The 72089-nt window shown below is 42.2% G+C and overlaps 1 long non-coding RNA gene across 1 annotated transcript; it reads right to left on the reverse strand.

Moving 5' to 3' along the window:
- Positions 1–26280: 26280 nt before the first annotated feature.
- Positions 26281–29952, reverse strand: LOC138239192 (uncharacterized). The gene is made up of 4 exons (XR_011189644.1): positions 29916–29952; positions 29562–29623; positions 26786–26847; positions 26281–26366 (listed from the first exon to the last, which is right to left on the reverse strand). It is a non-coding gene; the product is annotated as an uncharacterized lncRNA (long non-coding RNA).
- Between the last annotated feature and the right edge of the window lie 42137 nt (positions 29953–72089).

Genomic DNA, 72089 nt, shown 5'->3' on the forward strand with positions numbered 1-72089 from the left:
ATCGTTAATTTTTCGATTGAGTTCCAATACACCCAATAACTATAAATAACAGTTTTTTCTCATGAAACACTGATTCTTAACAATGGCAGCGTGCCAGAAAATATTGCTTTAAATCAAAGACATCTTGTGGGACACATACACTGTCCACGCAGTGGACGCAGTAAGGGTCCCATTTTGTGCCAATCTATACACTTTCGCTTAAATGGTTGTTAAATTATGATGTCAAGTTTAGTTCATATTCCTTTTCACAACTTTATTTCATCCCACTGAAGGACCAAAACCGACACCATATAATGAAAGAATTGTCAATCGATTTGTTTTTCAATCAACTTGTGATGCTTTTTGCTAAGCGACTTAAGGGGCGTGGTTAGCAAAGAAGTACTTTATACTGGCTCGTGAAATGACCGATTAAGAGGGGTTTGGGGAAACGCAAGAAAAAGTAGCTCGTACATTACATACATACATCGTAAAGTTGCTCGTTAGTCTCTAAGAATAATCGTTTTTGGGAAACTCACCCCTGTTCTTTATCCTTCTGCTCTCACTGTGTTTAGTACCACCATCTACTGTCTCCTCTAACTGTGTATCGTCTTCATGCATGTCTTGTGTATTATTTATTGTTGTTGGTTTTGTCATTCTGTAAAGAAGCCACCTTTTAAGGCGCTATATAAATTAATGTTTATTTATATTATTATTTATTTTTTTTAAAGTTGTACATTCTGACGCCATGAGATTTTGAGATTCTCATATTTTTGGCTTCTACAACAAACAGTAACAATGTCCTTGAATGGTTCTGCAGAAGTTTAGCTGTATCTTTAAAGCCATCCTCATCTTTATCAGGTACAAAGAAAAGAAGGTTGGCCGGCTTCTGTTTGGAATGTTCTCTACTACATAGCTGAAATTGAAGCAGTCAGGCTGCAATAATATTTTAACACCTATGGCTGCTTAGCCTGCACCAAAGGCTAAATCACCAGTCAACATTTGCCACTTGACATCAATAGAAACCATAGAGTACATGACATTTCCAATCAGTTTTCTTTCAATGTACAATACCAATCACCTTGCCAGAAAAGTTATACTGCGGTAGATAAATATTACAAATGTCAGATACACGCAGAGTTGTTTGGATTACTATGAAAAGATTGGCAGAATATATTTATGTTCATTATATTTCTGGGAATGACAGAGCTAAAGTGAAAAAAATGCTAACCTTTATCTCTGCAGACAGGATCGCAAGGGATTCCAGTATACTGGGTTCCTATATTACAAATAATACATTATTCAAAAAACATGATATTTCTCTGTAAATTAGCAACATGATTGTTTATCATTACAGTTTTAGTAAGCTTTAATTTTTTAAACCCCAAGTAAACATAGTTTGTGCCTTTCTCTGAACTTTTTGGCATTTCAATTCAGTTGTTTGTAAGCTTATTTTACAGTTGCTAGGTTCCTGAAGTTCCTGAACTGTGCAGTATTTCTTTTGGGTTTGGTGCAAATCATATTCTAACGGTTGGGGGGAAAAAGCACAGGTGCCATCCCACCATTAAACCCTGAAACTCACCGTAGCCAATTCTTCAACTAAGCCAGAGATGTTAACTAAACGTTACAGTATGTTTCAAAGTGTATACAGATGCAGCCATTCAAAACAAGCGGGCGATACCGCATTATTTTCCGGTGCACTTGACGCAGTATATCGCAAGTTACGGTATTAATACTGTATATTTTCGCATAGCGCCGCATGATACCGCAAATAAAATAATAGTATCCTGAATTTCCGCAAGGTGGAGCTAATAAAGCTCAACCTCTCATGTTTGAGCTGTCGCCATCAAAGTCTTTACCGAAGATATTACTAATAGTAATTACAGTATAATGAATGACCTTGGACAAGCTGTAAACTCAAAGTATTGCCCTGGTCCACATTCACCATGCCTTTCACATGCTCATAGAAGATATTGATTTAGGAATATGTATACTGTACCGTATACAGTATGTATATGTATATGTAATGTCTTTACAAAGCTCGTTTAAGTATTGGATATTTATATGGATTTTTACCATAACGTGTGTGAAATCAATAAATGATATTAGTCTTGGAACATAAACATACAGTATGTAAACTGTATATGGCTGGTCTCGGTACTGTAGCGGCGAGGCTTATTAATAAGGCAGAATTAAGTGTTTCTGAGCTTCCCAAATGAGGCCCCATTTCTCTGTTCATCTCTGTGGTGCAGCCACAGAGAAACCATTCATGCAAGATGTTTTTTTTTTATAAGGACAGCTCCCAAAGGGGGATGCACTTAGCTAAGCCTGGCTATCATGATCAATGGTCATCCATTGGCGCCTATCTGTCTAGGGAGTGCCAGTTGGACATCTGGACTGCATTACTAAGTGTCAGGACTAAGTGACTCATATCTCACCTTGATCAACCATTCAGGGACCGGTAGGGCCGAGTAACCCACGTGGGACTCTGATGCCCATGGAACTTTCAGCCAATCAATGAGCTGAAGTTCCTCCAGGTAAAAACAGGCAGCACAGAGAGCCTGAGAGATTCAGATTGAGATTCAGAACAAGATTCAACAATTCTAAAGGGAATTCAAAGGAGAATCCCAAGGGCAGGACATTCTCGCAGTGCGCCTCCTGACCATCCTGAGACTCAGCCTGGACAACCACGGAACGGCCAGTGTGTCCGAGTGCCAGAACTTTCCTTTGTTCAAAGAGTCTAGAGTGGAGGTTGCCAGAGAGTAACCAGCAGCAGGCCTCGTGAACAGGTCGGAACTGTGGACAGCTGAATCCCTATTCAGAACTAGCTCTTCATCAGGAACGAACCGGTCCTCTTCCTGACTTGCTGGGACCCACAGTCATCTTTTCTCCTGTGCACAAACTTTGCTAGTTAAAGCCAACACTAACTAGCCGGTCAGTGAGCATCAGTAGCGCACCGTCGCAAGCCGCACAGCACAGCCTGGCACGGAGCCAGAGACTGCGGATTGGACAGCAACAAGCCTGCAACTGTTTCTTTGTGCCCGCAGGAGATCTGAATCCCCAAAGATTGGATGAGTATTCAACTTCAATGCATTACAGCTCGAGAATTCAATTGTTATCCCAACCAGTTGATATCAAATTTAATTCCTAAGAGTTATGTACTTGTTTGAGTATCTAATGTAGAAGTTGTAACCAAGTTCACTTTACGAAACGGTCTTAATGAATGATATACTGAACGTATGTCCTCTTGATATGTGTAACTCTTTGTAACTGATTGAATATATATCTTTTGTATTCTGATAACCCTCTCGATAAGATCTGTTAGTTTTATATGCATATTCTATGTATTAATAAATGTATCCTCGTGTATTAGTACCTGTGTGTGCGCGTTGTTTGAGTTATGTCGCATGGTTGGATTCTAAAGCCATCAAAAGAATCAACTTTGTGATTTACTGCTACAATTAATAATTGTCTCAGTAAATGCCCAAACCCTACAAAACTGGTGCCTTCAGAGAGCCACTATGATTACATATTTGGCGTCCCTGAACCGGTTTTCCCTACAGTACTTTAAAGAAAAAATATACACCAGTATTCAATTTCTCCCTAAACATTTTAAGCATCACAGTCTTTAACTAACATGAAATAACGTGTATTAAATGTGGTAGTTTTAAGCTTTTCTGCGAATACGCTCGATACCGGAATCAACAAACATACTTTTAGAATTTGATTAATGGGGAATATAATGTGGAATCGCGTATCTAATGAAATTAATAAGGATATAATTTGGTTTCTGGCAAAGCGCAATGAAACCTATAACTTGATTCTTATGCACGCCCAGTCCCGCCAGGGATTAAAGAAAAACATGGAATCGCGTATCTAAAGAAATAACAGTATACAGTAACTATGTTCATGCACAAACAGTAGCATGTTAAATTATTTATTTGGGGGTCTCCTCTTGCCAGATAGCGCTAAATTGCATTTTGAGTGCGGTTTTGGACTTTTTTTAAACCCATACATAAGCTGATACTGTTTAGACTTTTAATTATTTTAAACTGTATTACAGCAGCACAATACACAATGTAACGTTAATTGCTACCTTTGTCTTCTGCATATTAATGTTCAGAAATAAGATTGCTCATAAATGCGCTCATAAATGCACCTTATGATAAGGTTGTTAAATAACAAAGTATTGTTTATCTCATGGCTAAATAGTCAAGTCTAGCCAAAAAGAGAAAACATCGACTTTATTTAAACTCCAGCGAAAGTATTAATGGTTTTTAATTACAATACTTTTATGGTACATGACTTTGCTAAAATGTATTTAAAAATAAAAACAATTACAAACGCCAGCGGAGAGAGAGAGAGAGACACACAGTTTTTCATTGTCAAAAAGTAATTGTTTTTTACTTTATCAGCACCCAGACAAACCCAAACGCATTTTTAATAAAATGCTTTTATTCATTCTTAATCAAACTCACATTCCCGAATGTCCCACGCCCCGGTCAAAAAAGGGAAATTTTAGTAGCTAAGCATAAAACGCAGAGGAGCATAACGAAGGTCATACAGCTCATAATGATATTAATTTAGGAACTTAAACATATTATGTAAACTGTATGTTGCTGTTATTGGTATTTTAAAGAAAAAATACACACCAATATTCAATTTCTCCCTAAACAGCAGGAGGGGGGGAACAAGCTGCCCAGCCGTGCTACAGAACCCCAAACAGACAATACACACTAGCTGAATATTTGACCAAGATATCCAGACGCAGCTGTATGAGCTCCACCAGTAAAACTCAAAAGTATTACGCTGGTCCACACTATTTGTAATGACTTTATTTTTTAATCGACAAAAAGTAACACCCACCACAGCATTCCGTTGATCTAACTAGGATGGGACATTAGCTAGCCAATATGATAAAGGAATAGCTTTTTGTTGATTTCTTTAGCACATTTATTTGAACATTTCCATCGATTGTACAAGCACTGAAAAACTGTTCAATCCCTAGTTCGTCAGGCATTTTCTTTTACTATAACAGATATAAAAACTCCCTTGCTTTTAACAGAGCGTTTCATAATTTCTAACAACGAAAATTATTTAAACTGTGACACTTTTATCATTCAACGAGAGCTCACAGTATCACAAGGATCCTCAAGAGATCAACAAAGACAATAGAAAAAGATATGTGTACTGTATAAGATACTGTCCATGGGAATCCAAGCTTTTTTATCCACGCTAAGTAGTCTTTAAAATTTCTCCATTACACAGTGAAGTTGAAATTCCGGGATGTGCCTATATGTACACTGGGCAAACGTTCCGAGGTGAAATTCTTCCAGCATGGGGGTACCTTTAAAGTGCAGACGACGGCACCGAATATTTTTGGTGCGCCCTCTCTTTAAAGCCCTGGCCAAATATGAAGACAGTACGTACAGTTATAATTCAAACTGAATTACAAACGACACATCCCAGTTACCATGGTGGTGCTTGTGATCATTGCGTTTAACCAATGAAACAGGGCGAAAAATCAGTCACATGACTTTGGGGCTGAGTTTCGAAAGCTTAACCTACAGATGCAGCCATTCAAAATGGGTGAGGTATTTCACGGCATACCCTGGTGGGCGTGTCGCGGTATCACGCGGTATCACGCAGTTCACGTGTGTCACGTGACTAACTATCCGGCGTCGCCTTGTAAAACCGCCAGGGGGAGCTTAACCTCTCATGTACAGCATTTGAGCCTTTAATTTTGAACTGTGTATTACAGCATGTTAATCATCAGTCATTAAAATGTTGGTATATTTTATGAAAGCAAGATTGCTCAGTTGGACAAAAGTACACAACCTACCTTTATCAGAAATATTTATGCATCAAAGCCTTTACTGAAGATATTACTAATAGTATTAATAATGGATGACTTTGGACAAGCTGTATATTCAAAGTATAATTTCTTTAGCACATTTGTACAAGCACTTGGTATCTGTCCAAGCCATACATTGTCAGGCATTTTGTTTTACTTCAACGGGCATAAAAACTTCCTTGCTTTTAACAGGGGGTTTCATAATTTCTAGCTACTAAAATGATTTAAAATGCGACACCTATCATTCAACTAGAGCTTAAAATATCACAAGGAAAAATACACACCAGTATTCCATTTCTCCCTAAACATTGTAAGCTGCGAAGTCTTTAACGTGATACCGGAGTCAACAAGCAGACTTTTAGAATTTGATTATGGAATATAATATGGAATTGCGTATCTCAAGAATTTAGTAACGGAAGATTATATCCGTGTACTGTAGCAGGGCTGTGTAGGGCTGTTTCGCCTGCTTGTTCATGCGAGCTGTCTTGTAGCCTACTGGTCTAGGTGCGTGACTACCAACTGGCAGGTTGTGTGTTCAAATCCAGCTGGTGTTGGACTTTTCATTTTTATTTATTTATTTTTTAATCGCGTAACATAAACATATTACCGTATGCAAACTGTACTGTATACAGTATGTATATGTATATTTAATGTCTTAACTGTGCCCGTTTAATTTAATTTAAAAAAAATATTTAAAACACGAACATTAAGCTGTTTACATCTTCCGCCTGAGAACAGTCACCCGTTGCTACCCAACGCAGAATGGTGATTGGCTGACACCATCTGACACCCCTCTGATTGGAGAAAAAAGATGTGCTGGTTTGCTATACATACTGTACCAGGATTTCTTTCTATTCAAAACATGTATTTTAAAAGTTTAAGAAGTAAAAACCTTACAGCGTACACAGATTTCTAAACTGATCAGGATCGTTATCTTTGTCTTATGCATAATAATGTTCACCGCTCTGTCCAGAAAATTAATAATAAACTTTATTTTATATAGCGTTTTAAACGAATGAGTAATTAGATTGCTCATAAACCTAATCACTTGCTTTTTCTTTTTATTTAGGCTCAGATTTCAACTATAGATCGTATTATTAATAACCATAATAACAACCAACCAACAAAAACAACCATATAAACATAATACCAACCAAAAACATAGATAACAACCACAATACAAAATCAAATAATCAAACCATTTTACTCTCGCAAAGTCCTCCAATTATCATAATCCCGCCCATAATCCCGCCCCCTGGCGGAAACTGGCTTCCAGAAGAATCAGTATGGCTCAGAGATTAAATAAAACTTCACTCGCACCAAACAAATGTATATTTCTAAATATCACAACATGATCGAATTTAAGTCATTTTAATAACAATGAATAGTCACCTATGCGTTACGATATAAACATTTAAATTGATTTAAATCGCGTTTAAATCACCTTTATTTAAAACCCAGAAATAAAGCTGATACTGTTTAGACTTTTAATTATTTAAGCAGCACGATACACAATCCAACGTAAATCGCGATCTTTGTCTTCTGTGTAATAATGTTCACCTCTCTGTCCAGCAAATTTACAATAGTAATAATAATGAACTTTATTGTATATGGCGCCTTTAAAGGTGGCTCCTCAAAGCGCTTTACAGGTTAAAAACAATACTGTTAGGCTGGGAAAAAACGATTTTTTTTAAGAAATACAAAATGAGATATAATGATATGTTCCGGCTTAGACATTAACGAAGAGCATAACACGTGTACTGTATACACTGCAAATACAACCCCCCTCTCTGCAGGAGTGCTGGCTGTGACGAATAGGAACCGGTTTCACGGGTATTTTCAAAGTAGGAGGCAAGATTTCCAGCGAAAGACACCTCCCCCCCTCAAAAACCCAGTAAGTACAGTACTTACTAGTTAAAGGCTAGGCTCCCGACTAAGGCGAAAGGAACCCTTCTTTCATTAGAAGACAATGAACATATTTTAGCCCTGAATGAATTAATAGCAAACATGGTTTACATAAAAGACATTTTTCCGAGAAAGTTTAGCCTTTGTCACTAATGAAACCACTAAATAAAGACATAAATATAAAAATCTTAAGATTTTTAAAAGACATGACTTTGCTAAAATTTATTTGAAAATAAAAACAATTACAACCGCCAGGGGAGAGTGAGAACAGGGGAGGGATGTTTGTTTTGCATAAGGCATGTTCTGGCTGTTTGTGAATTATCGTTGTTGAGTATGGAGTGTTGAGGTATTGATTTTGTGTAATGCTTTATGTTGAAAATTGAGGTGGATTTTGTTTATGATAAACAGGATAAACTGGGATAGGAGGAAGGTTTGGTTTTGCATAAGGGGCGGGATTATGATAATTGGAGGACTTTGCGAGAGTAAAATGGTTTGATTATTTGATTTTTTATTGTGGTTGTTATCTATGTTTTTGGTTGGTATTATGTTTATATGGTTGTTTTTGTTGGTTGGTTGTTATTATGGTTATTAATAATACGATCTATAGTTGAAATCTGAGCCTAAATAAAAAGAAAAAGCAAGTGATTAGGTTTATGAGCAATCTAATTACTCATTCGTTTAAAACGCTATATAAAATAAAGTTTATTATTAATTTGCTGGACAGAGCGGTGAACATTATTATGCATAAGACAAAGATAACGATCCAGATCAGTTTAGAAATCTGTGTACGCTATAAGGTTTTTACTTCTTAAACTTTTAAAATACACGTTTTGAATTGAAAGAAATCCTCTTTCTGGTAGTGTGTATAGCACACCAGCACGTCTTTTTTCTCCAATCAGAGGGGTGTCAGATAGTGTCAGCCAATCACCATTCTGCGTTGGGTAGCAACGGGTGACTGTTCTCAGGTGGAAGATGTAAACAGCTTAATGTTCGTGTTAAATATTTTTTTTTTAATTTAATTAAACGGGCACAGTTAAGACATTAAATATACATATACATACTGTATACAGTACAGTTTGCATACAGTAATATGTTTATGTTACGCGATTAAAAAATAAATAAATAAAAATGAAAAGTCCAGCACCAGCTGGATTTGAGCACACAACCTGCTAGTTGGTAGTCACACACCTAGACCAGTAGGCTACAAGACAGCTCACATGAACAGGCAGGCGAAACAGCCCTACACAGCCCTGCCACAGTACACGGATATAATCATACCGTTATTAAATTCTTGAGATACGCGATTCCATATTATATTCCATAATCAAATTCTAAATGTATGCTTGTTGACTCCGGTATCACGTTAAAGACTTCGAAGCTTACAATGTTTAGGGAGAAATGGAATACTGGTGTGTATTTTTTTCTTTAAAGTACCAAGACCAGCTATATACTGTATGTTTACGTTCCAAAATTAATGTCGTTTATGGCCTTCACACGCGTTACAGTATGCTCCTATTCTTTTTATGCTCAGCTACTAAGATTTCCCTTCAGTGTTAAAATTCAATATCTACAACGGGCACAGTAAAGACGTTTACAGTAAGTCTTTCTACGACAGACCAACGGATCACGAGTGCCCCTGTCGGTCAACCAATCACGCATCGCGGTACCCCGTGTCATCTTACCTGCGGTACGTGTCTGTACCGCACACTTTGAATGGCTGCATCTGTATCAGCAAGACAGCAAAGACATTTTTCCAAGAAAGTTTATCCTTTGTCACTAATGAAACCACTAAAGACATAAATATAGAAATAGACAATTAATTGACTTTTATATTTCTAAATACCACAACATGTTCGAATCCACGTCATTTTTAAGAACAGTGGGTAAACTGGGTAAACTATCACAAAGCTTTAGAGAACGTAACATTTTTATTATCAACAAATTGTAAATACGACGTTTACATTGGCGTTATTAATTTTTCACTTGAGTATATGGATGATTGTGAGAGCAGACCCCCCCCCCTAGACTACATTTTTATTAAGAAATGGAGGCTGTATGCATTACAATATAAACATTTACTATCAAACTTTAAATCAACAGTTGATTTAAAGACAATCTGTCAAAGTGCAATGAAACACAATATTGTTGTTGTTGTTATTGTTGTTTTTATCCTGTAATGCGTTTTGAGAAGCCACCTTTAAAGGCGCTAAATAAAGGTGCTGATTCTTATGGAATGTGTTTACTTTCTTCTTTTTTTTGGAATAAACCTACTGTATTACAGTACTTGATTCTTATGGATGCCCGGTTCCGCCGGGGATTCAAAATAAATCATGGAATCACGTGTCTAAGGAAATAGCAGTATAACTATATCCATGCACAAACAGTAGCATGTTACATTATTAATTTGGGGGTTTTTGACTTCTTTTTAAAATTACAACTCATAAATAAGCTGAGACTGTTTAGACTTTTTTTAAGACTATTACAGCAGCACAATGTGCTTTTTCATGAAACCTCCTAGATTAATAAAATGTCTTGCGTTGTACAGCTTATCAGCTAAATACTGTATATTTATCGCTTACGCCTGACATAAGAGGTGCCCGATAAAAAACGGTTGAACTGCTCTGTTGGAAGTTTCGTGAAAAATCTACAGGAGTGCAAATCGTAATTGTTTTTATTTTTTATCGTTCAATGCAGATGGCTGGTGGCATGTTCCATAAGAGTACGGTAATTAAAAACCATTAATACTTTCGTTGGAGTTGAAATAAAGTTGATGTTTTATCTAGGGGCTGCTCGCCTGCGTCTGAAGAGCGGCTTCTAAACTGTGAAAACATGTGTCTGTCTTTCCGTAGGGGGAAGGGAATCTGATCTGCAAGGCCCTTTGGCTACAAAAGTAAAAAAAAAGGCACTCTCTCTCTCTCCCTTTTGATTATTGCATCCAATAATCAAAAATGACACAATAAACATAATAACCATAATAACGACCAACCAACAAAAACAACCATATAAACATAATACCAGCCAAAAACATAGATAACAACCACAATACAAAAACATATATCAAACCATTAAAGCAAAACTGTCCTGCAATTATCAACAAATCTCAATATCTTGTACGAATTATTTGTAATACAAAACAAAAATAGCCCGCAAACTCTCTCAAATTGCTCCAATTATCATAATCCCGCCCCTTATGCAAAACCAAACCCTCCTCCCATCCCAGTTTATCTTCTGTATCATAAACAAAATCCACCTCAATTTTCAACATAAAGCATTACACAAAATCAATACCTCAACACTCCAAACTCAACAACGATAATTCTCAAACAGCCAGAACATGTAACTCCATATTCCCAAACCTCATTTCCATAGCCCCTTATGCAAAACCAACACCCCTCCCCTGTTCTCTCTCTCCGCTGGCGTTTGTAATCGTTTTTATTTTTAAATAAATTTTAGCAAAGTCATGTATTTTAAAAATCTCAAGATTTCTATATTTATGTCTTTATTTAGTGGTTTCATTAGTGACAAAGGCTAAACTTTCTTGGAAAAATGTCTTTTATGTAAACCATGTTTGCTATTAATTCATTTAGGGCTAGAATATGTTCATTGTCTTCCAATGAAAGACGGGTTCATTTCGCCATAGTCGGGAGACATTAGAAGCTTGCCACGCCCGGACTGTTACACCAACACATTAGCATGTTAAAGCGATTTCATTGAGGAGCCTAGCTTTCATAACTAGTAAGTACTGTACTTACCGGGTTTTGGAGTGGGGGAGGTGTCTTTCACTGGAAAACTTGCCCCCTTCTACTTTGAAAATACCTGTGAAACCGGATTAATTCGTCACAGCCAGCACTCCCGCAGAGAGGGGGGTTGTACTTGCAGTGCATCGGTATAGATGGGAAAGCCAGAGCTGACCGCTACGCTGCCCCCGTGTTATGCTCTTCGTTAATGTCTAAGCTGGAACACATCATTATATCTCATTTTATATTTCTTAAAAAAAAATCGTTTGCCCAGCCTAACACTATTGTTGTTATTGTTTTTATCCTGTAAAGCGCTTTGAGGAGCCACCTTTAAAGGTGCCATATACAATAAAGTTCATTATTATTACTATATTTTAATTTGCTGGACAGAGAGGTGAACATTATTACGCAGAAGACAGATAGCGATTTTCATTGCATTGTGTATTGTGCTGCTGTAATACAGTTTTAAATAATTAAAAGTCTAAACAGTATCAGCTTTATTTATGGGTTTTAAATAAAGGCGATTTAAATGTGATTTAAATCAATATAAATGTTTATATTTTAACACATAGGTGACTATTCATTGTTATTAAAATGACTTAAATTCAATCATGTTGTGATATTTAGAAATATAAATTTGTTTGGTGCGAGTGAAGATTTATTTAATCTCTGACCCAGGGAGAGAGTCAGGAACCTAACCCACAGCGCCACCGGCAAGGTCACACGAGAAGTGTTGAAAAAGCCCTACAAACATTATCAACAGACATCGTACAGCGTGTACTATTCTTGTGTTGCAGTACATGACTATAATTATATCGTTATTAATTTCTTTAGATACACGATTCCATATTAAATTCCCTTTTAATCAAATTCTAAAAGTATGCTTGTTGACACTGGTATCACATTAGTTAAAGATTACCAATACCAGTGGTGGTCTGGCACGGTGAGGTGCGCTGGCAGCTGGGTGACGCAGTGGTGGCCTGGCACGGTGAGGTGAGCTGGCAGCTGTGTGGTGTGATGCAGTGGTTGCCTGGTACGGTGAGGTGCTCTGGCAGCTGTGTGGTGTGATGTAGTGGTGGCTTGGCACGGTAAGGTGCGCTGACAGGTGTGTGGTATGACGCAGTGGTGGCCTGGCACGGTGAGGTACACTGGCAGCTGTGTGGTGTGACGAAGTGGTGGCCTGGCACGGTGAGGTGCACTGGCAGCTGTGTGGTGTGACGCAGTGGTAGCCTTGCACAGTGAGGTGCGCTGGCAGGTGTGTGAAGCAGTGGTGGCCTGGCACGGTGAGGTGCACTGGCAGCTGTGTGGTGTGATGCAGTGGTGGCCTGGCACGGTGAGGTGTGCTGGCAGCTGTGTGACCCAGTGGTGGCCTGGTACGGTGAGGTGGTTTGGCAGCTGTGTGACGCAGCGGTGGCCTTGCATGGTCAGGTGTACTGGCAGGTGTATGATGAAGTAGTGGCCGGGCACGGTGAGGTGCGCTGGCAGTTGTGTGGTGTGACGCATTGGTGGCCTGGTACGGTGAGGTGCGCTGGCAGCTGTGTTAAGCAGGTTGAGGAGCGCTGGTAGCTGGGTGACGTAGTGGTGGCCGGGCACAGTGAGGTGCGCTGGCAGCTGTGTGAGACAGTGGTGGCCGGGCACAGTGAGGTGCGCTGACAGGTGTGTGGTATGACGCAGTGGTGGACTGGCACGGTGAGGTGCACTAGCAGCTGTGTAGTGTGACAAAGTGGTGGCCTGGCATGGTGAGGTGCGTTGGCAGTTGTGTGGTGTGACGCAGTGGTGGCCTTGCACGGTCAGGTGTACTGGCAGGTATATGATGAAGTAGTGACCTGGCACGGTAAGTTGCGCTGGCAGCTGTGTGGTGTGACGCAAGAGGTGGCCTGGCATGGTGAGGTGCGCTGGCAGCTGTGTGATGCAGTGGTGGCCGGGCACGGTGAGTTGCGCTGGCAGCTGTGTGGTGTGACGCAGTGGTGGCCTGGCACAGTTTTGTGCGCTGGCAGGTGTGTGAAGCAGTGGTGGCCTGGCACGGTGAGGTGCACTGGCAGCTGTGTGGTGTGATGCAGTGGTGGCCTGGCACGGTGAGGTGTGCTGGCAGCTGTGTGATGCAGTGGTGGCCTGGCACGGTGAGGTGCACTGGCAGCTGTTTGGTGTGATGCAGTGGTGGTCTGCATGGTGAGGTGCGCTGCCAGATGTGTGACGCAGTGGTGGCCTGGCACAGTGAGGTGCACTGGCAGCTGTGTGCAGTGACACAGTGATGGCCTGGCAGAGTGAGGTGCGCTGGTAGCTGTGTGATGCAGCTGTGGCCGGGCACGGTGAGGTGCGCTGGCAGCTGTGTGACGCAGTGGTGGCCGGGCAAGGTGAGGTGCACTGGCAGCTGTGTGGTATGAAAAAGTGGTGGCCTGGCATGGTGAGGAGCACTGGCAGCTGTGTGGTGTGACGCAGTGGTGGCCTGGCACAGTGAGGTGCACTGGCAGCTCTGTGATGCAGAGGTGGCCTGGCACAGTGAGGTGCGCTGGCAGCTGTGTGGTGTGAGGCAGTGGTGGGCTGGGACAGTGAGGTGCACTGGCAGCTGTGTGGTGTGATGCAGTGATGACCTGGCACGGTGAGGTGTGCTGGCAGCTGTGTGACGCAGTGGTGGCCTGGCACAGTGAGGTGCACTGGCAGCTGTTTGGTGTGATGCAGTTGTGGTCTGGCACGGTGAGGTACACTGGCAGCTGTTTGGTGTGATGCAGTGGTGGTCTGGCACGGTGAGGTGCGCTGGCAGCTGTGTGATGCAGTGGTGGCCTGGCACAGTGCGGTGCACTGGCAGCTGTTTGGTGTGAGGCAGTGATGGGCTGGGACAGTGAGGTGCACTGGCAGCTGTGTGGTGTGACACAGTGGTGTTCTGGCACGGTGAGTTGCGTTGTCAGCTGTGTGATGCAGTGGTGGCCTGGGTCGGTGAGGTGCGCTGGCAGCTGTGTGATGCTGTGGTGGCCGGGCACGGTGAGGTGCACTGGCAGCTGTGTGGTATGACAAAGTGGTGGCCGGGCACGGTGAGGTGCGCTGGCAGCTGTGTGACGCAGTGGTGGCCGGGCACTGTGAGGTGCACTGGCAGCTGTGTGGTATGTCAAAGTGGTGGCCTGGCATGGTGAGGTGCACTGGCAGCTGTGTGGTGTGACGCAGTGGTGGCCTGGCACGGTGAGGAGCGCTGGCAGCTGTGTGATGCAGTTGTGGCCGGGCATGATGAGGTGCACTGGCAGCTGAGTGACGCAGTGGTGGACTGGCACGGTGAGATGCGTTGGCAGCTGAGTGACGCAGAGGTGGACTGGCACGGTGAGGTGCGTTGGCAGTTGTGTGGTGTGACGCAGTGGTGGCCTTGCACGGTCAGGTGTACTGGCAGGTGTATGATGAAGTAGTGGCCTGGCACGGTAAGTTGCGCTGGCAGCTGTGTGATGCAGTGGTGGCCTGGCACAGTGAGGTGCGCTGGCAGCTGTGTGGTGTGAGGCAGTGGTGGGCTGGGACAGTGAGGTGCACTGGCAGCTGTGTGGTGTGACACAGTGGTGGTCTGTCATGGTGAGTTGCGTTGTCAGCTGTGTGATGCAGTGGTGGCCTGGGTCGGTGAGGTGCGCTGGCAGCTGTGTGATGCTGTGGTGGCCGGGAACGGTGAGGTGCACTGGCAGCTGTGTGGTATGACAAAGTGGTGGCCGGGCACGGTGAGGTGCGCTGGCAGCTGTGTGACGCAGTGGTGGCCGGGCACTGTGAGGTGCACTGGCAGCTGTGTGGTATGTCAAAGTGGTGGCCTGGCATGGTGAGGTGCACTGGCAGCTGTGTGGTGTGATGCAGTGGTGGCCTGGCACGGTGAGGTGCGCTGGCAGCTGTGTGGTGTGATGCAGTGGTGGCCTGGTTCGGTGAGGTGCGCTGGCAGCTGTGTGATGCAGTGGTGGCCGGGCATGATGAGGTACACTGGCAGCTGAGTGACGCAGTGGTGGACTGGCATGGTGAGATGCGTTGGCAGCTGAGTGACGCAGTGGTAGACTGGCACGGTGAGGTGCGTTGGCAGTTGTGTGGTGTGACGCAATGGTGGCCGGGCACGGTGAGTTGCGCTGGCAGCTGTGTGGTGTGACGCAGTGGTGGCCTGGCACAGTGAGGTGCGCTGGCAGCTGTGTGATGCAGTGGTGGCCGGGCACGGTGAGTTGCGCTGGCAGCTGTGTGGTGTGACGCAGTGGTGGCCTGGCACAGTGAGGTGCGCTGGCAGGTGTGTGAAGCAGTGGTGGCCGGGCACGGTGAGTTGCGCTGGCAGCTGTGTGGTGTGACGCAGTGGTGGCCTGGCACGGTGAGGTGCACTGGCAGCTGTTTGGTGTGATGCAGTGGTGGTCTGGCATGGTGAGGTGCGCTTCCAGCTGTGTGATGCAGTGGTGGCCGGGCACAGTGAGGTGCACTGGCAGCTGTGTACTGTGACACAGTGATGGCCTGGCAGAGTGAGGTGCTCTGGTAGCTGTGTGATGCAGCTGTGGCCGGGCACGGTGAGGTGCGTTGGCAGCTGTGTGACGCAGTGGTTGCCGGGCACGGTGAGGTGCACTGGAAGCTGTGTGACGCAGCTGTTGCCGGGCACGGTGACGTGCGCTGGTAGCTGTGTGACCCAGTGGTGGCCTGGCTTAATGAGATGCGCTGGCAGCTATGTGGTGTGACGAAGTGGTGGCCTGGCACGGTGAGATGCATTGGCAGCTGAGTGACGCAGTGGTGGACTGGCACGGTGAGGTGCGTTGGCAGCTGTGTGGTGTGACGCTGTTGGTGGCATGGCACGGTGGGGTGCGTTGGCAGCTGTGTGGTGTGACGCAAGAGGTGGCCTGGCATGGTGAGGTGCGCTGGCAGCTGTGTGATGCAGTGGTGGCCGGGCACGGTGAGTTGCGCTGGCAGCTGTGTGGTGTGACGCAGTGGTGGTCTGGCACAGTGAGGTGCGCTGGCAGGTGTTTGAGGCAGTGGTGGCCTGGCACGGTGAGGTGCACTGGCAGCTGTTTGGTGTGATGCAGTGGTGGCCTGGCACAGTGAGGTGTGCTGGCAGCTGTGTGACGCAGTGGTGGCCTGGCACGGTGAGGTGCATTGGCAGCTGTTTGGTGTGATGCAGTGGTGGTCTGGCATGGTGAGGTGCGCTGCCAGCTGTGTGGTGTGATGCAGAGGTGGCCTGGCACAGTGAGGTGCGCTGGCAGGTGTGTGAAGCAGTGGTGGCCTGGCACGGTGAGGTGCACTGGCAGCTGTGTGGTGTGATGCAGTGGTGGCCTGGCACGGTGAGGTGTGCTGGCAGCTGTGTGACGCAGTGGTGGCCTGGCATGGTGAGGTGCACTGGCAGCTGTTTGGTGTGATGCAGTGGTGGTCTGGCACGGTGAGGTGCACTGGCAGCTGTGTGCTGTGACACAGTGATGGCCTGGCAAAGTGGGGTGCGCTGGTAGCTGTGTGATGCAGCTGTGGCCGGGCACGGTGAGGTGCGCTGGTAGCTGTGTGACGCAGTGGTGGCCGGGCACGGTGAGGTGCACTGGCAGCTGTGTGGTATGAAAAAGTGGTGGCCTGGCATGGTGAGGAGCACTGGCAGCTGTGTGGTGTGACGCAGTGGTGGCCTGGCACAGTGAGGTGCGTAGGCAGCTATGTGATGCAGAGGTGGCCTGGCACAGTGAGGTGCGCTGGCAGCTGTGTGGTGTGAGGCAGTGGTGGGCTGGGACAGTGAGGTGCACTGGCAGCTGTGTGGTGTGACACAGTGGTGGTCTGGCACGGTGAGTTGCGTTGTCAGCTGTGTGATGCAGTGGTGGCCTGGTTCGGTGAGGTGCGCTGGCAGCTGTGTGACGCAGTGGTGGCCGGGCACTGTGAGGTGCACTGGCAGCTGTGTGGTATGTCAAAGTTGTGGCCTGGCATGGTGAGGTGCACTGGCAGCTGTGTGGTGTGACGCAGTGGTGGCCTGGCACAGTGAGGTGCACTGGCAGCTGTGTGGTGTGACACAGTGGTGGTCTGGCACGGTGAGTTGCGTTGTCAGCTGTGTGATGCAGTGGTGGCCTGGTTCGGTGAGGTGCGCTGGCAGCTGTGTGACGCAGTGGTGGCCGGGCACTGTGAGGTGCACTGGCAGCTGTGTGGTATGTCAAAGTTGTGGCCTGGCATGGTGAGGTGCACTGGCAGCTGTGTGGTGTGACGCAGTGGTGGCCTGGCAAAGTGAGGTGCGCTGGCAGTTGTGTGATGCAGTTGTGGCCTGGCACATTGACGTGCGCTGGCAGCTGTGTGGTGTGATGCAGTGGTGGCCTGGCACGGTGAGGTGTGCTGGCAGCTGTGTGATGCTGTGGTGGCCGGGCACGGTGAGGTGCACTGGCAGCTGTGTGGTATGACAAAGTGGTGGCCGGGCACGGTGAGGTGCGCTGGCAGCTGTGTGACGCAGTGGTGGCCGGGCACTGTGAGGTGCACTGGCAGCTGTGTGGATATGTCAAAGTGGTGGCCTGGCATGGTGAGGTGCACTGGCAGCTGTGTGGTGTGACGCAGTGGTGGCCTGGCACGGTGAGGTGCGCTGGCAGCTGTGTGATGCAGTGGTGGCCTGGCACATTGAGGTGCGCTGGCAGCTGTGTGGTGTGATGCAGTGGTGGCCTGGTTCGGTGAGGTGCGCTGGCAGCTGTGTGATGCAGTGGTGGCCGGGCATGATGAGGTGCACTGGCAGCTGAGTGACGCAGTGGTGGACTGGCACGGTGAGGTGCGTTGGCAGTTGTGTGGTGTGACGCAGTGGTGGCCTTGCACGGTCAGCTGTACTGGCAGGTGTATGATGAAGTGGTGGCATGGCACGGTGAGGTGCGCTGGCAGCTGTGTGATGCAGTGGTGGCCTGGCACAGTGAGGTGCGCTGGTAGCTGTGTGATGCAGCTGTGGCCGGGCACGGTGAGGTGCGCTGGCAGCTGTGTGACGCAGTGGTGGCCTGGTACGGTGAGGTGGGCTGGCAGCTGTGTGGTGTGACGCATTGGTGGCATGATACGGTGAGGTGCGCTGGTAGCTGTGTGACGCAGATTGAGGTGCGCTGGTAGCTGGGTGATGCAGTGGTGGCCTGGCACAGTGAGGTGCACTGGCAGCTGTGTGGTGTGAAACAGTGGTGGCCTAGCACAGTGAGGTGCGCTGGTAGCTGTGTGATGCAGCTGTGGCCGGGCACGGTGAGGTGCGCTGGCAGCTGTGTGACGCAGATTGAGGTGCGCTAGCAGCTGTGTGACGCAGATTGAGGTGCGCTGGTAGCTGTGTGAGGCAGTGGTTGCCGGGCACAGTGAAGTGCGCTGACAGGTGTGTGGTGTGACAAAGTGGTGGCCTGTTCATGTTGAGGTGCACTGGCAGCTGTGTGATGCAGTGGTGGCCTGGCACGGTGAGGTGCGCTGGTAGCTGTGTGGTGTGAGGCAGTGGTGGGCTGGGACAGTGAGGTGCATTGGCAGCTGTGTGGTATGACACAGTGGTGGTCTGGCATGGTGAGTTGCGCTGTCAGCTGTGTGATGCAGTGGTGGCCTGGTTCGGTGAGGTGCCCTGGCAGCTGTGTGATGCAGTGGTGGCCGGGCACGATGAGGTGAACTGGCAGCTGTGTGGTGTGACGCAGTGGTGGCCTGGCACGGTGAGATGCGCTGGAAGCTGTGTGACACAGTGGTGGCCTGGCACAGTGAGGAGCGCTGACAGGTGTGTGGTATGACGCAGTGGTGGCTTGGCACGGTGAGGTGCACTGGCAGCTGTGTGGTGTGACGCAGTGGTGGCCTGGCACGGTGAGAAGCACTGGCAGCTGTTTGGTGTGACGCAGTGGTGGTCTGGCACGGTGAGGTGCGCTGGCAGCTGTGTGACGCAGTGGTGGCCTGGTACGGTGAGGTGCGCTGGCAGCTGTGTGGTGTGACGCATTGGTGGCGTGATACGGTGAGGTGCGCTGGCAGCTGTGTGACGCAGATTGAGGTGCGCTGGCAGCTGTGTGACGCAGTGGTGGCCGGGCACAGTGAAGTGCGCTGACAGGTGTGTGGTGTGACAAAGTGGTGGTCTGGCATGGTGAGGTGCACTGGCAGCTGTGTGATGCAGTGGTGGCCTGGCACGGTGAGGTGCGCTGGCAGCTCTGTGGTGTGAGGCAGTGGTGGGCTGGGACAGTGAGGTGCACTGGTAGCTGTGTGGTATGACACAGTGGTGGTCTGGCACGGTGAGTTGTGCTGTCAGCTGTGTGATGCAGTGGTGGCCTGGTTTGGTGAGGTGCGCTGGCAGCTGTGTGATGCAGTGGTGGCCGGGCACCATGATGTGCACTGGCAGCTGTGTGGTGTGACGCAGTGGTGGCCTGGCACGGTGAGATGCGCTGGAAGCTGTGTGACGCAGTGGTGGCCTGGCACAGTGCGGTGCGCTGACAGGTGTGTGGTATGACGCAGTGGTGGCTTGGCACAGTGAGGTGCACAGGCAGCTGTGTGGTGTGACGCAGTGGTGGCCTGGCACGGTGAAGTGCAATGGCAGCTGTTTGGTGTGACGCAGTTGTGGTCTGGAAAGATAAGGTGCGCTGACAGCTGTGTTGTATGACGTAGTGGTGGCCTGGCACTGTGAGGTGCGCTGGCAGCTGTGTAGTGTGACACAGTGGTGGCTCGGCTACAGTGATGTGTAATGGCAGTTGTGTGATGCAGTGGTGGCCGGATACAGTGAGGTGAACTTGCAGCTGAGTGGTGTGACGCAGTGGTTGCCAGGCACTGTGAGGTGCGCTGGCAGCTGTGTGATGGAGTGGTGGCCGGGCAAAGTGAGGTGCACTGGCAACTGTGTGCTGTGACGCTTTGATGGCCTGGCATGGTGAGGTGCGCTGGCAGCTGTGTGGTGTGATGCAGTGGTGGCCTGCCACGGTGAGGTCCACTGGCAGCAGTGTTGTGTGACTCAGTGGTGGTCTGGCATGGTGAGGCGTACTAGCAGCTGTGTGATGCAGTGGTGGCCTGGTTCTGTGTGATGTGTTGGCAGATGTGTGACGCAGTGGTGGCTGGGTACAGTGAGTTGCACTGGCAGCTGTGTGGTGTGACGCAGTGGTGGCCTGACACGGTGAGGTGCGCTGGAAGCTGTGTGATGCAGTGGTGGCTGGGCACGGTGAGGTGTGTTGGGAGCTCTGTGACGCAGTTGTGGCCAAGCACAGTGAGGTGTGCTGGCAGCTGTGTGGTGTGACGTAGTGGTGGCCTGGCATGGTGAGGTGCACTGGCAGCAGTGTGGTGTGACGTAGTGGAGGCCTGGCATGGTGAGGTGCACTGGCAGCTGTGTGGTGTGACGCAGTGGTGGCCTGGTACGGTGAGGTGTGCTGGCAGCTGTGTGACGCAGTGTTGGCCTGGCATGGTGAGGCGCGCTGGCAGCTGTGTGATGCAGTGGTGGCTGGGATCAGTGAACTGCACTGGCAGCTGTGTGGTGTGACGCAGTGGTGGCCTGGCACGGTGAGGTGCACTGGCAGCTGTGTGGTGTGATGCAGTGGTGGCTTTGCACATTGAAATTCGCTGGTAGCTGTGTGACATAGTGGTTGCCTGTTACGGTGAGGTGCACTGACAGCTGTTTGGTGTGATGCAGTGGTGGTCTTGCACGATGAGGTGCGCTGGCAGCTGTGTGGTGTGACGCAGTGGTGGCCTGGCACGGTGAGGTGCGCTGGTAGCTGTGTGACGCAGTGGTGGCCTGGCACAGTCAGGTGGGCTAGCAGCTGTTTTATGCAGTTGTGGCTGGTCACAGTGAGGTTCACTGGCAGATGTGTGGTGCGACGCAGTGGTGGCCTGGCATGGTGAGGTGCGCTGGTAGCTGTGTGATGCGGTGGTGGCCTGACACGGTGAGATTCGCTGGCAGCTGTGTGATGAATGGGGGGATATTCTTTAAAGGTGGCTTTTCAAACCGCTTTACAGGATAACAACTGATGAAACAACAGTGGCTGGGGGTTGAAAATAACTGTGAAACTGTTTTTTGCAAACAATGTAGACACAGAGACTCAGATAGTAGCAGTAGTAAAATTCGGTGTGATGTGTTGGCAGCTGTGTGACGCAGTGGTGGCTGGGTACAGTGAGGTGCACTGGCAGCTGTGTGGTGTGACGCAGTGGTGGCCTGGCGTGACGCAGTGGTGGTCTGGCATGGTGAGTTGCGCTGGAAGCTGTGTGACGCAGTGGTTGCCGGGCACGGTGAGGTGTGTTGGGAGCTGTGTGACGCAGTGGTGGCCAAGCACAGTGAGGTGTGCTGGCAGCTGTGTGGTGTGACGTAGTAGTGGCCTGGCATGGTGAGGTGCACTGGCAGCTGTGTGGTGTGACGCAGTGGTGGCCTGGTACGGTGAGGTGTGCTGGCAGCTGTGTGGTGTGATGCAGTGGTGGCTTTGCACGATGAAATTCGCTGGTAGCTGTGTGACGCAGTGGTTGCCTGTTACGGTGAGGTGCACCGACAGCTGTTTGGTGTGATGCTGTGGTGGTCTTGCACGATGAGGTGCGCTGGCAGCTGTGTGGTGTGACGCAGTGGTGGCCTGGCACGGTGAGGTGCGCTGGTAGCTTTGTGACGCAGTGGTGGCCTGGCACGGTCAGGTGGGCTAGCAGCTGTTTTATGCAGTTGTGGCTGGGCACAGTGAGGTTCACTGGCAGATGTGTGGTGCGACGCAGTGGTGGCCTGGCATGGTGAGGTGCGCTGGTAGCTGTGTGATGCGGTGGTGGCCTGACACGGTGAGATTCGCTGGCAGCTGTGTGATGAATGGGGGGATATTCTTTAAAGGTGGCTTTTCAAAGCGCTTTACAGGATAACAACTGATGAAACAACAGTGGCTGGGGGTTGAAAATAACTGTGAAACTGGTTTTTGGAAACAATGTAGACGCAGAGACTCAGATATTAGCAGTAGTAAAATAGCAATAATATGGACACTCAGTTGACTTTTAAAAAAAAAATTGTTGATAGCTTGACAAGTTCATCAGTGAAAAGGTCACTGGCATTTTTCCTTCACCCTACATTCTTAGAGTAGAATAGATTTTAATATTAGCATAATTTATTACAGTGCTAAGTTTAATATTATTTATACTAATAGTTTATGCTAAATGAAAGGCAGCGACCTTAATCAAGCCCAAATCATAATTGAACCCATTCACAGCCTACATTACATTTTAGCGTTTCATTCTGAGCAGAAGACCCTCACACCTGAAGAAGGCTTGTGTTTTCTCTCTTCTCTTTTAAGCATGTGTACAATGCTGTAATACAATTTAAAAAATTAAAATATTAAACAGTATAAACTAAACTCCATTAATATAAGTATTGGGTGGTTTTAAATAAATACAGCTTTTTAGTATAGATTAAACTTTTCTAAAATGTATTTAAAAAATAAAAATGATTACAATCTATTCTTTCCACGTTTGATCCCAAAATCCCAAGAAAAACAAATCTAAATGGGGAGAAAGCTATGCTGAAAGTTGATTAAGATACTAAGAAGACATTGTCTGATTGTGAATAAAAAAAGACATATAATTAAACCCGCGTTTACGATTTAAATCAAACCGCGATTTAAATCACTATAAATGTTTATATTGTAACGCATACTGTATAGCCTCCATTTCTCTATAAAAATTTTAAAGATCGTTTGCTCAGCCTAAGAGGGGGGGTCTACTCTGCTGACAGCTGACAATCCTCCATACACTCAAGTGAAAAATTAATAATGCCAATGTAAACATCGTATTTACAATTTGTTGATAATAGAAATGTTAAGTTCTCTAAAGCTTTGTGATAGTTTTCCCAGGCAGCAAAAGATCAGCTACACTGGGAAGATGTGACAACAAAGATATGATTAATAACCTTTTAAATCTGAAGGGAGATCTAAAGGGATCCCCCCCCCCCACACACACACACACACACACAATAGAAGCAGGGAGCAGAAGCAGGGACTGTTGTCAGAAGTAAAGAAGGTGACTATTCATTGTTATTAAAAATGACTTAGATTCGAACATGTTGTGATATTTAGAAATATAAAAAGTCAATTAATTATCCAAAATATCACAATTTTATTTTTTTAAAGAAATGTTTGTTAAAAGAAAAATCGTGGCGCCAGCTGGATTTAAACACCCAACCTGTGGTTCAGAAGCCGGGCACGTAGACCACAGTACCACCCGCAAGGTCACATAAGGAGAGGTGAAACAGCCCTACACATACAGTATCAACAGACATTGTACAGCGTGTGCTATTGTGTTGCAGTATATGAATATAATGATATTGTTATTAATTTCTTTAGATACGTGATTCCATATTATATTCACAGAAAAGCTTAAAACTTCCACTTTTTATGCACGCTATTTCACATGTTAGTTAAAGACTTTGATGCTTAAAATCTTTGAGGAGAAATGGAATACTGGTGTGTATTTTTTCTTTAAAGTACCGAGACCAGCCATATACTGTAATACTGTATGTTTGTGTTCCAAAATGAATATCGTTTATGGCCTTCACACGCGTTATGCTCCTAATCTTTTTATGCTCAGCTACTAAGATTTCCCTACAGTGGTGAAATTCCATACAAATATTCAATACTTAAGCGGGCACAGTAAAGACATTTAAATCTTTCTACGACCGATCAACGCACCACGAGTGCCCCTGTTGGTCAACCAATCACGTACCGCGGTATGACATGAGATGACGTAGCCAAATGCGCGCGGTACGTGTTTGTGCCACGCACTTTGAATTGCTGCATCTGTACGAGGTGATTCCGGATACTTTCCGGTGTGACGTCAAATGACACGTTACACTTCGTCATACCGCGTTTTGATGCGACGCGCCCACCGCGTTGTACCGTGGCGTACCCCAGACGTTTTGAATAGCTGCATCTGTATGTAGAGGTAAAAAAAATATATTTTATTTTATTTCTGAGAATGCAGGAAGGATCTCATGCAGGAAGTGATTCCATGATATTCCGTTCCTATAAAAACATGATGCATAGTGCTAAAGGTATTATATTTCCCTGTAAATTGGCAACATCATTCTTTATCAACATATTTTTCGTTACCTTTAATTTTTTTTAAAGAAAAACACGGTGTACCTTTTTCTTAACTTACTTCAATTTACGTAAAGTGGTTTTACTTTTTAAAAACTCAATTTACTGTAGTTATTGGTCAGCTCACTTTAACGTTACTTTAAATAGAGTCATGAACTGTATTTCTTTTGGGTTTTGTGCAAATCCTATTCTAATAGGTATTTAAAAGTATATTCCAAAAAAAAGTTAAAAAGTAAAACATATACCCAGCCAAATGAAACGCTGAAACTTACCTTAGCTGATTCTTCAGCTAAACCAGACTCAAATTCTCAAGTATTGTCAAATGTTGGCGGTGCAGAGGTGGTGGAGCCCTATACCAGCAGACTCACAGCTGAAATTGCTGTGAAAAGGGCTTCTACCAAATATGAACACGTGGGTGAAAATGTATAAAATTCTAATATTTCATTTTGTCCCATTACAAGTATAAAATATGTGGTGTGAGAAAGAGGTCCTCATTTAAGTGCATGAAACTCAGGCACTGGCACAACAAACTGAACAAAGTTCAAGGGGGTATACGCTTTCTGTAGACACTTTATTTCCTCTTTTTCCATACTTTAAGAAATGATTTGGGAAACCTGTGGGACACTGGAGGTCATTATACATGAGCCTCTTTATGCACCTTTTAAGCCATTGAAACATAGTTGCCTTGTTACAAGGTCTAATATTACAGTAGGTGTAGTTTCCGTCTCCTAATTTCTGAGAATGATCAAATTGGGGAATAAGTTGTAGGGAATACCACTCTTGCACTTCTAAGAAAAGACTATCTCAAATGAAACTCGGTATAGAAAGACATGTTGTTGAAAAATTCTTTATTTTTTTTCATTTTTAAAGAAAAAACATTCACCAAGTCCTTCAAAAATGTTTTGTTTGTGACTTTCTCTGTTGTTCCCTTTCACACTCAACTGAACTATGTGTTATGTCTTGTAAACGTAATCAAACATTTCACTTAGGTTTGTGGGTTAACAGAAACCCATATTGTATGAAACATTCAGTTTTACATTCAAGTTTTTTCTAACAATTGCATTCATGCTAGGACTACAGTAAACAACACTTTTTACTAAAGTAAATTAAATTGTTTATTTAAAACAAGACACATTGTTTTAAATGTATGCAATAGGATGACAATTAAAACAACACTGAAATGTTTCACTGAAATACTGTACAAGATTGTGCATATTCAATGGATTTCTCCTGGTGCTTTTTTCATCAGTCTTTTCATATTCTTGTTCTCTACTCACGTGTCTCCTGTTCCTCTGGTGATGTCTGTTGTACACACATGGTATCATACACTTGAGCAAAGTGTGATACCACCTTTTGTTCTTCTCCTAAAATAAAGATGAACATTGACAAAAGTCAGAAGCACTCTTTTCTTTGACAGACGAACAAAACAATGCAAGAAGAATAACCATACTCTCTGTTCCTTACTCAATTCTACCTACCTGTTTGACCACTTTGTCTCCTTCAGTCAGGACAGGGTCCTGGGGCTGACTCTGAGCAATCTGAGAAGAGCTCTCTGTGATCTTCTCCCCTACATTGGCTACATTGTGCTCTGTTTGAAATCCAGGGATCGCCTCTGGTAAGTTCCTCAGTCCTTTTTGGGACTTGAAAGGGTAGAATCATTTTGTGACTACATTTCAATGTCATGCACTGATATGTTCTGGTTTGTGTTTGATTCCTGTAGGCGTTCAAGTACTTCCTTTTTATTCTAGATTGGCAGTGTTTGAGATGGTAGGAACTTGTCACATTCTTATTTTCTTTGAGACTGAATGCTCTGTAAACATACTATTTTAGCAATTCTTAGAAATCTGAAAGCAGTGTTACCTGTATCATTTTTTGTCTTGTAAGTAGTATTGCAGCTCCAACATCATGTAATAATGGTTTGTGATGTTACTTGTCCTTGGAGTTAGTAGACTCCTGAGAAGTCAAGAGAACTCTTCCGTAAGCATTAATTACATTTTACTTTTGAAAGCAAAGTACATGTCAAGTACTTTGAAGGCATTTGTTGATACTTTTAAATACTTTCATTGATTATTATTATTATTATTCAATTAGTTATTACAAGTCCAACATTCTCTACATTATCTCACTCCATATTCAGAATGTCGGAATACAGTTGTTTTAAGGAAATGCCACTGAATATACTGTACAGTAGCTGCACTCTACAAAGATGAATTTGCTAATTATTCAGTCAGGGACACAGCTTATACTTCAGTAGTCTTAGATCATTTAATGATGATTATTATACTTTATAGCTAGAAGAAGCCCCATATCCTGTTCATTGCCCCTTTTTCAGTCATGTGGATTGACTTATACCTGAAGTGGTTAATTCTCACCTTGACATCTCAAAGAACAACTGAATCTCTACCAAGGGTGAATGCGTCCTTCCTCTTAATGTCTAAAAGAAAAGGTTAAACTTCATTGAAGCAAAATGCAACAACCCAAAATGTTGGGGAGGTCATTTCCACAGTTATTTCATATGACAGTGCTTGGAGTGAAACTTCATGACCATGGTGAAGAAGTAAAAACACTTTACCTTGTTCCTCCTGACTGATGTCCTTATGCGTGTTTTGCAGAGTTGAGCGTTTTGTGTTTTGTCATCTGAGTAGGCAACAGCCCTCTTCCATGGGATAGAACTAGATGATATTTAGACACGTTAATTTGACTTCTCCATTGCTCACATTGATGTGGATATAATTGTAATGCTCTGTTTTGTGGGCTTCCCAAGAAAACTATAAATCCCTTACTACTTGTTCGAAATGCAGTAGCACAGATCCTAACAAATACGAGAAAGAGAATATCACTCCTGTTTTGAAAAACCTTCACTGGTCACCTTTATTAACGAGGATAAATTTGAAAGTTCTTTTACTTGTTTTTAAAGCTTTATACGACCTAGCACGTCTCTACCTTACTGAATGTCTGTCTTCATATGTTCCTATACGTGACCTGAGATCTGCACATACTGGCCTACTGCAGATACCACATGTAAAATACAGAAAGAAGTGAGAGGCTGCTTTTTGTTTTTATGCTTCTAAATTATGAAACTCACTACCACTTTTTATTAAGCTCGGTACATTGTTTTAAAAAACATTTGAAAATATATTTTTTTAATTTTGCTTTTAGTTAAAGTGGTTCTTTGTTCTTTCTATTTATGTTTCTTTTTTGTGTTCTCTTTAATTGTTCTTATTTTATTATGAGTTTTCTAATTTTTATTTACTTAATTGACATTTCAGTTGCTTTACTGTTGTAATGATTCATAGCCGTTCAGGGATGCCAAATATGTAAATGTAGTGGCTCTCTGAAGCCACCAGTTCTGTAGGGTTTGGGCATTTACTGAGACAATTATTAATTGTAGCAGTAAATCACAAAGTTGATTCTTTTGATGGCTTTAGAATCCAACCATGCGACATAACTCAAACAACGCACACACACAGGTATTAATACACGAGGATACATTTATTAATACATAGAATATGCATGTAAAAATAACATATCTTATCGAGAGGGTTATCAGAATACAAAAGATATATATTCAATCAGTTACAAAGTGTTACACATATCAAGAGGACATACGTTCAGTATATCATTCATTTAGACCGTTTCGTAAATGAACTTGGTTATAACTTCTACATTAGATACTCAAAACAAGTACATAACTCTCAGGAATTAAATTGATATCAACTGGTTGGGATAACAATTGAGTTCTCGAGCTGCAATGCATTGAAGTTGAATACTCATCCAATCTCTGGGGATTCAGATCTCCTGCGGGCACAAAGAAACAGTTGCAGGCTTGTTGCTGTCCAATCCGCGCTCTCTGGCTGCATGCCAGGCTGTGCTCTGTGGCTTGCGACGGTGTGCTGCTGATGCTCACTGTTGGCTTTAACTAGCAAAGTTTGTGCACAGGAGAAAAGATGACTGTGGGTCCCAGCAAGTCAGGAAGATGACCGGTTCGTTCCTGATGAAGAGCTAGTTCTGAATAGTGATTCAGCTGTCCATAGTTCCGACCTGTTCACGAGGCCTGCTGCTGGTGCTAACCTCGGGTGGATCCTCTGGTTACTCTCTGGCAACCTCCGCTCTCGACTCTTAGAACAAAGGAAAGTTCTGGCACTCGGACACACTGGACGTTCCGTGGTTGTCCGGGCTGAGTCTCAGGATGGTCAGGAGGCGCGCTGCGAGAATGTCCTGCCCTTGGGAGCCTTCTGCTCCTGGGCCGTCCTGCCCTGGAATTCTCCTTTGAATTCCCTTTAGAACAGTCCACAGAATTCTCCACTGAATCTTACTGAATCTCTGTGTTGCCTGTTTTTACCTGGAGGAACTTCAGCTCGTTGATTGGCTGAAAGTTCCATGGGTTACTCGGCCCTACCAGCCCCTGATTGGTTGATCAAGGTGAGATATGAGTCACTTACTCCTGACACTTAGGAATGCAGTCCAGATGTCCATCTGGCACTCCCTAGAAAGATAGGCGCCAATGGATGACCATTGATCATGATAGCCAGGCTTAGCTAAGTGCATCCCCCTTTGGGAGCTGTCCTTATCAAAGGAACCTTAAATCAGCCTGCATGAATAGTTTCTCTGTGGCTGCACCACAGAGATGAACAGAGAAATGGGGCCTCATTTGGGAAGGCTCAGAACACTTAATTCTTTCTTATTAATAAGCCTCGCCGCTACACTGTATTACTGTGCTTTCCTTTACAACTGAAAGTATATCTCTTAATTTTAATATTTTATTTTTACCCTTGGTTTGTGAAGCACCAAAGCACTATTTGTATGAAAGGTGCTCTATAAATAAAGTTTATTATTATTATTATACTTTGTTACACTTTTGGTTAGGACAAAGATTCTAGTAGAGGTGGCCTCTTCTACCCCTATTTCAAAAAATTGGAAAACTACCTTCAGAATACACTGACAATGACCATCTACTGTCTCCTCTAACTGTGTATTGCCATCATGCATATCTTGTGTATTATTTATTGTTGTTGGTTTTTTCATTCTGTAAAGAAGCCACCTTTCAAGGCACTATATAAAATAATGTTTGTTATTATTATTTACATTTTTCATCGTTAAATCTGGCGACGAGTCTTAAGAGAATATCAAAGAACACGTTGCTCTTACCTTTCCATTCCAAGAAATGCCCTCAGCTCGGATTGCAGAGATTGACCTCTCTGTCTCAAATTCTGAGAAACAGACACGATTGAAAAATGACCATTTCTTAAGATTCACATAACATCACCAGTCAACATTTGCCACTTGACATCAATAGAAACCATAGAGTACATGACATTTCCAATCAGTTTTCTTTCAAGGTACAATACCAATCGCCTTGCCGGAGTTATACTGCGGTAGATAAATATTACAAATGTCAGATACACGCAGAGTTGTTTGGATTACTATGAAAAGATTGGCAAAATATATTTATGTTCATTATATTTCTTGGAGTGACAGAGCTAAAGAGAAAAAAATACTTACCTTTATCTCTGCAGATAGGATCGCAAGGGATTCCCTCATACTGGGTTCCTATATAACAAATAATACGTTATTCAAAAAACATGATATTTCTCTGTACATTGGCAGTATGATTGTTTATCATTACAGTTTTAGTTAGCTTTAATTTTGTAAACCCCAAGTAAACATAGTTTGTGCCTTTCTCTGAACTTTTTGGCATTTCAATTCAGTTGTTTGTAAGCTTATTTTACAGTTGCTAGGTTGATGAAGTTCCTGAACTGTGCAGTATTTCTTTTGGGTTTGGTGCGAATCATATTCTAACGGTTGGGGGGAAAAAGCACAGGTGCCATCCCACCATTAAACCCTGAAACTTACCTTAGCCGATTCTTCAACTAAACCAGACATGTCAACTAAGTGTTACAGTATGTTTCAAAGTGTGTATTTTAGCAAACACAACAGAGGTTCTGTTGTCTCCTTGGAGACACTTGGAACTGGAGTGATGCTGGTTCTATGACATCATTCGTTCTAAATATAAATGCAGGTATTGGCACAACATAGTAAAATGATGTAAAGTTATGGATCCATTTATGATTTTCACACAGTTTGAAAGAGTTCCTGTTGTGTGGTTAAACTTTGTGTTACGGAGGGTTAACTGGGGTTCTGGCTACTAGTTAGGCTTGGTCATTCAGTCATCTGCTTCATGAAATAGGAAGCTAAGAGATCTGTGTTTTAGTTTTACTGTTTGTTTTTGTTCTATAGAATAAGAAATGTTTCATTAATATTAGTAATAGAGTAGCTGTTTCTCTAAACAGTGTGTGTCAGTTTGCACTGCAGGTGTGCCAGGTAGAGACCATTTGAGAACCCAAAAATATGCTGTCATTTACTGCCGTGGCTAATTTCTGTTAACCTTGTCTCTCACTCATTTTGATGAGCAAAATGTTCATATATAAAACATACATTTCTGATTGGTCAGAAGAAGCTTCTTAACATATAAGGTATAAACAAAGTCAGAAAGTTAGGCACTTAGGTCAGCCTTAGGCAGTTAACCAAGACCATAATCCGATAAGAAGCTATTCCCTTTCATGTTGCTAAATCACATGTAGGATACATGAGTTACACCTCCACTTAAGAGACCTTAAAGAAACCTTGGCCAGCCAGGAGTGTAGAAAACCGTAAAACAGTTCTTGAGGACCTTATTGTTAACTCTTAACAGGCAAAGGTTCCTTCAGTCCTATGAGAAATATTTTAGAATTGAACTTAAGTGTGTTTCCGATACATGAGCATATATCTGAGTTACACATATCTTGGCATATCACATATTATATCACATATACTGTACCATCAGCCCATCTGGAAGTTTTGACCTGGCAATGAAGGCACTGAGGGAGAAGGCACTCAGGGCTTTCTACGCAATAAGAAGTAGGCTCTTCAACATTAGTCCACCAACGAGAATCTGGCTCCAAATATTTGAAAGTGTAGTCCAACCCATTGCCCTATACGGCAGTGAAGTGTGGGGTCCCCTCACAGACCAGGAGTACACTCAATGGGACAAACCCCACAGAAACTCTGCACATGGAGATCTGTAGAAACATCCTCCGTGTGCAGAGAAAAACACCCAACAACGGGTGCAGGACCGAATTAGGCCAGTACCGACTATTGATAAACATGAAGAAAACAATATTAAAGTACTGGCTTTAAATTTAGCCAGACACAGCTGGATGAGTTCCTCCAGCCAGGACAGGAGGCTCTACTGTACACAGAGAGGGGCGGGAGGGGGGAACAAGCTGCCCAGCCGTGTGGAATGCTACAGAACCCTAAACAGTCAATACACACTAGCCAAATATTTGACCAAGATATCCAGACACAGCTGGATAAGCTCCACCAGTCAGGACAGGCTAATAAGATACACTCCACAGACATTCACAACAGCGACATATCATAAACACTTGAATTACTTATCTAGTCTCTCGAAACAAAATTTTGAGAAAAAACACATTGCCCAACGTTAGAAAGCATCTTGAATTACATTGCTTGAAAAATAATTTTATTTCGAAGGAATTATGGATCGTGAATTCTTCGAGGAAGTCGTGGTCACACAGCATGCCGCCCCATATATCAGGGAGCACTTTGGATCAAGGCATGGTCTCTTTCAAGACAACGATCTGAAACACACAGCAGCAAGGGCGAGGCTTATAGAAGAATGAGTGAACTGGGTGAAAACTCCAGCCGAATCCACAGATTTAAATCCAAAAGACATGGTATAGCATTCGCTGAAAGACTATGTTTGGAAAACTGCTAAACCCAGCACGAAGAACTGATACTGATACAATGTCTGTTGATACTGATACTGTATGTTTAGGGCTGTTTCACCACTCCTCCTTTTTTTGCTTATAGCAGTACTACTTACGGTAGTTCTTAAGAACAGTACAGTAGGTACTTACAGTAGTACTTCTCGTGGTAAGAAAGTTAGGTGTTAGCATAAACTATTAGTAATAAATAATATTAAACTTAGCACTGTAATAAATTATGCTTATATTCAATTCTATTCTGCTCTGAGAATGTAGGGGGAAGGAAAAATTCAGTGGTCTTTTCAGTGATGAACTTGTCAAGCTGTCAACAAAACGTTTTTTTTTTAAATAATATTACTATTTTACTATTGCTACTATCTAAGTCTCTGTGTCTACATTGTTTGCAAACAAACCAGTTTCACAGGTATTTTCAACCCCCAGCCACTGTTGTTTCATCAGTTGTTATCCTGTAAAGCGCTTTGAAAAGCCACCTTTAAAGAATATCCCCCCATGCATCACACAGCTGCCAGCGCACCTCACCGTGACAGGCCACCACTGCCTCACACCACACAGCTGCCAGTGCACCTCACTGTGCCAGGCCACCACTGCGTCACACAGCTGCCAGCGCACCTCACTGTGCCCAGCCTTCCTAAATTAATATCGTTTATGACCTTCAGATGCGTCATGCTCCTCTGCTTTTTATGCTTAGCTACTAAAATTTCCCTTTAGTGTTAAGATTCCATATAAATATTGAATACTAAGTGGATTAAAATGTGCACAGTAGAGAGATTAAATGATTAAATATTTTCACTAATGACCAGTACACCACAAGCCTGAAAGCACAACATTATTAATAATATATTCCGTGTTGCATTAACGTTGGAATGCTGTGTTTACAAGTGTAGAAAGAAGCGATTATATTCCCGATTATAAAACAGATAATTCTGGTCCTGGATTGGCTGACACCCTTCTGAAGTGGTGCCAAAATCTCTGGTATACGCACACCCCAGAATTTTGACTTTTTACTGTGTGATAAAGACATTTTAAAGACTACTTCTTAGCATAGATCAGAAAGCGTAGATAAAAAAGCTTGGATTCTCATGTATCTGATACACATATCTTTTTCTGTTGTCTTTGTTGCGTTCTTGAGGATCCTTCTGATATTTTGAGCTCTCCTTGATAAGTGTCGCAGTTTAAATCATTTTAGTTGTTGGAAATGATTAAACGCTCTGTTAAAAGCAAGGGAGTTTTTATGTCTGTTATAGTAAAAGAAAATGCCTGACGAACTAGGGATTGAACAGTTTTTCAGTGGTTGTACAATCGATGGAAATGTTCAAATAAATGTGCTAAAGAAATAAACAAAAAAAGTCATTTATTCCTTTATCATATTGGCTAGCTAATGTCCTGTCCTTGTTAGTTAGATCAACGAAATGCTGTGGTGTTACTTTTTGTCAATGAAAAAATGAAGTATTTCCATTTAAAATGACAGTTACAAAGAATATGGACCAGCATATTACTTTGAGTTTACAGCTTGTCCAATGTCATTCATTATTAATACTATTAGTGATATCTTTGGTAAAGGCTTTGATGCATAAAATAATTGCATAATTAAAATAGTTATGATAAAGGTAGGTCGTGTATTTTTGCCCAACTGACCAATCTTGCTTTCATAAAATATACCAACTTTTTAATGACTGATGATTAACATGCTGTAATACACAGTTTAAATTTAAAAGCTCAAATGCTGTACTTGAGAGGTTAAGCTTTATAGGCTCCTCCTGGCGGTTTTACAAGGTGATTCCGGATACTTTTAACACAATCTCATTTGCATATGGTAATTTTCTGTATGACGTCAAATGACGCGTTATACCGTGGCGTACCCCACGTGTTTTGAATGGCTCCATCTGTACCTTGTTCTAATGCATTTTTTTTTCTCCGTGGCACTAACAGGCTTCCATAGATTAATCTAAGCAACATCTGTTCATGCTCTTTGAGAGAGCTAGAGAATCCAGACAGGAATGAACTCACATATTCTCCCAACACTCCAACGGAAATCTGTATATCTTTATAATGCAAAGTATTATTGTCTTTCACACTTCCCCTTTGTCCATCAGATTTCCCATTATTTTAATATCCAACCATTCCCACCTATTTCTTTTATTTTCTTAACAGACAAGAAAGATTCCACAGTATAAGCATCACTGGACAAAATTCAGTTCTACTTGCTCCATTGCAGCCTGTAAATGGAAGTACTGTAGTTTTTAGCTGTAGCCTGTTGATCGAAATCTTCACATCAAGCTAGAATCGGAATATTTTTTTTCTTTCAAACATTCTAATGGGTAATAGGGTAGAATATGTTTGGTGTGCAAAAAGAAAAAAATAGATATTATAGATTGATCACATTCTCTACCATATACTGTAGGATATTAACATCTTCCCATTCATCATGTTTATATTAATGTTTTAATTCTCCATATTTCTGCGTATGTGTAAGTTAATGGTTTAGGTTGTTCTGTGAGAAACAGAATGAAGATTAAGTGGTTAACTGTACAACTGAAACTGTCCTGTGTCCTAAATTTGGTTCTGCTTTTTTAGCCCTGAGCAGCTTGACCAGTACATGCACGTCCTTAACTGCAGACCGTTTTTAGTGTCTCTTAGTGTCTGAGCTAAATTGATTTTGTAATTTATTCTTCTGCACACAGTTTCTATCCTTGATTCTTGAATAAAACTATTTACAGCTTTGGCCAAAACTTGTAATTCAAGTCACACTTCTAATAAAGCAAATTGCATATATCTCAACTGTATCTTTATTTTCCAAAAAAGTCACCACCTTACAGTAAACTCACAACTGACCAGCATGTAGGCATGTACAATATCAAATCTGTGTTTTTGCTAATAAATGATTAAACTCATTTCCTTTATCATGAATTAATCAAGATGTTGAAATTTGTATTTGAAAGTGCACACACTGTACTGAAAAAATCAGCCAGAAAAGTTAATGAACTAAATAAATTGATCAACTGAAAAAACTTCTCATTTACAGCCAACATTATTAGTAGGATCACAGCACTGTATCAGAAAATAATGTAAATGGATAAACAAGAAATTACTGTGTGTCACTTATTATATACTGTACAGTTTATGTATCGGCAGCTTGATATCCGCCAGCTCTGAATTTGACTTGAGACTCAGGGCATTGACAGTAAAGAAGTGTTCCGCTTTAGCATTTGTTGTACCTCATGTGTGGCAACCTGTCGTACAAAACCTGCCAACCATTAATTTATGTTAATCATGATTGTATGGAGAAGATGAAAACTATTTGTGCAAATATCCTGGTTGTCCCATTTATGGTTTGTAGAACTGTAGATCTAATAATCTGTAGGCTTGTTAACAAATATCAGAATTTCAGCAATTTTACCATAACAAGACAGGCAGTTAATAAAATTGTAAAACAGCAGTGACAAATGTACACCATCAGAAGTGGGGAATAATAAAGTTGAAAGTCCCAAAAGTGCTGTTTACTATCTCCTACATTCTTCAAGGAGCACAGATGTGTTTTTTAATATAGACCAACTTATCCTTCATTGCTAGTTAGAACAGCAGTAGATCTGTTCCAGACCTGTGCTATATGGCACCAGATTGGAGAGAAGTTCAGTTCTAATTAGGCACGCTGTTTATTTAAATAAATTTGTATGACTGAAATAATGCTATTCAAGTACACTTTCCTATCCTAATGCAGTATCGTTACACAATGGATTTCAATTGAACATTATTTATCATCCTTTATTTCAGCACATTTCTCATTGATACTAGGGCTTAAAACAAATGTGCATTAATGCACTAAAAATAAAAAAGAAATCCCAAACTATACTTCAGCATATACTAGACATACTGTTTTACTACAGATACTGTTATTACTTTATTATATTTAGCAATACTAGAATGATTAAAAATAAAATAATCAGAGACAGAATAATTTCTTCTATTGAAATTTTAATCCATTTACATTGTTATTTCTGTAACCTAAAACTAATCTAGAGCAGAGTGCACAAAAATGTTCGAACTAAAATCTGATCGAAAATATCAGTTAAGTAATGTTGAATATCTGATGTACTGGTACTCAATGCACTAAAATACTACCATGGTACTTCACCGAAGATTTCACCGTTTAGCTTAGTACTGTAGAAGTGATGACTAAAGGTCAGAGACGCTCACCGGCATTTCCTCAGGAAGGAGTGTATAGGCTGCTCATTTCCACTAAACAGAAAAAAGCTGACCACTCTGCAGTGGGTTTTTGCAAGGCTGTTACTATTACTCTCAGTCCTTATTATACAGTTATGTCAAACACACACTATAATGGAGACATTTCAAACACTATTCAATTATGTGAAGTCAATAATATTTTACTATCTGAAAGATTTTCTGAAAACACATACATTAAATTTACTAGGAAAGTAACTAACATACAGAATAGCAGCCCCTCATATTTATCTTCTAATGCCATTGTGCTGCAAGAGTGGTTTTAATTTCATTATTGGCTATTATTATTATTATTATTATTATTATTATTATTATTATTATTATTATTATCATCATCATCATCATCATCATTATATTTATAAAGCAAAATGCAAGTACTGTACATGCTGTCTAAAATGTAACTGTTAAGTGAAAGTGTTATGTTTTCACCAAGTTCAATGAATATTTAAATATTTTCAATTTACAAAATCTTGATACTGACTTTACAGTATGTACTATATGTTGTATGTCCATACTGATACTGTATTTGTTGATTATAAGATTAAAGAACTCATGTTTTACAGTATACAGCAGTTCAAAATTATCTAGTTCACTGTCAGCGTTCAGAAATAGTCACAGCGTTCTTAGCTAGTCACTGTTCAGAAATTTGTTCTTTCACCATACTTTTCCATTTCAAATATTTGTATGTTCTTTTTCTGAAGAAAATTAATATTTTAACAGCTCTTGTTCATTTAAATAACCTCTAAGTTTATTTAATGTGTATCTTTATAAGATAAATACAAAATAATAAACAATATGAGTATGTGGATATGCTCATATCAACAAATCAGCTACGTGGCTGCATGCAGCTAAAGCAATGAGTGTACTTCCCTTTAAGGCATGTTGGGTGACAAAACTCACTGTCTCATAAAAGCATTGAGGAAATTGAGGTGAACCTTATAGGTAGGCAATTAATACAGGTTTAAAACAGCATGAAGCTCTGCGATTTCTTTATTTTAATTTTTAAGTATGAGAATTTTGTAATTATTTTCATTCTGAATGTAATTTAGAATGTTATGTATATGGATATTCACAAATTCTGTTTTGTTTAAGTTACTAAAGCTACTTAAGTTACTGGCGATGTATTTTAAAAACAACAGTTATACAAACTGATAACTAGAATTAATTATATATCAAGTTTTCCAACACAAAGAATTCTTACACATTTAACAGTTGCCACAGATAAGAAATTAAAAGCTATGTGAACTAAACATATTCAATAATGAATGTTCCTGAAATATTTTTTTTCATTTTTAACATTAATGGGGAACTTTAATATTAAAAACTAACTCAAATTACAATCAGCTCTACTATAATATGATAGTTGTATTCCTGAATAACACAACATTTATGGAAAGCTTGTGTTGTACTGTAATAATAATTAAGGGGTAAGGGGAAAAATGTCAATAAAACACCAGCATGGTTGTATTTTCTTCCAGTTTTATATATTACTGTTTTATGTTATTTTATCAAAATAGTGTTTTATTGAAAGTATCATTCATGCATTGAGTAAAGCATGGGACAATTGAAAAAAATCACATGAGAAGTATTCTTCAAACTTTCTTGCAAATGTATTAAAGAAAGTTAGCAAAGGAAGAGGGAAAGAGGAGAGAAAGCAATGAAAATAGAGGAGCGTTTTACTTTTTATCATTTTAAGTGAAAATATTTTTTTAATTCAAAATATTTAAACAAATTGTTCCAACTTTCAGTTTCAGTTTCAGTACTCTTTCGTGCATTATAAATTTAATTGTTGACTAAATCTGACAAGTATAAAATGGGGATTATCTGTTTATATGAAGAATGATACAATGATGCATCACATTAATTATTTTGTAAAGTTAGCTACTGTAGGTGCTTAGATACAGTACCATTGTAGATTACTATAGTCACAGCAAAATCCATTTTTTTAAATAAGTGGTTAGGAGCTTGCATGGAAAGCCTGCAAAATGCTTGCAGCTTTGTAGTTTAATATGGTATTAAAAGTATTTTTTTTGCTCATGAAAAAAAATAAAAACATTTTCAGTATTGTGAGGCATTGATCACAATCTTTTATAAGTTGGGAAGAATTTTAATGTAATCAAATGCAGTAGTTATATTTGATAAAGGTCTGCCCCTTTCTAATGATAAGCTAATACTTTTATATATATAATGAATAATGGATCATGAATAAACTCCTTTATTCTGGAAATGTCTGAAAAGGGATCTCCGTTGTGTCACGGAAGCCGGATTGGTCTCCTGTGGAGGGTGATGTTTAAGACCTTGGGCGAGACGGCGATTCTGGAAAAAGGGCCATGAACAGGGCTCAAGGAAGATTTATTGGTTCTCACAGTGAAGTAGGGAAGTTCATGCAGACGTGTGCGGAAAATCTGTAGGCAAACATATCCAAGGAAGTTCAAAGGGAAGTCAGGAAGCAGTCCATAAGTCCATTGCCGGTAGATCCATCAGGAGACACAGACAAACAGGAACACAGATGAGACAAGACGAGACGAGAATCCAGGAAACACAGGGCTCCTTTTCAAGCCCGAACTCAGTGGGTCGGGGAACGTAAACAGGCCTGTGCCCTCAGGCCACGGATGTGGGGTGACCTGGTACTAGGCAGGCCATCGAGCTACCGTGTACCAAAGCTGAGCCCCAAAGGCAGGAAGGGGTCAATTTAAATAGGAAAACTAAAACAAGGCACACAAGGAAATAATGCCGGTAATGATTAAAAAGACTAACATGAGGAGTTCGGTGACCGTAACGCCTTGGTGGATAACTGGTGTATTGGCTTGAACTGGTTTGAATAGAAATTAACTGTCAGAGATGGACTAAGCATTTTTTTCTCAAAACAATTGTGCTTAAACAGAGACTTAGCTGTATAAAATACACTAGATCTCTGTGCATCAAATTATTAAATATTAAAATTCCAGCTAGTTATTGAGAAATATTTTTTTTCCTTAGGTCTGCCAATCTGTGTTCTAATTGCAAGCATGTACACACTCTACTGCCTCTTCTTTTCCATTCTTCTTGAAAATGGTTTTATTGACCTTCAAAGTCTAAAACAGTGTAAAAACAACTTTTCAAATGTTGGTTATTTTTAATATTTTAAATATAAAAATAAAAATATGAAATCAAGTTTTATAGACATTTCAAAGTATGACCTTATTAAGAATTATGGTAAAATGGAAAGATCATGGAACAACATCTACTTTTTTAATTAAGTGTGAGCTATTGTTGGTGCTATGGTTACTTTGGAAATGTTTTAACACTTATTTTAATTACATTTCTGATGATCAGCTGGGACAAAGATCATATGGGTTCTTCAAGATTGTTTGTGGTGTTTCTTGGAATGTACTGTACATAAAAATTCACAGCCTAGAACTTCCAGTATTTAAACCATCATATATATATATAGTATTGTATCATTATTCAATCTTCAACTGAAGACAAGGAATTTTTAACCTGCATAAATACTTTTAAATGTTTATGTAATTCAGGATTATATACTATACAGTATATAGATACACATTCAGAAAGAATGTCTGTTTGAAATGATGCTACTTACTAGTAAGAATTTAGAATCAGGGCTCTAATCATTGCTACAAGCTTCTTGTGAGTAGAATAATTCATCTTAATCTTACGTTATCTAATTCTCAGTTAATATGTTCATATCATTTATCAAAGAGGAAGCATGGTTGAGAATAGTGCTGCTTCACAGCTTCACATTTCTTATTTTGTTATTTCTTTGCAACTGCTTGATAACATCTTGTGCCATCATTTCATCTTGACTACTATCTTCTGTGTCTGAGGCTGTAACACAGCCGCACATATTTTGCTTGACTGTTTTTGCTCTGCACCTATCTAAGGAAAGTATCTGTCACTGAGCATCTGCTTGTTGTTTTCCCATCATGAAATTTTACATCAATTTCAGTAGTGTTTACTGGTCTTTTTGGCAATTGCGCACATATGGCTGAATTACTAACTATACTAACATGAAGGGAAGATAGGTGTAAATTGGGAGGAACAGTGGTGCTAATAAAGATTTGAATATTTCATCCAAGTCTGAACATTTTCCTTTAGTGTAACTGTGAAACCTTGTTCTTTACTGCTGTTTTTGAGTAAAATCTACTATTATCTATGTTTTAAATTCATTATGCTCCTTTTTATACAATAACTTATTATTTTAATGTTTCTTAAAAACACTTTCTATCTGTCCTTATATTTATCTTCATTTACCTATCTCTTGGCAAAGTTTAAAACGAGGAGCCCATTCAGTTCATCAAGCCCAGTTTTCTCACCTCTTTCTTGTTTCTTTGAAAAAACGAGGCTTCTGATTTTAATTAGCAGGGAAAGAGTTATTGCTAGGTCTGTAGTCTACGTATCCAGTTATGGAGATTAAAGTCACTTATTTTGATGTACTATATTTGGTACTTATGCTCTGTGCAAGGTTTCACCACTAGCATTAACAACAGTCACTGTCATAACTTTAGGGCCATGGCTTCATTAACCTGTTAAAGTGATTTGATGATGATGCAAAGATAAGGTGTCTTATATTTACAAGAGCTAATTCACGGGAAGGCTTTTCTCAATTCAGTCCTCGGGGCAAACTATTCTACAGACTACAGTGGCCTACAAATCTACAAAGATTTGTCATTTGACTCTTACCAGAAGCTACTTGACATCTTTTGTTGCCTCCATGGGAGATCCTATAAATATGGTTTTACCTTGTCCACTCAATACTCTTGATAGAAACAGGCACCACATTCACCTTTTATGCCTAAATAATCTTGGAATCACCGATCATTGACTGGAACTGAAATGTTTATATACATTTACTTTATATTGTGGGTATTTAATTCTAACGCAATACTATAACCTATAGTATATATAGCCTTGAGATTTATTCATATACTTGACAAAAACAAAATACATGATATATATTCATGTTATGTAATGGTTTTGTTCCTTTTTCAATGGAGGGATGAATTAATCTGGTAGCATTGTATATAAGACTAGATTTTATATTTCCAGTAAATATATATACAGTGCCTTGCGAAAGTATTCGGCCCCCTTGAACTTTTCAACCTTTTGCCACATTTCAGGCTTCAAACATAAAGATATAATTTTTTTATTTTATGTGAAGAATCACCAACAAGTGGGACACAATTGTGAAGTGGAACGAAATCTATTGGATTTTTGAAACTTTTTTAACTAATAAAAAAATGAAAAGTGGGGCGTGCAAAATTATTCGGCCCCTTTACTTTCAGTGCAGCAAACTCACTCCAGAAGTTCAGCGAGGATCTCTGAATGATCCAATGTTGTCCTAAATGACTGATGGTGATAAATAGAATCCACCTGTGTGTAATCAAGTCTCTGTATAAATGCACCTGCTCTGTGATAGTCTCAAGGTTCTGTTGAAAGCGCAGAGAGCATCATGAAGACCAAGGAACACACCAGGCAGGTCCGTAATACTGTTGTGGAGAAGTTTAAAGCCGGATTTGGATACAAAAAGATTTCCCAAGCTTCAAACATCCCAAGGAGCACTGTGCAAGCGATCATCTTGAAATGGAAGGAGTATCAGACCACTGCAAATCTACCAAGACCTGGCCGTCCCTCTAAACTTTCAGCTCAGACAAGGAGAAGACTGATCAGAGATGCAGCCAAGAGGCCCATGATCACTCTGGATGAACTGCAGAGAACTACAGCTGAGGTGGGAGAGTCTGTCCATAGGACAACAATCAGTCTTACACTGCACAAATCTGGCCTTTATGGAAGAGTGGCAAGAAGAAAGCCATTTCTCAAAGATATCCATAAAAAGTCTCGTCTAAAGTTTGCCACAAGCCACCTGGGAGACACCCCAAACATGTGGAAGAAGGTGCTCTGGTCAGATGAAAGCAAAATCGAACTTTTTGGCCACAATGCAAAACGATATGTTTGGCGTAAAAGCAACACAGCTCATCACCCTCAACACACCATCCCCACTGTCAAACATGGTGGTGGCAGCATCATGGTTTGGGCCTGCTTTTCTTCAGCAGGGACAGGGAAGATGGTTAAAATTGAGGGGAAGATGGATGCAGCCAAATACAGGACCATTCTGGATGAAAACCTGTTGGAGTCTGCAAAAGACCTGAAACTGGGACGGAGATTTATCTTCCAACAAGACAATGATCCCAAACATACAGCAAAATCTACAAAGGAATGGTTCACAAATAAACGTATCCAGGTGTTTGAATGGCCAAGTCAAAGTCCAGACCTGAATCCAATCGAGAATCTGTGGAAAGAGCTGAAAACTGCTGTTCACAAACGCTCTCCATCCAACCTCACTGAGCTCGAGCTGTTTTGCAAGGAAGAATGGGCAAGAATTTCAGTCTCTCGATGTGCAAAACTGATAGAGACATACCCCAAGCGACTTGCAGCTGTAATCGCAGCAAAAGGTGGCTCTACAAAGTATTAACGCAAGGGGGCCGAATAATTTTGCACGCCCCACTTTTCATTTTTTTTATTAGTTAAAAAAGTTTCAAAAATCCAATAGATTTCGTTCCACTTCACAATTGTGTCCCACTTGTTGGTGATTCTTCACATAAAATAAAAAATTTATATCTTTATGTTTGAAGCCTGAAATGTGGCAAAAGGTTGAAAAGTTCAAGGGGGCCGAATACTTTCGCAAGGCACTGTATATAAATAGTGAGAAATTATTCAAAAGTGAAAAGGTCTCAATAGGGCTAAAGGAATATACCATCTTCAAGGTACCTGTCTCTCTTTTGAAGAGACAGCACATATACAAAACCATCTCCAGTGATCCTCTGAACAGGTATTATAAGCATCTCAATTAGCTCAGAGGAGTAGGTTATTCATGCAGAGCATTTTCTGACAGCTCATTTTCCTCATGTGGAATCTTACTCCCTCTGAAGTTATTCTGCATCTTTCCCCCAGTAAGCAAGCAGCCATCTTTGGCCTAAGCCCACACCACAGGTTCTTTGTTTTGAGCCAAGATGATAGCTTCATAGCCACCTTACAGTACAGATGCAGCCATTCAAAATGGGTGAGGTATTTCGCGGCATACCCCGGTGGGCGTGTCGCGGTATCACACAGTTCACGTGTGTCACGTGGCTAACTATCCGGCGTCGCCTTGTAAAACCGCCAGGAGGAGCTTAACCTCTCATGTACAGCATTTGAGCCTTTAATTTTGAACTGTGTATTATAGCATGTTAATCATCAGTCATTAAAATGTTGATATATTTTATGAAAGCAAGATTGCTCAGTTGGACAAAAGTACACAACCTACCTTTATCAGAAATATTTATGCATCAAAGCCTTTACTGAAGATATTACTAATAGTTTTAATAACGGATGACTTTGGACAAGCTGTATACTCAAAGTATAATTTCTTTAGCACATTTGTACAAGCACTTGGAATCTGTCCAAGCCATACTTTGTCGGGCATTTTGTTTTACTTCAACGGGCATAAAAACTTCCTTGCTTTTAACAGGGCGTTTCATAATTTCTAACTATGAAAATGATTTAAAATGCGACACCTATCATTCAACTAGAGCTTAAAATATCACAAGGATCCTCAAGAGCACAGCAAAGAGTGTATTAAAAGACACTTGTATTTATCAACGCTTTCTTTTCCGTATACCAGATGTTATGGAACCACTTCAGAGGGATGTCAGCCAGTCAGATTCCAGGAATCGGCACTTTAAAGGAAAAATACACACCGGTATTCCATTTCTCCCTAACGATTTTAAGCATCGAAGTATTTAACTAGCATGTGAAATAGCGTGTGAAAAAGTGGTAGTTTTAAACTTTTCTGCTAATATAATATGGAATCGCGTATCTAAAGAATTCGTGTGCTGCTACAGGGCTGTGTAGGGCTGTTTCGCCTGCCTGTTCATGCGAGCTGTCTTGTAGCCTACTGGTCTAGGTGCATGCCTACCACCTGGCAGGTTGTGTGTTTGAATCCAGCTAGTGCTGGACTTTTCATTTTTATTTATTTTTTAATCGCGTAACATAAACATATTACCGTATGCAAACTGTACTGTATACAGTATGTATATGTATATTTAATGTCTTAACTGTGCCCGTTTAAGTATTGAATATTCATATCTAATTTTACCACTGAAGGGAAATCTTAGTAGCTGAGCATAAAAAGAATAGGAGCATACTGCAACGCGTGTGAAGGCCATAAACGATATTAATTTTAGAACATAAACATACAGTATATGGCTGGTCTTGGTACTTTAAAGAAAACATACACGAAACATGGTTTCATTATGACCAGAATCGGTCTTGAGATATTTTTAACTTGATTTACAGTATTTGAGAGGTATGTCTTAACACCGATACTACAGTGCTTAAGTACTGCTCACGTATATGTTTCTAGGTTTATATTATGCATTTCATACGGTCAAATTACTTTTGAGCAACTAATAAGAAGCGCGAAACGGTATGCGTTTAAGTTTCGTTTTGTGCTGGGACCCGTGGATTGATTAGAGATATCAAGTACAAACAAGTCATTTGTATGAGGTCTTCTGCTCAGAATGAAACGCTAAAATGTAATGTAGGCTCTGAATGGGTTCAATTATGATTTGGGCTTGATTTAGGTCGCTGCCTTTCATCTAAAACCCTACTTGAATCCTTCTAAACTAAAAATCAGTGTTAGTGAGTTCTAAATAAAGAGGTATCCAGGTAACAGTGAAACGGGCGGACAGTCTGGGGAGATCGCCCGTTTTCCATGTAAATAGTTCCCTGGTTCCACACCCCTTGGTCTTAAAAACACCCCCTTCTCTCGCTCTCTCTCGGGTCACCTGATCATTAGCTCGAAAGATTTGAGTGCTTTGTGTATATTCTAATGGTAGTGGGGGCAGGGTGTGTGGGAACAGGTTTGGTTGAAATTGCATTGGAGATCTATGTTCTTCACACCTGAAACATTTTCTCTGAAAGCATTTTCTTCGCAGTTTAACCGATCTTGTTACAGCATGTTATAGTTTACTATTATTAACCATATTAATTTTAAGTGCTTAATGTAGAATCTTGTAAAAATATATTTTCATTGTTCAAATATACATTAAGTCTGACTATCATATAATAAGTTAAATACAAAACTAAAGAAAAAATAGGGTTAAATATAATTCAAAATATTTTGCTAACAATGTTAACTGTTTATGAATAATAAAATGTATTAACTAAGGAGTAGGATGGCACAGTTGTTAGTATGTTTTTTGTTTTGTTTCTTTTTCATAAATACAACAGTAGTACCTGATGTCTCAGTGGCTTTCAAAATTAAATTATGCATGCAAACCTGTGAACTAGAAAGATAACTAAGATATCCATCCATTTATAATGGTGGCAAAGTGGTTAGCATTGCTATCTTGCAGCACTGGGGTCCTAGGTTCAATTCCTGCCATCCTGTGTGTGTGGGGTTTACATGTTCTCTCTGGGTTACATGGTTTTTCTCCATATGTGTGATATGACTCCCTCTCGCACTCCAAAACATACTGGTAAGTTAATTGGTTTATGGGAAAACTGGCCCTGGTGTGTGTGTGTTTGTGTCTGTCTGTCCTGTGATGGACTGGCACTATGTCCAGGGTGTATTCTGCCTTGTGTCCGTTGCTTACTGGGATAGGCTCCAAATCCTCTGTACTGGATAAAGAGATTAGAAATGGAAGTAAAGGCACTGTGTGGATGGAACTATACACAGTGTTAGAAACCCACTATGAAATGGCAGCATCTCACTGAGAATAAAATATTTGATAGTGCTGGCTTTAGGAAACAGCCTTTCCACCTCTCTTGCACATCAGTATCCATACCTAGTTATTTAAACAAATATACTAGGTATGGATACTGATGTGCAAGAGAGGTATAATGGCAGAAAACAAAAACAAAACATTATTGGGCCAATTCAGCCGAGGAGAGAAAGTGCCTGCTTGAGGATATCGGGTTTAGTTTCAATGTATGCATGGTAAGCCTCAGAGGATCAACGGCCGAGTTGCTTGATGAGATACTCAGGTATGCCTTGGTGAGCAGTGGAGGATGCGGCCCCTGATCTAAAGGAGTGCCCGGAGAATTGTTTAGGAGGGTATCATGATACAGCCCTTCGCATTTGCGAACAGAGGGGCAGTAGGCAAAGCTCCGGCAGAGGTGAGAAGATGTGCGTAATGGGATAGAGGCTCGTAAGGGCTTATGTAGGAACAGAGTTTGAAATAATACATGAGAGTGGCGGATCCGAGTTGATTGGTTTTGCTTTTCTTCAGATAGAAGGTCAGTGTCTCGGAAGATAAGATGGAGATGTTGGATAAGCAGGGTTGAGGAGAAGGATCGAAGGATGTGGAATTAGCTGTCATTTTGGAGCACCTTAGGAAGATAAAGAAGGCTAACAAGAATAAAGATTCAAGAGGGTGGTCGACCCAGGGTGAGTGGTAACCTGACCTGACAACGTTGATGCAGGATTCAAGGATGTCTGAGGTAAGTGGTGTGCGTAGGTTCGGAAGTGGTTTTCAAGCCACTGAAAGCCTTTAAGGAGAGAGATTTGAGGGTGGGTAAGGGATGGACTGATCGTGCCGAAAAGGAGTGGATGCCGCACAGGTATACTTTGGTGGTGGATGCTCGTACCTTGAGTGAGTTTCTACGATAGCGAACGAAGGATGATACGGTGAGAATGTCGAAAGAACGAAATTTTATGTTCGCGGAGAGGTGGAAGGATTGGAAGCCCTTCCAGGCAGTGCAGTAAGAATCGAGAGTTCAAGGGGCGATCCCTAAGAGGATAGTTTGCTGGGCCAGCTGGAGATAGCGATGGAAGGGATAATTCAGAGGAACGTGAGTTCCGAATAGGGAGATACTGTGCACGGGTTCGGTCTTGCATCTGGTGCCAAGTTCCTGAAGCGAGAGAGAGAGTCAGCTATCTCATTAAGGCGGCCTGGAATATGAGCAGCTACACGGATGAGTAGATGTGTGAGAGAAATCCATTTAAGGCGGCAGAGGAATTTCATGATGGATTGGGATGAAGACCTTCCTTTGTTGATTATATGAACTACTGCATGGATGGCCGAATGGATGAGGATGGTTTATGTTTCCAATTGTGGCCCCAAAGAGAAGCGGCAACGACAATTGGAAATATTTCTAACAAGGCCGGTGACTGGTTGGCGAGAGGGATTGGAGAGAAATCAGGAGGCCAAGGGGCCGCAAACCATTGGCCTTTGTAATAGCCTCCGAAACCGACTGAGGCGGCTGCGTCTGTGAAAAGCTGGATATCTTCAGTGTCAGAGAGGAGGTCATCGTAGAAAAGAGATATGTCATTCGAGTTGGCCAAGAAAAGCTGCCAAAGCCTGAGCTCGGATTTGCAGTTGGCTGAAGGGCTTACGTGGTGGTAAAGAGAGGGCACGGAAGAGGCGAGGTCGAGAAGGTAGACTGTCCTTGAGGGATGATACGCATGGCGTAATTGAGGTGGCCGAGCGGAGAGAGAAGTTCCCTCTTTGTGCGAAATTTGGCGGAAGAATAGACAGAGATATACATCTGGATCCTGTCGATTTTGTCGCGAGGCAGGGAAGCGGAGAAATTGATGGAATTGAGGGTGATCCCGAGGAATTGGATTATATGAGAGGGGCCAGTTGTTTTGTCCATGGCAAGGGGTACCCCTAGTTCCTAAAAACAGAAAGAAGTGTGGTGGAGACTCTTGCAGGTGGGGTGTAAGGAAAGTCTATGGTAAGAAAATTGTTGAGAAGGTGGACGAGAAAAGGAAACATAGTTATTCGAGGGGATTCAGCCGAGAGCTTCGGCTAAGGTACCGAAAATGTTTTGGGCTACTCCTATGTCCGAAGGTAAGGCGGACTGCGGAGAACTTGTTCCGCCAATGAACTCCAAAGAGGTGCCAGAGGTCTGGGTCAGGAGGCATAACTTTAACAGCACTGGAGATGTTGGCCTTAGCGAACCAGGCGCCCAGACGGACCGCTATGCCAATGGGATTGATGTGGTATGCAGGGAATGGGGAAGAGTCAAGTGGGCCAATCACGAAACCATTCTCGACTTTGGATGCTAGCAAGGAATCAACGAACTGGGGATCGGCGGTGGCAGATTGCAAATTTTTGCAAAAGACGGAGGAAGAAGAAAGTGTGCACAGGCCTGGTGAGAATCTGAAGGAAAGGCCGTCAAGTAAGATGTGGGTGGAAGAGGGGTCGGGGTGACAGAGCAGGTCGGAAGCAAAAGTGGGGATGTCAATTGGGATAGACAGAAAAGTCAGTAGTCATTTGGGAACGCTGAAGGTGGAGCGAGCATGGAAGGGCCAGCGGGGGCAGGCAGAGCGAGCATGAGCTTTGCCGCAGAAGCTGCAAATTTGAAGGAAGCGATGAAGGGGAGAGGTACATGTCGAGGAATTGAAGATGTTGGAAATTTGTTGGCCTCTGATCATCGCGATGGGGCGACCGCGAACATCTTTGGACCGGGAAGGTTTGAATAAGACCTGGCGGGAGAATAGATGCTGTGGGGGAGAAGGGGCGGAGTCGAGGTTGGGCTTGCGGACGGTATCTGGGCAAAGATTTGATTAATGTGTCCGAGAGGAACAGAAGTCTCAGGAAAGAGCTTGGACACCGGTGAAAGTGCAGCAGTAAAGCTCCCCGGTAAGTACGCTGGTTCCGTTGGAGTAGGCGGGCAGCGGCCTCGGCCAAGAACTGCTTATGGTAATCGTAGAACAGGGAGCCCTCGAAAAGGACGGATAGATCGGGGATGCTGTGCATGTAATCGTTGAGTTCCTGACGACGTTGGGGAAAGGCGGAGCACGTGATGTCGTGGAAAATGCTGAAAGCCAAGCAGAAGGACTGAAGCAGAGTGAGGGTCAGAAGATTTGAGAGTAACAGAAATCGAGCCGCAGTCGACTGTTCTAGAATCGGAGTTGTAAGTGGAGGAAGAGAGAAAGTGAGCTAGATTGACGTCCGCACCTCAGAATTTGCTGCCGGAGTGAAAAGGGAATGGGAGGAGGACTAAACTTTAGTGTGTTAGGAGGAGCTGGGAGAGGAACGGCTGTTTGGAGAGGAAAGTCCTTAGTAAAGGGGAGATTGGAATCCAGGGCCAAAGGCATGGGATGACGAATGCCGTGTTGGACACCGGGGAAGGGAGAAGATGAGGAGAGAAGAAGAGCGGAAAGCAGATTGTGGTAGGAGGGGTTTGACGGATCTGGGGCCTGAAGCTTGGTGGCTTGTGATATGGAAGCCGAAGACTGTTGGGAATTGAAGCAGGGGCGAAGGCTGCCGAGTCGTCTTGGACGCCAGGGGGTGGGGGAGGGTAAGGGCCACCTGCTAGCTGAGCTGGGGGTCGTTTACTAGCTGGCCTTCAGGCCGTGGAAACAGCAGCATGGGCCGAAAGAAAAGAAACTGGGGCCGAAGGCACCAAGCTGGCGGAGCTTGAGCCATGTTGGACGCCGGAGGTAGAGACAGGAGAGTGCAGAAATTAGATTAAGCGGAGAAGGGGGGGGGGGGCGTGAGTCTGGGGCCTTAGACTCGGCAGCAAGGAGTTTAGGGCAGGAGGCTGGGTGGAAGAGGCTAGGTGCAGTTGTTCAGCAGAGGAATGGATTACTTGGGGGATGAGACAGACACAGATATATCAGGACAAGACAAGACAGAAGATGCGACAGGCAGAGGGGCGGGCGGCCTCGGGGTCCTCACGTTGGGATGAGGATGGCGGCGGCGCGGGTGATGTCATCAGAGAGTGCCGGGGGAAGCTGGGGAGTTGATGTTTCCTTGTGTAGACTGCGTTTTTTTTTTTTGGAAGCGTTTCTTTTAAAATGGACGCCATGTTTTCGAAGTATCCTCTGGAGGCTTGCTACGGTCCGGTTGGAAATCGCGAGAGATGATCCAGGAGAAGGGGGAGCCGATGTGCATGAAGCGCGGCGGCAGGGACATCCTCAAGAGAAGCGGGGGTATTTGGAGATTTTGCCGTGGAGGAACGGGAAGGCTGGGTTTGTAATGAGAGAGGGACTGCGACGGCGGAACGCAGTCTTTGGCGAGGAGTTGGATCTTGTGAGGACTGGCTGGGAGATGAGCGGCGCTGGTGTGGCACGGCGGCTGAAGGAGGCGATGAGACGGAGGTGGGGGGAGCTGTGGGGGGTGGACTGGACGAGAAGAGTAGGAGAGTCTCCTGCGCTGCAGAAAAGGTCTTCATCGGAGCGGCGGATTTGTAGATCTATGAGAAGGGAGCACGGAGTCGAGCTAGGCAAAAACAAACCATGCAGAAAACGAACGAGGAAGAGGAGAGGGTGACGTTTGATATTTATGGAGACCGGTTGCTTACGTCGGGATTAGTGAGAATTGCAGCAGCTGTGTCGAATGAGCGCGGCTGCCTTCATTCCTCCTGAACTTTCATTAAAAACTCCATAAAGTTTATTTAGAGATGAATGATCAGTGTCGCAGTTTAAATAATGGGAGTCAGGAAACTAACACACAGCGCCACCGGATTTAATAGCGCAATAAAAACGCTATAAAATAATGTGACTAGGCACAGAAAAAGTTTACAGCACAGTACAATAATAAATGCTGACCATGACTTTAGAAGCATAAATTACCTTACACTCAATTTAAACACAAGCTGTCTTTCTGTGTGAACCTCTAAGCTGGTTCATACAGAAAATGTAGAAATGCATTAGCCTGATTATGATTAAAAAACACATAATTAAACACGCGTTTGCGATTTAAATCAGAACACGATTTAAATCAATATAAATGTTTATATTGTAACGCATACTGTCCAGCCTCCATTTCTCTATAAAAATTTACTCTGTTGCACACACACACACAATAGAAGTAGGAACCGCTGTCAGAAGGGAAGATATGTTCAAAATATGGCAAATATCGATCATGTTGCGATATTTTGAAATATAAAAGTCAATTGATTGTCCATAATATCGCTTACCTATTTTTTCGAAGAAATGTTTGTTAAAAGAAAAAAGTCCAGCACCAGCTGGATTTGAACACACAACCTGCCAGTTGGTAGTCACGCACCTAGACCAGTAGGCTACAAGACAGCTCACATGAACAGGCAGGCGAAACAGCCCTACACAGCCCTGTCGCAGTACACGGCTATAATCATACCGTTATTAAATTCCTTAGATACGCGATTCCATATTATATTCCCTTTTAATCAAATTCTAAAAGTATGCTTGTTGACTCCGGTATCACGTTAGTTAAAGACTTCGAAGCTTACAATGTTTAGGGAGAAATGGAATACTGGTGTGTATTTTTTTCTTTAAAGTATCAAGACCAGCTATATACTGTATGTTTATGTTCCAAAATTAATATTGTTTATGGCCTTCACACGCGTTACAGTATGCTCCTATTCTTTTTATGCTCAGCTACTAAGATTTCCCTTCAGTGGTAAAATTCAATATCTACAACGGGCACAGTAAAGACATTTACAGTAAGTCTTTCTATGACAGACCAACGGACCACAAGTGCCCCTGTCGGTCAACCAATCACGCACCGCGGTATTTTGCGTCACGATGCACGACGCCGTAGCCAATTACCTCCGGTACATGTCTGTACCGCGCACTTTGAATGGCTGCATCTGTACTTCACATGCACTTCCTCAAGTGTAAGTGCAGTAACACTGAATTTTGATTTTTTTCTGAAAGTAGATTATCCAGACTGAAAGTTGTCTGTTGACCTATTCACCCTAGTACTTGACAACCTTATTAAGAAAGCATCTACTGTATGTTTGTCATTTCTCTACACTTTCAGTAAACGATAACACTAATCAAAACATCATATATTTTTATAGGACTACAGAGAAACAAAACATACAATTATGGTACCTCTCTCATCAATTCCTTTCTGTCTTTTAGCTGCAATAAAATGGTCCGTCTTTGGTCATCAGACAGGTAAGAATAGTTTTCATTTTCACAAACACATAAAAATATAAAATATATAAATATTTTTTCTTCAGAAAAATGACAGCAAACATTCAAAATACAGTGTTATGATTCTACCATTTTAAAAAAGACAATATATGTAAAACTGGGATAACTGAACATCTGAAGATAACAAAAACATCTGTCAAAAATAGGGCATTTTCGTTTTAAAAAAATTTAATCTACATTTCCTACATAATATCTACAATCTACAGAATAGTTTCTTGGAACTGAGTGCCACCTATGGATATCTCAGTCATAAGAAGGGGCCATCCAGCCCACCGTGTTCTTTTAGTAGTTAAATAGCTACATGAATGTAAACGTCTGTCCAATTACTACTTTAAAAGGTTCAGAGTTTGGGCTTGAACCACATGCTGAGCAGCCAGTTGTACAGTGGTTATTCTTTTTTGTACAAGTATGTGTGTTTCTTATTCTCTGTCCTAAATAAATTCACAATTAGATTCCATTTCTGATCCATTTCTCTACTGAAGTCTGAATTAGGCCACTGGGCTAACATTGTTTAAACCCCTTCAGGTTTGATATACTCCTTTCAAGTCTTGGTCTCCTTTATTCTATACTAAAGAAATGTATCTTCTTTAACCTACCTGTTTATTAATATCCCAACAAACTACGAATCATTCCTGTTATGCAGCTCTGAATTCTTAAGGCTACAAATAATTGTTACAAATAAACTGAACACAATATCCTAAATGAAGATTATTACAGAGTTTGTGAGATTAGTCCAAATCCTAGCTCTGAGGCCTGGAGAGATACAGAGATTTCCAACAAGACCTGAATTTGAGGATATGAGTGTAACAAGCTCTCAAGATCACCATAGGGAAAGTGAAAGATTAGGGATGTGAAACAGGAATTACATACTGGATGATGGAGCTTAGATATTCCTGGCTAGACAACATGAAAATTGGGAAACCTGGCATAGGGCACTTAATCATTGCACAGAATGATAAGCCCATCAACGACTGGATCTCGTGTCAAGCTCCAGAGGAAAAGGAGGAAAAAAGGAAGAAGAAAAGGGAGAGCCACTCAGGTCTAAAACCGTGCTCTGTCCAGTAGGCATGAGAGAGAGAAGAGGTCTGACCTCCTGGCCGGGTAGGAAACTTGTTTCGGGGTAGTCTGTATGGAGGGAATTGGAATCCCTGGCACCTTCTGGATCAGGCTGACAGAGACATCTGCTAAGGATGGGTCTTTGCTTCAAAAGGTTCTCCCTTTACTCCTGGAATCCCCCAGACACCAAAGTCCTAGTCAGAGTGCCCAGACGGTCCAGGGAACGAAATCCCAGAAAAAGGAATGGTCCACTGGGACCCTGGAAGGTGGCTTAGGAAAAGAGAAAGGAAAAGAACAGATAGAGAATGGTGTAGGGTACAGGGTGTGAGTCGCAGCCTGGGAAACAGTGCAGAAAGAAGATAATTTAAGATGAGCCATGAGGTTCTGGATAAAGGAGGCTGTCCCCAATAGATGCCAGGAAAGTGACAAAGATGAGGGCAGCTGAACTGAGGATCAGCATCCAGGATGGTTCAATAGCATGGGAGATGGGTTGCTTCAGCATAAGGATAAAGGCAGGTGAAAGAGAGCTCTGGGTACTGGGGGGCATAGGCTGCCCTAAAGCAGAGACAGGTAAGTGGCTAAAAAGAGCACATTTGGAGAAGAGTCCAGGATTTCAAGACAGAGACTGGAACCAGAACAGTGGTGCAGTGTGAAGATAACTGCAGTGCCATCCAAATGCTGGGGGAGCAGAGCTGTTGGGGACGCAGAACTGGAGGGCAGGACTGGAATAGCAGCGAACGGTAAAGACTGGAGCAGCAACACTGTGGAACAAACACTGGAGAAGCAGCACAGTCTGCACTGGTGGTGCAGACTGCTTGGACAGTGCAAGCTGCTTCAGCGGTGTGGATTGAGGGCAGTCAAGTGCTAGACAACAGATGTTGTCGGAGGCGAAGAGTAGGAAGGGGTCTAGAATTGCAGGTTGAACTGATGAAAAGTGAGTGAAGGCAGTACTGCCACAGAGTGAAGTGGAAGAAGTGCAGTGTATACAGATCCAGTCATTCAGAATACATGCCAAATAATGCAACATATTGGAGTGTACACACAACACTATGCTTTTTAAAAAACACTTTCTTGTGGGACTGCACTATTATGTAAAAGGTGGCACATTGAATGGCTTGGGGAAGAATTTGGGCTGTTGCCAGAAAACACCTAGTTTGGAATCCTGGTCAATGGTGAGCCCCTTGGGACAAACTCATTCCAATTACTGTTTAGACTTTTATTAATTTATACAGTATATTACAGTATGTTAAATATTACACTAATTTAGAAGAGAAAGTAGGGCTATTTTACAAAAAAATCAGTTGGATATATAACAATAGTTTATTGTTATAGCTTGTTGTGAATGCAATGTGATTCTTTCAGGTATATATCTACATTAAAATGACCTTTGTCTTAATACATATTTCAGCAAAAAGTAATCAAGGAAATAATAAAAAAATTGATTAAAAATACATTTCACACATACTGTTCTGTAGAGGCTTTAAAACCATATGGTATAATAATGTATATACTGTATATTTATACAGTATACCAATCACAATGCAGTTAATGTGTTCGCTACTATTTCAGTATATCTGTGTGTCACGCCCGACATCCCTCCCTAGAGGGCGCTCCACTGCTCTCATTATTGTTCGTGTCATTTAGCTCTCCAGGTGTACCCTTTTAGTGTTATTATTTAAAGACCAGCTCCTCCAGTCCTCGGGGCTCATCATTAGGGAAAGATGTCGCGAGGCCCGCCTAGCACCAGGAAACCCTAAGTCCGTCTCCTGAGGGCATAGGCCTCATCCCCGACACCTCCCGTTTCCTGAGCCCGGGGTCTGGAGGATCTCACCCCGTCACCCTTGGACCTCCATGTTTCGTTTGTCTGTGTGCTCCCCCCTTCCGGGGATTTTAACTTTGTCGCGTTCCAGGATGGATTTCCAGTTTATGGACTTTCGGACCGTGCTTTGACCTGCCCTTGGACCCGTTTGGATTTGGATGTCGTTTTGTCTTCCCCGTACACTGTCTCACGGACCGTCACTATTATTTTGTGCACTATTAAACCCCTGTGTGTTCCTTTTTACCACACCTCCTGTTTTCTCTAGCTCTTACCGCATCGCATAGGGTCTTCTACAACATCCGACACGGATTCCAGTCTGTGTCCGTTACACTGTGGACATGAAATCATCTGATTCGTGTAGGCTCTCATAATAGCTCTATTTGATTCATGTGGCCGATGTTTTAAAACTACTTTACATGCTTTTACATTTACAACCCTACTGCAAGTTGTGAGAAAGCGCTTCAACGATCACATTATTAGGTGATAAACAAGAGAAATGCAGGTATACTTGCCGTTTTATTAAGAGTTACAACAGTTATTAAGTTATTAACCCTATTGTATTTTACACCTGCATGTGAGATCACAGTGTGCCCAGCTGTGTTTTGCTTTGATTATATCATGAATTAGTCCCTTAGGCATGCAGTTGTAACCCACATGAAGTCATGGGATAGAGTTTTGCGATGTATTGCTGTAATGCGCTGGTTACTTTGGTTTACAGCAGTGCCGCACTTTATTACTGTTGCAAATCATAGGGAGAACATGGGGTATAGGGTATAAATAGGGGGTCAAGCACACCAAATCTTCAGTACTGAGTCACTGAAAAGCGGTCCGTGCTGGAGTGCAAGAGCAGCCAGCAACTCTTCCTGGCCAAAGTGGAGGTTCCACCAGTAGAATGTGAGCAGACTGTTAGGAGGAGAAGAACAAAAAGTGTCTGTTCTTTTTGTATGAAATATTCAATAGCAAGAAAGCTGCAGCTCCCATAAAGTGTTTCACACAGTGAATAGGTCTACCCAAAAATAGGTGTACATATTTTTTTTTTTATTGTGTACGTTTCCTTTCATTAATTGTTATGTTCTTTACACTTTATGATTTATCTGCATATATACTCGACTGTGTATATGTATACTGAAGTGCGCTTCAGTCTAGAAGAAATTTCTGAGAATTGTCTTCTGACCCAAGATTAAGTATACCTTGGTAAATATGGTATCTTAAAAGCGGTGAATGCCGAAGTGAACTTAACGGATGTGCAGAGATCGTTTGAATCGCTAGACACAGTTGAGCGAATCCGACAATGAGATTGAGAATTGTCAGATTGTCTGTTGTGTCAGTTTGAGGAGTCAGTGATTCCATTGTTGTTAGAACATGAAAGGTCTTAAAGTATTGCTGGCCTCAGTTGGAAAGTTGTTCAGTTAGGGGACTATGTTTCCACAACTGACAGTGAGGTCAAATCGAGCCTCAGTAACACTAAAGCTTTAGCTCGTGCAATTGAGGGCATGACAGTTACGTTTATGGAACAAATTGAAGAGTTGGCTGCTGTCTATAATGTTAGTCCACTTGCCCTGAATCAGCAAGCCTTAAATTGGCTCCATGGGCATAGAGATCTCTGCATGAGGCAGTTGAATTTGCATCAACTGCAAACAGCAAAATAATCCCACCGTCTTTTTCTGAAACAGCCCCCACTGATGCGAGTGAGAATGTTACCTTTGGTGCTAAATGCATTCAGGGACATGATGTGCTGCCTGTTTTGTCACCTCCAGCTGAGGTACAATGGGTGATAGTAGAATGTTTTGTGAAGCCCAATTCCGAAACGCATGTGCCCTTTTAGCATAAACTGCACGTGTTCTCTGGTGAGTGTCCTAAAGCCTCTAATGAGGTAGAGAACGTGGTCGTCGGCGACGACGCATGTAGTTTCTTTTTTCTTAAGATAAACGCAAGATAAACAACGTTTTTTTCAAACTGCTCCACAGATTTTCTCACTTGCAAGTATTCTCCAATATCATTACAACAAAACCATAAAGTTTGTTTCCACAGATGTGACACTATTGTGCAATAAACCAATAAATTAATGAACGAGCAGAACCCCAATAAAAACACCCGGCCACCCGGCCAGCACAGCATGTCAATATCATGCATTTTTACCAACAAAACCGCAAAAGCAAAAACCAGCACTATATATATATAGGTATGTTTTTACCTTATTCTGAAGCATGATATATATCCAAAGTAACCCAAACTAGCTTATCTCCAGACCTGGAGGCTGTTGAACGTTATCGACTTTGTAGTAAATGTCTGAAGCAGGACCGCGAGAAATAAGGCGATCTGATTGGTAAAAAGCACTGTCATTCATTGTATTTTTAGCCATTCAGAGCCCTTAGGGGGTAAGACTTCCTCTAGAAGCCACAGGCTGCATTCTGCCTGCCTTTTAGCTGTCAATCATTGACTCTGAAGGGGTAATCAATCAGTTTTTTTATCAGTTTCTTATAAGTTTTTTTTAATTGCATAACAGCAGATAAAGGCTCTCTAGCAGTGTCTAAATGTTTTTACAGCAATTGCAATGGTTTTTATTCTTATTATTTTCAATATTTTTATGATTTTTTTTTATTATAGGTGTGAAATTTCATTCCAGGTCCAGTCTTCACAAAACATGATGTCTAATTTTTTTCTAATTGATCAATTTGTCCCAGATTTTTATCCAAGCTAGAAGTCACCTAGAACAAGTTTTTCAAATCATTCCCAGGCCTTTGACAGGCATATAGTTGAAAGATCTGACCTCTGAAGACCAAAAAAACATTTTTGCCTGCTGTTTTTAGTTTTTTTTTCATATGTTTGTCTGCTGAGTGGACACATTAAGAAACATAAGAACTTTGACTATTCACACTCAAATCCACGGGGGTTAGCTTCAATTTAAGATCTGAATCAGGCTCCCGCTATGTTCTGCTGCAGAGATATAACAAATGTTTTAGGGGAGGACCTTCCAGGCAGACATTGGCTAAACGTGTCCCTGGGAGTAAGAGGTTTTAATGATTCAAGTCTTTCTGAAAGCCAGCAGTGGTGAATAGTTCCTCCCTGCTCTTAATATCTTAATGTCTCGTAATATCACCCTGCAACTCGCAACTGACAGCCCAATGAAGCTAAGCAGATGTGAGCCTGGTCAGTACCTGGATAGGAGACCTCCTGGGAAAAACTAAGGTTGCTGCTGGTAGAGGTGTTAGTGAGGCCAGCAGGGGGTGCTCAAGCCGCAGTCTGTGTGGGTCCTAATGCCCCAGTATAGTGATGGGGACACTATACTGTAAAAAGCCGCTGTCCTTTGTATGAGACATAAAACCGAGGACTCTCTGTGGTCATTAAAAGTCCCAGGGTGTTTCTTGAAAAGAGTAGGGGTGTAACCCTGGTGTCCTGGCCGAATTTCCCCTGGCCTTTACCAATCATGGCCTCCTAATAATCCCCATCTTTATTACTCTGTTCTCCTCCTCACTAATAGCTGATGTGTGGTGAGCACTATGGCTGCCGTCGCATCATCCAGGTGGGTGCTGCACATTGTTGGTGGTGGAGGGGAGTCCACAAGAACTTTGAGTGGAATATCCAGAAATGTGCTACATTAATTAATTAACCTGCCCTTATTTACTCGTCTTAGTTATTTCTTTGGTGCAAGAAATAGAGGTATTTTCTTTAAGTTATATTTGCATATGTACACCAGGTATATTGAAATCTGGATAGAAAATGCCTGCTCTGTGAAGGCCCGTTCATGATAGGTAAGAGCAGACTAGTATACTACTGTGTTCTCCAAACAAAGTAGCGAATAAAAACACACCATGTTGCCAGCAAAGAAAAAACTTTTGATTTCCAGGACCAATAGACAACATCACAAATAAAAAAACAATGAACAAACAACAACAAATGAAAAATTTTGTTTTGCACTGGCAAGACAATATGTTGCCACATGAGCAGCACCCCAGAGGAGCCTATATCTATCATATATCTGTATCTAATCAAAAAAGAGCACACAAAAAGTATTCACAGTTTCCAAAATTTGCTTTACTCAGTTACTATAGATCCTAGTTACCCAAAAGAGCAATCCAGAATTGCTATTCTCCCAAACAGCTCCATTTGGTGACTTAGCATGCTACCTCCCACCACAGAGAAGAAAGTGATGAAGCTGTGTAATCTTTCTGTATCACCAAAGTGTTGTCTCCAATCTTGATTGTCCCACGGAATGTAGTCCCTTATGCGCTGGCCCTTTGAGTCCAGTACAGTAGGTGGCAGGAAGATGATGCCTGATAAGATAATTTATTAGCCATATACAATACAATTTCTTGCATTAGGAATTTGTTTTTTCACATACCTCAACTTGCTCTCCATGAGACACTGAGACACAGAGAGGGAGAGGAAAGCCTGGGGTCAGAGTGCAGGGTCAGCCATTTATACAGCACCCCTGGAGCAGTTGGGGTTAAGGGTCACAGAGTAAGGATTCCAGCCGTGGGATTTGAACCAACAACCTTCCAGCCACTGGCGCAGATCCTTAGCTGCAGTGTCACCACTCCTCCCATTTGCTCCTCAAATTTTTGTGCTGCTCAGTCCTCCTGGTTAGACTTACAGTTTATCTGCACTTCCTGGCCAGAGACCCAGGAGGGAGTGCTCCGGTGATGTCTTGGGTGTAGACGGAACTAATGACTTGGGGATAACTAATAAACTGATTATATGCAGATTTCCAGGTGTAATAATGTATTGTCCCCACCTCATTCGTTCTAGTGCATCCTTAATGTTCCATTATGTCCAAGGTCCGGTTAAGCCTGGTTAAGCAAAATCACGTGTCACCACCTGTTATCTTAGGATGTTAGTTGGTGTCTGTGCAAACAGAGAGTGATTACTCTTTCTTGATTTCCAACTCTCCTACCATTTGAATTACTGCATTATCTGGGAGGCCTTGATTAAAAGGTGACTGAAGACATGAGAATGAAAAAAAAGGAACACACCCAATCCTGACAATTACACTGGTCATTGCAAGCACACTGAAAGTCAACCTCCTAACTGCTGGCCTAGTTTTGAAACTACTAACTGGAGTATGTTTAAAAATGCTTCTAAAGATTTTAATGTGATATGGAGTTGGTGATGTCCTAACTTAAATATTGTGTGAATAGTTGCATTCCTACCAGAATGATCTGGTTATAACCAAATCAAAAACCTTCGATAATGGCATTTCGCAACATAAAAGTGCTGAGTTACTCGCGAGATACCTGGAAAGGCCTTCAGAAATCAGAAAGCTGGTCTAGACAGTACTTCACCTTAAATCCTCAAACCTTTTTTTGATCAATTAACTCCCTGCATTCACAGAGATTATCAACCTCCCACTGTCCCTGCCTATTGGTCTTCTGGTTTAAATGTATGCTAACCTGTCCATCAAGAGGACACAAGGATGGAGTTTAGAGAGCTACACCAAAAGGTCAATTCTCTAGTCTCGTATTGATCATTGTGGTATACCTGGTCTGTGTGTTGGTACACAGCCTGTGCAATTGTAGGCCTATTGTTTTTAAAGCTGCTAATAGGAACATACCAGGGAGAAACTAAAATAGTTTGCTATTTTGTCTAGTGTTTCTTCCTTTCTTTTGTTTCTTCTTTTCTTTTTGTTTCTTTTGTAAACCTTAGACAAGCCGTCTTGCAAACAGGGAGTGCATATGTCAAGTGCATTCACACACTGTGCTTTTTATTTAATGTGTTCAGAAATAAAACAAAAGAATCAGTTAGAAAATAAATAATTTATATTGATAAGTAGATGTTTTTATTATCTGCTGATCACTGTCTGTATTACAGGATCTAGGTATAAAACTGTGCTGACTGCCGACCCTCCATGGACAGTGGTGTTCCCAGGAGAGACAGTCACCCTCAACTGTCATACTAGTGGACCTGGTGGCTGGAAATATTCCTGGGCCTTAGAGAAACAGGGGACAACAGTGCCACTCAAGGACTCCAATGGAGAAGACGGTTCCCAGTACATCCTGAGCTCTGTGTCAGAGTCTGATGGGGGAAAATACTGGTGTCAAGCTGGGAGAGGAAATGAACAAAGTGACAGTGACTCTCGCACTCTGGCAGTATCTAGTAAGTTGTATTTTTTTAAAAAAGCATTACACAGAGTTACTGTATTATGTGTATAGGAAGTGTATATTTTTTGTAAATTATACATTTCTTCTATTTGTTTCAGAGATCAAGGCCAGTGCTGTAGTGACCATAGACTCCCCTGATTCAGTGGTTTTCTCAGGAGAGTCAGTCACTCTCAGCTGTGTGGTGAAGGGGGCATCAGGTGGCTGGAGATATTCCTGTGCTAGAAACACAAAGGGGAGACTAGAGAACCTCTTTAGATCAAATGCTGAAGATCAGCAAAATTACACCCTCAGTCCTGTAACAGTGTCTGATAGTGGACAGTACTGGTGTCGAGCTGAACGGGGAAACAAACCAATAATTCAGACACATCCTGTGTTTCATATTTTGAAAGTGTCAGGTGAGTAACAGACAAAATGAGTGCTTAATCAATGTACCTGATACAAATACTCATGTTAATTATAACATTTATCAGTGTAACAGTGTTTGTGCTATCTTTAAATTGAAATCTAACAAAAATAGAAAAACAACAGCAAAGAAAACCCATTATGGAAAGAAATATCTATAAAATAATCTGAAAATAAATCTGTGAATTTCTTAAAAGATTCATCTTCTATCTGGTAAGTGAAATAGTTATTGAATAATTGGTCAGTGTATTTAAGTCATTAATTTCTGCACATGTACTTAATCACAAATGGAATGTTTTTTCATCCATCATTCATGTGTTATTAATAAATCAATAAATTTTGAGAGAGAAAGTCAATCCTGATTGCCTTTCAATCCCGATTGACTTTCTAGCAGTCAAATTTATAAATGTTAAATGAAACATTCCACAAGTCCACAAGTGAATGTATTTTTTTTGTTATAGAAAACCAAGAATGCTAATCATGACCACATAAGGTAGCTTCTTTGCCACCTGGAACAATATGTTTTGAGAGTACTGACCACGTAATAATTTAGAAAACTATATTTACTTACAAAATAAATTGACAAAAAACAAAGATTATGATTTACAAATAATTGCAATTACTGTATGTGTTGAACACAACCAAGTCTTATCCATCTGTTTCTATCAGTGAAGGACACTGTCATGATAAAGTACAGTATGTCACTTGAAAGGAAAAAGTTGAAGGCATTCTTATAGTACGAAAATGCCTCTCAACATATAAAATATCCAGTCAGATTCTGTCCTTCAAGAAGAAGGCCCAAATTGCTGGATGTCTGGTTTGAAAAGATGGCGTTCTCTTAAAGTAAAACACATTCATTATCCAGAGCTAAAGAAAATTCCTTTGTGCAGGATTTCCTAAAAGTGATCAGCATTGAACCAAGATCAAGTAATCATAATAATAACAGGAATACCCCTATAATATTTAAAAATCTGGGAAATTGAACTGGCTTTTGCAAAAATTGTGTTCTTGAGTACAGCTTCTGTGTTAAGTTTTCCTTCCATATAGAATGCTATCACCACCTTTTTGCTGTAGTTCAATCAATATCATCAAGGTGTCACTTTAGACCTGTTATTTCAGCAATTAATTGGTAGTCACCATAGGAACTGTAATTAGACAAATAGAAAATAAATAATTTTTGTTTACTGTTGCAAATAAATAAATTGATCTGCAAACACAAAGACTGTATTAAAATTGATAGTCAATTCATTGACAATTGACAATTCATACTGGCGTCTGCCTTTGGGAAGATGTGAAGTGAAAGAAGTGGCAGGAGAAGAAGTGTAAGACTGCCTTCAAGTGGCAATGAAGGAAGGATTAAAAGTGATAAGATGGAGTAGGTCTAGGTGCAAGCACTATCACAAAGCATTTCCTGTACTTTCTCATGTGTATTGGCAAAGTTTGGGTTAGTTTCAAAACATCATATACTGTGTTTATTTGTTGTAGGATAATACATGTAAGTGAATTATGGGTTTATAGTTCAAGACATAGTGCTGATGAGTGGTGTGAAAATACTAATTAAATTATTTTGATAATGTACTGTTAGTAGTAGGACATAATTAACAAAATAGTAGTCTGTTTCTAAAACTAGGTAAGATTATCAAAAGTATTTTGGTGATTTTAAATCTTTATTATAAAATTCCTAAATCTGTCTTTATTTATTTGTAAGTGTAAGGAAATAGTAGCGAGGACCCTATGCAGAAAACACGAATGTAATACCAAAGGTGTAGTCAATAGGAGCCACTACTGAACTAAAATTTTGAATAAATCTCTGTTGTAACAGACAAATAAGTTCTGGATCCCGAGATGAAGTTAAACAGACTAGTTTTATTGCATGCAAGGAACAATAAAACCGAAGTGTTGTTCACACAAGGAACAATAACACCAAAGTATATAGCCCTTTTCTGCCACTTCTGACGTAGATCATTATTATGGTAATGGGGGGAGGTCAAGGTGTTCGGCCAGTTCACAGACTTTGGTCACTCTTGATGGTCAGTGTTAGGTTTCCTTTCCTGGAGGGTTTCCTAGCTGGCATCTGGAATCCTTATCAGTTATCCCCCTTTCCTGCCATAACTCTAGCCTGTTATTTAGAAGTCCAGTCCTCATGCAGAACGGAATCAGTTAACCCCTTCTTCACATCTTGTATTTTTCTTCATCTCCTATAAAAGTTGGCGAAACCCAGAAAACGTTGTACCTGTCTTAGGTTCTTCGTGGTTGGCCAATCCGTAATTGCAGAGATCTTGCTTTGGTCCATCGTGACCCCTTGCAGTAACAAGATAAAGCCCAGGAATGGGATCTTGGACACCTGAAAAATGCATTTTTCCTTCTAAACATAGAGCTTGTGACGAATCAGACAAGACACAACCTCTCTTCCATGAGAGATATGTTCCTAAAGGTTAGTGGAAAAAATCAAGATATCGTCAAGATATATAAGGAAGCATTTCTGCATGAGATCCCGAAATATATAAAGACCACAGGTGCATTCGGAAGACCGAAAGGCATGACAAGATACTCATAATGCCCATGAGTTGTTAGAAAAGCAGTCTTCCAATCATCCCCCTCCCATATTCTAATTAGGTTGTATGCCCCCCTGGAGATGCAGCTTGGGAAAAATTGTTGCTCCCCGAACAGATTCTAAGGCTGAAGGAATGAGTGGGAGGGGATAGCGATTTTTGATTGTGATTGCATTGAGGCCTCGATAATTAATGCAGGAACATCCTTCTTCTCTAAAAAAAAATCCTGCACAAGCCGGAGAGGAAAAGGGGTGTATGAAACCCGCCTTAAGTGCCTCCTGGGTGTATTCTTTCAGGGCCTCCAATGCCCCATGTGACAGAGGGTAAATTCTCCCCTTTGTGGGTAAAACACCCCGCAGGAGATCGATGGCACAATCCTAAGACCTGTGGGGAGGCAGGGACAATGCTCTTTGTTCGCTGAAGGCCTCAGATAGATCACGTAACATGTAACAGTAACAGGAATGTCAGGGGAGCTGCCTGGAGAGAGTTTAATGGAATGGTGACAACAAGTCAAACACTGAGGACCCCAAGCTACAACTCACCCCTAGTCCAGGAAATCTGAGGATCATGCTTTTGTAACCAGGGGAACCCCAAGACCAGAGGGTGGTGTGGTGTTTCCAGGAGGTTGAGTTGTGTAGGTTCCTGATGAAGGGCTCCGACTTGTAAAGATAATGGTGAGATCTGCCAGCTAATAACACCTTGGGAAACAGGAGATCCATCGAGGGTCTGCACACGAAGAGGAGGTTGAATGGGGAGGACGAGAATATTCCAGGAGCAAGCCAAGGAGAGGTCTAGGAAATTTCCGGCGATGCCTGAATCAATGAAAACGAGAAGGTTAAATTTACACGAGCCCCAGGAGATGGAAGCAGGTACAGACAAGGCATTAGAAGAGGTATCGAAATGTTTACTGCGTCTCACCTGCGGACTGGGTTTAGACAGGGGGCACCATGGATGTTGGGAGGGACAGTCCAAACAGTAATGTCCTAGAGGACCACAGGAAAGACACCAATTCCCCCGTATGCACATCTCCCTTTCCTGCAGAGTGAGGCGGGAGTGAGAGATCTCCATAGGTTCCGGGGGGCGGGGGTGAGAAGTTGAGTAGGTGCAGGAAGGTTCTGTTTGTCTCCATGGTCCTCTACCACGGAGCCCGTCATCCAATTTGATCACCAAGGAAATCACTTCCGTGCAGGATTTTCCTTTTAGAGGCAAGAGAAACAGATTGTCTTTCATTTCTTCCAAGAGCCTGTGGCTGCTGCTGCTGCTGCTGCTGGGACTGGCACTGCTGCTGGCTGTGTTAACATATTCGCTAGGTGAGCAGTGATCTGCTGGATTGATGCCTGTAGCCGAGTCAACACGTGGGAATGTTGTGAGGGAATGCCGCGAATCTCCGGGGTCCATGTTAAAGGCTCAGTATTCAGTTAGGAAATAGTAGTGAGGACCCTATGCAGAAAACCTGAATGATATCCAAAGGCGTAGTCGAGAGAGCAATCTGAGGTCCGAAAGCCGTAGGTAAACAAGCTGGGCAAAAATACAAAACCAGAAGCAAAGCCGTAAGCCATGAGAAAGCCGAGAGTCAAACCCAGAGTGACCAGTAAAGTGCCAAAACCACAACCAGGAGATGTAACCAGGGTCAGGAATCCAATAACCAAGTAGTAAGTCGTAGAGAAAGAGATAGTAGCTCAAGTCAGGAAAACCCTAATACTGAGCACAAAAGAGTGTGTGAAGCAGTATTAAAAAGGCTGTGGAAAATTGGCTAATTTGGAGCCGTGCTGGAATGCAAGGTGGAATGATGAGTCCTCCGAGGGCGTGTCGTAACAGTTAGTAGGGAACAGGAAGCTATTCTGGAGAGAGGTCAGGATAAAAGAGGGACATAAAGCATAAGGCAGAATAATACACCAATATAAGACAAAATTAAATGAAAGAGTGACAGGTGACATAGTTCAGCTGTTTTCCCTTTGTTAGTGTGCCAGAATCAGAGACCATGAATGCCTTGTTATTAAAGATGTACAGTATGTACAAATATTCATTAGTAAGTTATGTCAGTTCCATTGATTGCTTATTATTCTTGCCATATCTGTTTACTCAGAATATGTACAGGCATACTGCTAAATAAACAAATGCTACATAATCTAGTAGTTATTTGCATTTTGTGCAATTTCTAATAACTTATTGGATCAGAGAAACGTGGTTAGGGTATAGATCCCTTATAGGGAATGTTTCTTCAGTTGACATTTGATTCATATTTTTTACAAATGACAGGAATAAGTTAAGATGTGCAAATTATGATCCATATTTTCACATTTTAATTAAAATTACAGATTGATACAAAATACTAGTAATATGAGTATGCTTTTTAATCCTGTGCAATATGACATTGAGTTGTGTTAAAAAAAAACAACACATTCTTTAGCTTCTTTCATGTCAAGGCATTTTGACAGAAACTTTTGAGCTATTCTGTGACTGAGTATAGGAATCAGCTTTTCACCAATTTATAAGGATACAGTACATCTTTAAAATCTACTTCCAATGTTATTTTATGAGACATTAAGCTAATAAGCAGTTACTGGCACTGTATTAGAGTACTCTGCCAGCCTCCCACATCGCCCACTGTTGGGCTGTTTATTTCTGAACAGATCTTTACCATGTTTGTAACGTACTGTACCAGTATGTAATGTGTGGTTAGTGTGATTTTCACCAAAACGTACTGTGGTACAAAACTTATTTTATTACATTTTCAGTGGGTTTTGGCTCCATTGCTCACCCATTGACTCTCCGGGTGTATAAAGAAGCTACTGTGTGGGATATGGTGCAACCAAGAACTTTATAAGTGGATAACATAACATAACATAACATCATCACTTTTTTAACCCTTTACATTGTATGGTGCCCCTGGAGCGGTTGGGGTTAAGGGCCTTGCTCAGGGGCCCAACAGAGTAGGATTCCTCTGCCGGCTGTGGGATTTAAACCGGCAACCTTCCAGCTAACAGATCCTTAGCCACAGAGCCACCGCTCAGCCCAAGATTACTTCCTTGGTCACTGCTGTCTTGTGGTGTGCACAGTCTGCCAAAATATGCTGTTTACTATGATAGCATGATACTGTTGTAACAGAAGAAATAAGGTTCTTGATCCCGAGATGAAGTAAAACAGATGAGTTTATTGCATGCAAGGAACAATAAAGCCGAAGTCTTGTTTCCCGCAAGAAACAACAAAACCGAAGTATTGTTCAACGTACTGTTACAAACTTTTGGGTTATATAGTGTTTTCTTCTCCGTTTCTGACGTCACTCGGTCTGATGGTAAAGAGGGGGGTTCATGGTATTTGGCCAGTTTACGATGTTCTGGGCAAATGGTCAGTTTAACATTACACCTAGGGGGGTTCCTAGCTTGCATCTGCAATCCTTATCAGTTAACCCCCTTTCCTGCCATAAACCCCAGCTTGTGACTTAGAAGTCTAAACCCCCTACAAAAAGGATTAAATTCAAACCCCCGTCTTCACATCTTTCTTCATTCCCCCCTTATAAAATATGGCATACGTCAGTGTAGCCTATTTTTATACATACAATGTCAGGGCAGATCTTTCCTTTCTTGGCGAACAGGTATGTATTGCCATGTCATTGTACGTTCCACGGTTATAGCAAGATGTGATACATGTTTTTGTGAATGTGATGATTACAATTATACATATTAACAATACTACTCCTACAGATAAACACTATAAAAAGTTTCCACCCCAGGCCCCAAACACAGACTTTACCCAAGACCCAATTCCCCAATTTTCAGTTTAATAGTCCTGATATTTCTGTCCCTCATTGTAAATGTGTTGGGCCAGATCTGAGATGTGCTCAGAATTATCAGGAATATATGTGCAGCATTCAGTGCCAATTACTGCACAAGTTCCTCCTTGGGCCGCCAGTACATAATCTAAAGCTAGTCGGTTCTGCATGGCCACTGTTCTGAGGGCTACCTCAGAACAGCCTTCAGACTAGATGAGGTAGAATTTGCTAATTCTTCTAAAGTCGAGGCCATTTGAATTAACTCTCGACTCAGAAAGTTCATGCCGGCTTGTGGAAATATTATACCTAAATAATATTCCCAATCAGCCAATTTTCTTTGTGGTCTGTGGTTAGGTCCGAAGGGGCTGTGGATTTGAACACGGATATGAGGAACCCCATATCCTAAATAACATGAGCCAGACCACTGGGCTGGCAACCATGGGTAGGCTCGTTTTCCACAAATGAAGTATGTTCCGTTTGGCGCTCCCCATGCCTCTGAAAATAAGAAGCTTATACCGAATTGTGGGGTGTGCCGATCCCATCCTGGAATTTGGAAGGTAGAGGTGGATATATTTGCAGCGATGGTAAGGTTGCAACGACTCCATCCAACCAAGTGCAGACCATTAGTGTGCTGAAAACATATGTTTCCCTCACGTTCCTTATTGAGAGTCAGGTATGGTGGTCTATGGCTTCTGTTATATTTAGGAGCGTAAGAGCCTGTGAAACTCGTGGGCTCTAAGCCTCGCTCCTGTAGATATTGTAATGTTGTGCAGGTTAAAGTCGTGTTATGGCAACCCCCCATAGTTTGTCATCTTAAAATCTCCTAAATTATCCCTCGAAATGATCATGCCTATGACTTCCTCGAGACGCCAAGGAATGGCTCCCATAGGAAGTCCTCCCTGTACATATTTGGGTAATGCGGCACACACCCAGCAGGCACTTTGGTTGGTTTTCTTAGCTGTCAGATAGGAGAGGCCAAAAAAGGAATTAATTCCATGTTCTCCTTTGTGGGAGAGATGATCATTAATTCCTGCGGAACATAGTCCTACAGCAACAATTATTGTTATTAACAGAAATTATTTCATTCTGAGTCTGTAAATGGGGATGAGGCTCGTTGGCAGTGTGGCGCGTGGATCCAGCGATCATTTCCTTCCACTCGAACCGCAGATTCGGTTGTCATCAGGATCTGGTAGGGTCCGTCCCACCTGGGCTGGAGAACCTGTGAAGAAAATTTCCTGATCCACACCCACTCTCCTGGGATGACGTTGTGCCCTCCTTCAGGTGGTGGTCCCCACGCCTCCAGGACCTGCTCGCGGGCTCCTTGGGTGGCCTCTGTCAGCAACTTGCAATAATACAAAGGAATGGTTGATCCATCTGAGGAAACCCCAGTCTCAGCACCTGTAAGAGAACTTGTTTCAAATTATTAAAGGCGGCTTTTGCTGCGGGAACCAAGGCAATCTTGTCCTTGTACTGCACTCCCCCCTTAAGCAGATCTGTTAAGAGTTGTGCTCACCCTGTAAAAAACATTGCACCCAGGCCCTGTTAAAATTTCACAATGCTAGACACAAAAGGGCCTTATCATAACTGCTTCTATTAGACACTCTAAAGCTGAAGCAACTCAGACTTGTGGGTTTCCTCGTCAGGGGAAGCACTCAGAATACCATCAACATACTGAGTGATCACAGCCAGTTGAAGCCACGTGATACCCTGTTCTGCATAGTCATTCTTTGTAATGCATAATATTCCAACCCAATAGATCTGGAATAAAACCACCCATTAAAATCTGGTACTCGGCAAGTAAAACTTGCTGTCCCAATACTCCTGTGGCCTCCTGCCATCTTCCCATATACATTGCTCTATAGTGCACTGTTGAACAGAGGAGTGAAACAAGCAGGACAGTAGTGCTCCAGTATCCCCTAACAGAGAAACCAACACTCCATTAACAGTACATTTTTATCCACTGGACTGGGACAGACTTAGGGAGGCTACAAGGGATTCACAGGATCTAATCGTTAGGTAAACAGATTTTCTCACAAGACATTATTCTCCCCAGTCTCGATTCTAAACCTACAGCGTTTCAGCATGTCTGTTTCGAGACATTCGAATAAAACCAAATTGTTTCCATTATTGCAACTAATTGTATAAAAATACAAAAACTGTTTAACTACTTTTACGTCCACCTGTACTGTACTTATAAGTTTCAGACGCTCTTATATTTTCCAATCTCCTTAAGTTGATTTTCGTCAAGTCTCTTTAGTTATGTCTCTAGCCAGTCCCGCTGGCTAAACACACTCACACCGTAATTTAGTAGACCAAAACTCACAGTTACACACATACATGCCGGCACACAAATTCATAAAACACACATACACATCGAGAATATATTTTTCTCTTCTTAATACAATGTGCTGTATTCTTGTTTTACTTCTACATAAATCCTTTTAATTCCTGAAGCGCACTCCAGGTTCGCTGCATTTCTAATTTCGGGTGCGGTACTTTAGCCCACCGGTCAATATCTTATGGTTTTGGATTTGATCGTATGGGGGAAATCAGGGAAGGTAGGTGTGATTGCAGACCCCCTCGACGGGGTGCGAGACAGTGTTAGAGTGGCGCTGTCATCAACAGCGCCAGCCCCTGCTACATCAAGTCCTTTCCCACTTCGAGTGAGAGTACAGATCTGCGGGCGCCCTCCCTCTAACAGGGGAGACCCTGATCCGTCTTTATCACACTCATACCAAGTGTTATCCCAATCAGACCCCCCTTCTCCATATGGCCACTGAGGGAATTGATCCCAATTATTTTCGTTTCCTGCCTGTTTGTTCCCCTGTGGGAGAGCAGGATATAACTTAGTCGCTGGCTGCAGCACCTTAACCAGTGCAGCGTGACCAGGAGTTAATTCCTTCTTTAGTTTCTCATTTTCCTGTACTGCCTCTTTTAGCTTTTTTTCTATACTCCTTCGTAGCGAGTAAAGTATATTTTCTTCCGGGTTTTTGTTTTCCCCGTAAACACACTTTTAAGTCACATCCCAATTTCTTTCTTTTTCGTCATGTATCTGCCACCACTGGGCCGGCCGTGCACCAGGGTGGGAGCTACATGCTTGTGCTTTTGCCAATCAATACTCATATGCTTTCTTTACAGGCGTCTTCGCCCCAAATTCCCTCTGATAAACTCAGCTTTTTCCATATTTTTCTCCTTCTTTTCCGTCAACTTACACTTTTCCGATATTTAAACGGACCCTTCCACCACTTTCTCAAACCATCAGTTAGCACACATGTTCGGTCTCTTTAAAATTTACTTTTGTCGTGTGTGAGGTAACAGCTCATTCAGTAGGGGGATGTTTTCACTTGGAAAAACCTGTGCATTACTGCACTCATTCAGCTAAGGGCGTCTGTTACCTCCAGATCTAAATGCCTCTCCGAGACTTTAGAGAGGACTTACACCGCACTGTTCACAGGTAAGAAACGAGACCTCGAAAACCCCCTTTCTTGATCAGTAATTCACCATCCCCAGAACGCCAGCATCGCTGCTTTTGCCCCGGGGTGGACTTACGCACTGAGCTCAATCAGGGCGATTCTCGGGTCTCAACGTCCTTTAAATCCTGCTACTTAATGCTTTGCTCTTTTATTATGAGGTGTGTTTATGTTAGTGTCGTGCATGTGTATATGTATTTCACAAACAAGGAAAACACCAAAAACATACATACATATATCTCTTCTACTCCTGTTTCCTTTAAAACAAAAAAAAAACCACGCCACGCCAGAAACCACGCCACTCCAATCTGTGCACGATCAAGGCGTAGCTAATCTCAGGACCCGGGCGCAATTAAGGCCCACACCAATCCTGGATTATACGTGCATTTAATGCACCACTTGCTCTAGAACCCCGGGCGCAATAAAGGCCCAAACCAGTTCTGACCTTCAGAACTCCGGGCGCAATTAAGGCCCACACCAGTCCTGAACTTCACGGTAAGGGTCCAAAACCCGTTCAAAACTCCACGCGCAATTAAGGCATACACCAGCTTCGAACGCCTGTACA

Source organism: Lepisosteus oculatus, chromosome 5 (assembly GCF_040954835.1).
Source record: "Lepisosteus oculatus isolate fLepOcu1 chromosome 5, fLepOcu1.hap2, whole genome shotgun sequence".
In the NCBI taxonomy this organism is placed as follows: Eukaryota; Metazoa; Chordata; class Actinopteri; order Semionotiformes; family Lepisosteidae; genus Lepisosteus; species Lepisosteus oculatus.